Raw genomic sequence first — 72089 nt, forward strand, 5'->3', positions numbered from 1 at the left:
TTTTATGGCTTGAGATTCAAATTTACTTTGATAAAAGTGAGCAAACGTGGCTGAAAATCTTAATGTCTTTTATTTATGAATCGCAAGTACGAGGAAGAGAGAGAGAGAGAGTGTGTGTGTGTGTGTGTGTGTGTGGAGTTATTTTGTTTTTATTATCATTTTAACTCTTTATGGCATGGCTCCACCACCAGCACTCAGGTCAGCTAACTAGATGAGCCTGTCGGAGACAGGATCCAGATGCACGTCTGGAGGTGAGCGAGCGCTGCTGGTGATGTCCCCTCCAGCTGAGGAACAGGACGCCTCCCCGGGGTCCAGCTTGTTGTCCTCCATCTGTACATGATCAAGTAAATACGTTGGCATGTGTTCCCGACTTTAGATTTGAAAGGTCTCTGGTCTGTATACACTTACTGATAAAACACAGATAGTTGACTTTAGTCTTATTTTGTTAACTAACTGTCAAATATTGGAGGTCGAGGAATAGCGGTGACCCCGGCCTCCAGGAGCACTTTTCTCTCCTTTCCTTGCTTTTACGGGATACTAAATTCTAAAATGACTGCGCACGAACGGCTGTTTTCATCACCGACAGGAGCTGAGATGTTGTGCAGCTCGTTTGATTCCCCCGTGTTTCTGTCGGACTATAAAGGAGGTTTCTGATTCCTCGGAGCTTCACCATCTGGCTGTGGGATGCAGGGAGGGAATCTCTCCGCTTGTTAGTGACGGCTTTTCACAGCTCTCCCACCACTGAGCTCAAAGCTCGCAGAATGACACCGCTGCCCACTCACACCGACCAAAATACCCGGCTAACTGGATGGCGCCCGCGAGCCGCCCGCCAGACTGCAGCGTGTGTACAACAGAAAAGGCCGCGGGTGCCTTAAAAAAGGCGAGACAGCGGGAGGACAAGGGACAAGGTCTCGTTTTTCCCTCCTGTTTGCTGAAAGCTCACGCTGGGGGTGTGGCGGGGGTGAGGGAAGTCACTGTAATTGTTGACGAACTCAACCCACGGGGAAAAGATCAGGACATCTTTCCCACCGGCAGTCACGCGGGAAAATGGTGAATGTTTGTCCGAACGCACGTGTCTGAGAAACTGTTGGACAAATTGGACTTTGTCTTTGTCCGTCTGCTGAGACGCTCAGATGGTCTGATTGAACCTGCCATGACATCACATCTGCGCCTCCGTCTCTCTTTTGTCTCCTCGCTCATGCTATAGCCATTAGCCTCGCTCGCCTTATTGTCCTGCTGTGCTGCTAAAACACACATTTGTCTGATAACGGCTTTATTGTGAGTGATACATTTGCACCTCTAGGATGAAATATAAATTTGCCGCTTTGCTGGCAAGTGTTAAGTTTTCTGGAAAGTGTCGTAGCGCCACAAATACCAACTTTATGCTACAATCTGCCATTATGTTGACCGAGCAGAAAACTGGGACTTGGAATGAGGAACTACAGAACACGTTGGATGCTCAAGAGAGCCATTCATGTACAGCAGGATGTACATATCATCGTAATCGGGGCTGTTTTTGTCCTGATTGCCCCCTTCCCTACCAAGGAAAGCTAACGCCCAGTTAGCTTGGTAAGGTTGTCTTATAAAGTTCTCCTGTGGTGTCCTATATGAGGGGCCGACAATCATAAATATTAGCATTTACAAGCAAAATCTTTGATGTGTGTGGGGAGAGCCAACGACTCTCAGGTCAGGACTCTGTGACTTGTGACAAGGAACAGATTGTAGCGAATCACAAAGCGGGCCGACTGAGGAGGAAGGAAGCAGGTGTAAATTAATGCAAGCCTGTTCTCTGTGCATTTTAAAAACAGTCCCAATCCCACCATCGAATTTCAACAGGGGGCGCCACACCGTGGACCCGACGGTGCACTTACACACACCAAGTGCCCACGAACAGTTAAAAACAAGTCACCTCTTTGACATTTACAGAGGGCTGCTGCTTCTTTTCAGATGCACTGTGGGGTTGTGACAATACCCGCGGCGGGAGAGGCATTGAAAGGACCTCTGGGGGGACAGGAAGCCTCCACAAGCGCGCTGCACCTGGACTACCGAAACAACCGGGCACACAAAATAGAGACCCACTTGATCGAGTGAATGTGGGAGGACAATCAGCACAATCAAACAAATGGAGTGTTGAAACAATGCCAAATGATGTCACCTGGCAGCCGACTGGACCGCTGCCACCGCGGCGGCTTGGTTCGCCCGTGCTGCTGCCGGTTATTTATGCGCCAGTTTGAGCCACTACTGAGCACTCTTTTCTCAATCTAGAAGCCCTCGTGCACGTGACTGGGGAGGTGTTGTGAGTGAAAAGGCTTTAATTCTAACTATTTGGATGGCTCACCGATGCAATTTTTCAAAACACACTTCAAATATACAACTGATGCCATCAAAGAGCCCCGGAGGAGAATTAGCATAGAGGAGTGTTTGTACTCCGCATCGATAGTCCATTTACTCTGGCAGACATCAAAGAGCAAAATATCTGCTTTGTCGCGTTGCGTGCCATGAGATGTTGTGATAAAACCAGTTGGATCTCAACGCGTCTTTTCTGCTGAGAGAAAAGTGCCCGGCAATTATGTGGGCTACTAAACAGAATAATCAACAAAATAAAAAGGAGGTTGAAGCTTTACACCTGCTAAAACATTCACTTGTTCGAATGATGCCTGTTTCTGTGCCTTTAGCAAAAATCAAAGTATTCTACCAAAACTGGAATGTTAAAGTGCATGTAAACATGTTAGCCTCATGGAAATTGAAGTTTTAAACATCAAAAAGGTAAACCAATAGGCAACGCTGCTCATTGCCAGGCTATTTGTTGCTTGCTAACTAGTTAGCTTACGGTTTTGAAGTCTGCCATTAAATGACCCTAACAAGCTGAAAAACTTACTGAGTTACACTCTTGGTAGCAGAGACAATAAATCAGTTACACTTCTGTGCACGTATACTGGGACAAAGACATATGGAGAGGTACCGACTGGCTTGTGCAGGCTGGTTACATGCTAGCACTCAGATCCCTCAGCAGCCCTGCAAGTCTCTGCGGCCAGTCTCGTCACTTCATTGTGCTGCGTCCGGGTTGGTTGACTTGATGAGTATCAGGTTGTCCGGCCCAGAGCTTCCTGTGTTGCCTCTCCATTTGGTTCCCATTGAACCTGTCTCACAGCCCATAAAAGTCCCAGTAAATTACAGCGAAGCAGGAACTTCACATTCAGGAAATAGGCCAATTACATTAAACCCGGAGAGCTTCAGCAGCCAGCGAGCGAGGGGTTAAAACCCAAATAAATAAACGAAATGTTTAAAAAAAAGAGAGGGGGGAAGGAGGAGGAGGAGGGGGAGGGGGTGTCACACGGGGGCGGCGGCAGTTTTGGGCTCCAATCTGCCCGTTAATCTTCAAACAGCAAGCTGGCGGTGTGCTGGTCACTGATAAAGAGGCTGCTCTGTCATCACACAGCCTCACCTCCACTCACTCAGCCCTCCTGTCAGGACGTCATCTGGAATCCAGGAAACAGCTAAGGGCAGCGGGGGGGGGGGGCAAGACACAGCAGTCAGGGGTGGGCAGGTTTGTGTTTGTGTGCACTTGTACGTGACGCAACTGTCCTCCCCTTTTTTTGGGAGGGGGGGGCATTTTTTTTTTCTCACCTGTCCAAACCGTCCCTCACCCTCTGCTCCTCCCCCCACGCGTGCGCGCCCCTACGCTCTTTTCACGGTCGTAAAACCCGACGCTGATTGTGTGATCATGGGTAATAGTGTGAGGAGAGGCCGTAAAGTCTTAAAAAGAGGGATGCGTTAGTGTTTTGCGGCGGTGTTTTATGGGAAGGTGAGAAGCAGAGATATCAAAGCGCTGACTTTGTTGTTTAGAGCCCCCCCTCCCCCTCCTCGAGGTGGGACTGCTGCTGAAAGACAATGTTTACGGCCTCCTGACTGACACTTTAAAGGCATCCCCGAAGATGCAGTGCGACTAATTGGATGTGGCAGATAAAGTCGTGTCCTGTCCCGATGTTGAAAAGAAGAACCTTCTCCATTAATTTTGACAACCGATGATTTAAGGCTGCTGCGCGTGATTCGGAGAACTTAATTCATCCGTTGAAGCATAATTTGCCTTTCTGCCAGCTAACTTGTCTGAGAAGCTAATTTCTCGTAACATTAAAAAAAACAACAACAACAACAGCATGTTTTTAAACAGCAATTGCTTTTCTGTCAATTCTAATCCTCTGATCTTCTCTCCATTGATCAGGAATCAATGACTCCCGTATTCACAGCATCTAATATTCTATTTTGAACGCTCTGTGGGGTTTATTTCTGACTGAAAACACAAACCCTCCCAGAGCTTATTTATGGCCTCTGCGTGAGAGGAGCTGCCAAAAACGACGACTTCTTCGTCTAATTATTGTGTCCAATCATCTTCTCGCAGGCAGATGCGCAGCCTGTTTGCATTCAGCCCAGTTTATTTGCTTTCGCCGGCTCTGTGACCTCCAGCACATACATTCATTACTGGATGCTTTTGGGATCACATGTGGGCTTTCCCGAATACGGAGCAACGCGCAGCCTGTCAATGATTTATGCACTCAAACCAAGGTTGCCCTGCCCGAGTTCTGCATGTAATCTCTGGCTTTCTGTATAAAAATTGACCACTGACGGGCCGGATGAAGGTTGATTTGATGTAAAACAGATTCCACACGCCACAGGAAGTCTTGAGTGACGTGCTAGCATGTTTATATGTGTGTCATTGCGCACAAATGGAGATTTGTATGCATGTTTCATGCTGTCTTATAGGGTCGAGGCGGGGGTTCAAATTAAAACCAAACAAATAATGTAGTGAGGTATCATGGGAATGATGGGGTGGGGGGGGGGGGTGAATTTTATTTGCAATTTCCTTCCTCGCTCAGCTGATTGAAAATAGTAGCCAGCTGGGAACTAAGCTAGCAATGCAGACGCATTTCAGGGCGGCAAATGAACAAATAATCTCCCAAGACATTCGGTTTCATTTGAATGTTAATAGAAAGCTGTTGCAGGGACGGATAACAAAGGTTTGGGACACTTTTTAGCCCTTTTTATCAGCGTTGCTGAAGTTGGTGGTCAGACATTCTTATCTCACACAGATCATTTCAAAAAGTTGACGACTAATATATCTGTATTTATTTGTCACCCACTCAGTGGGGCAGCACCACTGGCCTCAAACATCCGTTGAAAAGATCTCCTCATCTCGTAAACCCAGCGTGTTGATCAGCAGCTGGGTTTCCATAGGAACGCCTGTATTTCAGATAACCTTTCAAAAACCGCTCAAAGGTTTTGCCGCTCATGAGGTGGAATTTTAGACATTTTTGATGTAAAAATATACCGCAAAAGTGTCAAAGCTGTGTTTATGTGTTGACGTATCGGTTAACGGGACCGCGTGGCGGAACAGTAAATATGGACCGAGGAGGAGACTGAATATTTTATTAGCGCTACAAATTCATATTGACAATAGAAACTATTGCCGCCGATGTAACAACGAATGTCGTCCATCTTTCTTCCAGCGGCGTCTCTTGGGATGAGATTTCACATGAATTATGAAGCTTGCGAACAAAACACCCTTCAATGGAAACACGTACAAAACACAATTGTGCATTAGCGAAATGTGTGAAAAATTTCGTGAAAAACTCTAATGGAAATGCAGCTAGTGCCTAAAAACATGACCGTTTAATTAGAACGATTTAGTTTAGTTACCCAAGACGAGATTCCCGTCACTTTGTGGCTTTGATGAATTCTTTGATGCACCTTCACTGCCTTAACCAACCGTTTATTTAGACAGACGGTTTGCTAAAGCTAACCCAAACATGTTGGGGGAATCCCACTGATGAAACAGCCTCTATGTGTGGAGCAGAGACCAGAGGAGCATCCATAGAGTCACGTCCAAGCCCAAGGACCCAGACCAGGCTTTCATTATCTGCCAACTAGGAGTGAGAACAGGTTGGCCAGAAAGAGAATCCGCTTCAGAAATGTCTGCTTTAATCCCTTTAATGTTGGACTCAACCCTACGTTGTGAAATAGCTAGTTCAAAAAGAGGGACCTGGTAAAGGGAGGTAAAGCTCCCGACAGATCAGTGGCAGATCCATCAAAGTCTGAAAAATCAGATTTTTTTTTTTTTTTAATAAAAAGCAAGTTAGCACAACAAATAAAGTGTGTATGCCTGTATGTGGGGCAGATTATTTCCCCTCTGATCTGTGATCTGAAAGGAGGTCCAGGATAATCCTACAACCTCCAGACCAGTTCCATGACAAATCATGCGACCAGACTCAAACGGCTCTGGTTTCATTTCCTTCTGCCCCCCTCTCACACCAGCAGTCGTCCTCTTGATTAGCTCACTTTAAGGGCCTGCAGTCAGACCATGGTTTGGTGTGCCCCCCCCTTCTTCCTTAAGCTCCCAGATCATTTCCAGGCCCTGCATCCAATAATATTTGGCTGAGTTTATGTCTGTGCTAGCAAGGCGAGGTGAGTCAGTCAGTCAATCTTTCATTAGTCCGGAGGTGAACGGGGTCACACGCCACTTCTTCACAGCCCAAGACAAGCGGCACATCTGCTGCAGGGGGGATGTTTTCAATGATAATGCCTCCTTCTCCTCTTATTTCACTCTTTATTTCCTTCCCTCTCTCTCGTCTCTCGTCAGGAGGCTACCTCGCCATACGGCGGCGGCGTTTGGGAGGTGATTATGTGTGATCCGCCGACTCCGACTTGACCTTTTCCGTGTTATCCTTCGGATTGAAGCCACCACTCGTGACGTGGTGTCCTCCCGTGCGTTGCCCTGTTGGTCTGACAGAGGCCGGACTCTTGACCGCCTCCCTGCAGTAATTGCCCCGTTCCAGTGCCATTCAATGGCAGGTTTGCGGTCCTCTTCGCGCACGCACGGGTGCGCCGTTTTTAGCAAGTGTGCGTTGTAATTACCGCGGGGGGCGTGGCCACCTGGAGTGGCCTGTGACACAAGATGATCTCAAGTTGCAGCCTTATGTAACAAGGAGAGTCGGGTGCAGAAGAACTAAGGGATGGGGGCAAAATCTGGTTTGTATTTAGGTTTTTTTTGTGCCCGCGTCTGAAATTCCGCCTGTTGTCACGACGACACGGCAGACATGCCTCACCCTCTCTCAACCGGCTTTGCTGTCGCAGCAGTTGCTGTCAGTTTGAGCGCTGCCTGCCCCCAAATATAATAGGGTTTTCTCGAACCGCTTCCCCCGGGACCGGCTGGCGGTGGAGAATTCAGCACGGCTCATTTGGAGCGGCGCGGGGCCGGGCTTCATAAAACCCGCTCCTCCGTGTCTCCAGGCGATTCTGAGGCATTCCAAAGGAGGTGTTGGTTTCACTGATAATACCCGGGTGGGGAGACAGCGGTCGGGTTTACCGTGTTGTCCTCAGGCCACGTCACATGGCTGCAGCAGGAGACGGCGGCGCGCTGACGACAGCGTTGTTTAAAAGAGTCTGAGGTGTCTAATAAATGAAGGTGAAGTGTGGTGAGAGTCTTTTGTCAGGTCGTTATGAGGGACGGCATCAGTAAAACAATATCCCCCCACCGTTGATGTGCAGTTTGTCATTTTATCGCAGCTGCATTGGAGCCTGGTTTATGTCAGGCAATTATCAAAGAAATATTCCTTTATGTTCGTAAAAAGTAACACAAGATGACTAAAGTGGTGAAATTGGACATCCTACTCGGTGCTATTACTGAGTTTAGGTCCATTTCTTGCTGGAATTCTTGCTGAAAACAGCCGTATATGAATGTAGCACTGCCCTCGTAACACTGACACCAGCTCCAACTCCAAATTCAGAACAACATATGCGAGCAAAGAACGCTGCTATTCAGGAAAATGCCATAAATTGTTCTAATGAAGGTGTGTTGAGACAAAAAGTTAGTGTAAAAGTTCCTGCGGAGCTCAGGTTCCTCAGCGTTCTGCACAACGTCTGCCTCGCCTTTTATCAGCGTTTTACCAACGGCCTCCTTTTGATCAAGTCGGGCCCACATGTTCAGATGAACAATGTGAAATATGTACGCGCTCTGGAACACACATCCCTGAACCGCAGGCCGGTGTCAGCGCCATGAGGAGCCTCTTGTTGCCAGACAGCTGCATGCCTCGGCCTCCTCACAGCGGTCGCCTGAGCTCCGAGGAGCTTGACAAAGAGGCTTAAAGTCCTCCCTAAGACTCCAGCCCCTGGGTCGTCTGCATACCCCGAGAACAGCCCTGGAAAGGGCCTGAATGCAAGTTTAGCAGCTATGGTTACACTCCGACAGACCCCTGCCGCCGCTATCACTAGCATTACCATTTTTTTCCTGGGCTGCTTCAGTCTTATAGCCCAGCAACAGGTTCCTCCGGTGCTCTCCTCTTATTTCATAAGATGATGAAAGGACTGAGAGACACACTGCTGCTTCTGGAGGACCTTTTGTCTCTGTGTGTGCGCATGTGACTCTGTGTGTGTGTGTGTGTGTGTGTGCACCTGGATTCTGGTTTTCTTGTGCATTTCTAACATACAAGTTATGGCACTTTCCTTGATATGGATCTCTACGTTCTATCTCCGTGTCGTTTCCTCTTTTCGTTGCTTTGTTTGGCTTCGACGCCGTTTCTCGCCGGCGCTCCTCCTGCGCCCCGTTACCTGTCGGCCGCATTCTCGGCGGGAGGGTCTATTATGGGTACGGACAATAAATCATCCCCCATATCCACCCTGTCTGAAGGGGCACAGGCGCGGGAGGGTCCGTGAGGGTGCGTGCTAACGCGTGGCGCTCGCTAACAGGCGAGGCGCTCTCGCAGCCATCGCGACCAAATAAGGGAGGTGCCGCGCGCATGTGTCCATGCGCGTCCTATGCTGGCCCAGCTTTGTACCGACGAGCGTGTGTGTGGGAGGCGGTGTTCAGTGTCGGCAGCTGGAAGCACTCAAGCTGTTGCAGAGAGAAAGAGAGGGGGGGGGCAAGGTACAAGCACAGGCTGCTTCTGTGCAGGGCCTGAGCTCTTGCAGAGTGAAAGCCCCTATAGAAAGAAAGCGGGGGTCATCTCAACAGTGCAGCGGCCTCGTGCATGCACGCACGTACACGGGCCACAGCAGAACAACACTGAAGCCAGCATGAGTGCACAGCGGTGCTGCTCTGGAAGCGGCTTGTTTAGACTTACAGCTCTGTGCAAAGAATAATAAGGAGCAGGACGGGGTTGGTCCCGACACGCCCATCCCCCAGCAGCCTTTAAAGTCTGCAGAATCTCTCCTCACTTGGACAGATACTTCCTTTTTGATGCCTGCAGATGAAAGAGGATTAAGCATACCTGCGTTATGGTCAGCGCCGAGGCCTCCGCCTCCACCCGGCGGTGCCAAAACAGTCAGATGTGAGATCCGGTGGTGTTTTGAAACTCGCTGCAGGTATTTTGCCAAGCGCCTCCTGGCAGCTACTCGCGTCCTTTCTCTCTCCCTTTTTCTTTCCGGAATAAAGGTAATGAAGGGGAACGCAGTTTTCCTCCGCGCAGGAGCGCCGCCGTTGTGATTTTTCACTGGTGGGGTGTTAAAAAGTTCCAGTGCACAGCTGAACTGGGGGAATTTGGCAGAGTTACAGCTCCCCGGCTGAGCCACATGTTTCAAAGTTTCAAACTTAACAGGAATATGAACAGGTGCCTCAGAGAAGCTTTCTGTCCTCCTGCAGGATACGTGACTGCATGTGCACTCGTCTTCTCATCTTACTGGCACTTTAAAATACGCCGGTCAGGTGCGGGGCCTCTTCTTTTCTTCTTCTTCTTCTCTTTTTAATAAAAAACACAGATCACTGCAATGGACACCTTTTGTTTTGTGACGGGGAAAATACACTCCTTCGCCTCTTCGACAGGAAAATCAGCGAATCAGCCCCGGCGATTTCATTCCGGAAGATTTTGTTACCTTTCAGCGAGCTGAGTGGGCCCCCAGGCTGAGGCCAGGGAGAGGCCACGGAAGCGCAGGGAGGAGCGGAGCGAGAGGAAAGCCAGAGACCAAAGAGGAGGCGGATCCTTTTTGGTTTTTTTTGACAGGAAAAAGATAAAAGTCAAAGTGAGAAAATCAAAGTGGAATCCAAATCTTTCATAAGTGCGAACAGGCGAGTCGAGCGTTGAGTGACAACCCTCGACTGCATACAGCGCGCCAATCAAAGTCCATTGAGCCGGCCCGCTTGTGGCAAATTATCCCAGTGGCTCCGCGCACGACTCAATCAGCACGGCGGATGGTTTTCTGACGAGCGATAGGTCCCCTTCTATATCAGCCAAATCACCCCCTGATGACTTCATCAACACACAGCCTACACTTCACTACGGCAACGGCAAATCCCCAAATCAAGCCTGTCGCGGCTACCAGTTACCCCGAGAACACCGTAACGCACGTTTGGAACGTCGCCTCTGATGTGGCGAAGGAGCGATACGTTTAAATTGGTTGTTATGACTCGTAAACGTTATAATTATATTAAGATAACCAGGTAAACAAAACCTACGTCACTGTACTTTCCGGTTTTCTCTGACAGAAAGACGACCAACAATACTTCACTGTGGCACCGATTGTAATTTCATCCATCTATGGAGACGTATAAGCAGGTAAAAACGCTCCCAGGACACCTCTGGAAGACCACATTTCACAGTCAGCGGGGGAGTTAAGACGGACAGTGATTTATGTTGGAGCCGGCTGACTTCTAGTCTGGACACAAACTTATTTTTACAGATCCAAACCCACAGAAATGCAGTTTGAACTGTGCCAACTTCACTTTGAAGCTGCGTTACGTCCACTGCGTTACATAATGCGACCGAATGGCTATCGGATCCGTCCACATCAAACGGAGCTCCATCTGCAGCTGCAGGCTAGATACACACCGATCACACATGAGAGACAAGCCCAAGGATCCAAATGCAGCTGAAGCCAGGTGGATGGATTCATTCTCCAGAGCCGACAGACCCGGCAGAGCTCTGCGCCGTCACTCCTCAACATCTAACGGCCTCTCCTTGTAATTGAAAGTGCGCTCGCTAGCCGAGCAGCAAAAATGTGTGTATATATATATCATGCTTGAGCGTTCCTCCCTGGAGGGTGTCCGTGGGGTGTTTCATTTTAAGTTGCTATCTGTCACATGGGCAAACTAATCAGAGAGACAGATGAAAGGTGGGGGGTGTGCAGAGGAGGGGTCAGCTACTCACTGATGGCTTCCTCTGATGGCTGCGTGACCCCTGACCCCTGCGAGAGCATCCTAGGTGAGGTATCAGCCAAGTGCGATGATGAATCTCAGGGCTCCTGAGGCGTTGATGGCTTAACCCACCCTGTACATCAGCGCCGCCTAAACTTTATTTATACAAATAGCTTTTGTTTATTCACCTCAGAACGTTGCCAGGCCGTCCCTGTCTGACCTGACAAGCAGTTACAGGTCTGATACGTTTAACCTTAAGCGCAGGTGAAGATGGAGATATTGGATTGGGCGTAAACATTAGCCGTTTATGTTCATATTCCCCATTTAGACGGCTGTGAATTCTCCATCTGCCTTCAAAGCTGCAATCTAATCATCCATTTACGCATTTATAAGAGGAGCAAAAACCAGATTCCTGTGCTCAATGGACCCTTTCACAGCGCAGTAATCAGATCAGACGCCACCAGACAACCAGCCATATTTACTTGTACCGTGTTCGAACAAGTCCCGGTAATAAACCGCTCCGGCGTTGTGCAGATGGAGGCAAACAACAACAGGCCGGGTCACTCGGTTCAGCAGCGCCACCGGTTTACTGTCTCAGCGCCGTGCGCACATAGCTGGCGGGATGAATCACATTATTTATACAGCTACAGTTCTGCAGCAGGGGGAGCTGTAAAAAAAAGAAAGAAAGAAAGTTAAAAGACCCCCGCCTTAAAGAAAAAGAGCAGATTTTCACAGCCTTTTTTCTCTGCATGGAAGCCGTTGTGAACCTAATGCACAGCGGAGAAGCCGTTCGACTGTTTATGGGTTATTAATTGTTTCTGAGGGAATGGCGGTCTGAGCATGACCTGCTGTTAACTGCCATATAAAACACCCACATGTTCACAACATCTGGGGGCTTCAGATAAACCATAAACTGAAATATACTTTCAGCATATAACTTTTTTCCCCCTCCTGCTTCGGCAGAAGGCTCATCTGCCTCCGCAGCTGCTCGGCCCTTTTAACTCCCCCAGTCGCGTCGGCACATGTCCACCGTCAGGGAGCGGTGCCAAAGAAGACCACTGCCTTCAATTATATTCCCCTAATTGCGCGTGCTACGCATTAATCAAACGTAATAATCACTTTTTGATGGCATATGGTTAGCAAGGCTGCGCCGTCAGCCGGAAAGATATCTGAAAAACAGCTCGCCATGCGAGCCGGTCCTCCGAACTTTGAGTCCACATGTCACAATCAAGTCCAGTATTAACATAAATATGGTTTCAACACTTGGTAAGTGGCAGGTGTGTGTGTGTGTGTGTGTGTGTGTGTGTGTGTGTGTGTGTGTGTGTGTGTGTGTGTGTGCGTGTGTGTGTGTGTGTGTGTGTTGGACATAGGACTCGGAAACAGGTTTCAGTTCTGATGTCATTAAAGTCTGGCTCTAACCCTACCCCCCCGTTATTTACATGATGTAACCTTCCTCTGCCAGGACGTGTCACTCAGGACTTCAGTGTGTATGTGTGTGGGTGTGTGTTTGTTTGTGTGGAAGACCATTGGGCGTGTGTGTGCATGAACACCAGGATTCTGTGGCTGACCTCTCATATGTGACCTCAGTGACGGCGCTGTTGCCAGCTGCTTCCTGTAGGGGGGAAGCCAAACTCCCCCCTGCAACTTTATAAACCCCAGAATAACTCACGTGGCTAAACTGGTCATCAGATTTCCGTATGTTTTTTATAGTTTTTTAACATTTTCACATGTTCACATATTCTCATTTCCAAAGGTTTTTGGTTCCTAAAAAAGGTTCTGATGAGACATTTTTATCTGAAAGGAGAAAAAAAGGTAGCAGTTGGGATCAGATGCTAGTCGCCCTGGTGACGCCCATCATATCCACACTTTATTCTGACTGACCTGCCTGTATCAGTTCACATTACGGACTTCTTCTTCTTTCCGACAGATACAGCATTTGTGGAACTGCTGTTGTTGTTTCGGGATTTTCAACTGAAATCTTGTTTGCTGAGACCAAAATGAAACCCTTATTTTTGCTACTGGGAGCAGATCCAGAGGCATTTATCAATCGACTGAGCTCCTCCATCTGTCTGCTTTGATATTTTGCTCCCTTTTATCCTCCGAACGATCCTTTCATCCCCCTCCCTATTTTATTTTCTCAGGTCCGTGAATGGTTGCTTCATTGAGAACACCTGTGAAGCAGTTAAAACAAGCAGACAAATCAAATCCCTTTTCCCATCTCCTGACTGTCTTTGAGCTACTGCTGGTCCAATATTATCAAACAGGAAGGTAGACATTTCCTGCCTGTGGCCCATATGGACGTAAACCATCAATATACACGCACGTTGCGCGCACCGGCTTGTTTTTCTTCTCACTTTTTTCCTTCCGCTTGCTCACTCGCTCTCATCCCCTCGTCTTTGGGAGGTTTTTGTCTGTGTGAGCTCGCGTGCAAACAACAAAAGAGGAAAGGTAACAAAGTTTGAGAGCTTTGAACTTTCCCCTTTAATCTGAAAACAAAGCTGCGCGACGATCGTGTTGGTTCACGTTCAGCTCCCGCCGTGTCTCCAATGACTAATTGCGTTAAGCAACATCACAGTGCGACACGACTGGTTGACTAATGTGCTAGCCTTCGCTTTGTTTGATAGAGACAGCTCGCAGCTCGCCCGGCGCCTCCTCGCGACGCGCCTCCTGTGATGTAGCTGTGGGAGCCTCGCCGTGGCCGTTTTGATGGTGGTCGGTGTCACGATTGGTTCGTCTGCTGTTTTGATCCCTGCTGTCGGAGCCTGGCGAGCTCGCGCAGACACAGCTGGCTCGGGTGGAGACGCTAGGGGTGCAGAAGGAGTTGAAGGACATGGATATCTGCCAGCGTGTTTCAGACATATCTTGCAAGTGCAGCTGAGAATCAGAGACAGGAGACCCTCGCCCTGCTCTGCCCACCCTACCATCTGCCCGCCTGGGGCTGGGGGCTGTGAGACTCAGCCTCCGTATTACCAGGCGTGACAGCTTGCCCTCAATCAACCCCACGGAAACCCACGTGCTCTGCTGGTCTCCACGACATCATCGACATGAATATCTTGTTGTAAAATCCGTCTTCTCCTTAATGTCAGAGCAAATGACAGATTACTGGCCTTTAACAGCAGCAAAGACAGGGGATGCTATTACGCTCCAGCCTTCTAATTTGGTTGTTGCTCGGGTGGAACCGCAGGGCCGGCAGAGGTTAGGCCTCAGCAACAATGAGTGTGAGCGTACATGCCGGTGGATGTATGTCAGTGTGCGGCCCTGCCGAGGTTACAGGTCTCCGACTGGATATAATTAGCAACTTCCGTGGAGCTTTTAGAAAAATAGCCAGCTTCCCCTCGCTTGTTTTCCCTTCGCTATTTATCTCTCTTCTCCTGTGACATGATCAGGGAGTTTACCAGGAACGGCCATCCCTGTGTCTCAACTTGCCCCCGTTTCTCTGCGCTGGTGTAAACTTCACATCCTGTTCTCCATCAGCCAAATGAAACAGAAGGACTGGATAGAGCACATGCGGGGGAATCCCCAGAATCAGCAAACACCAAGCCTCACGGAGCCTCTGGATCCAGGCTGCCGAGACGGGCGAAACCCAACAAAGACAGATTCCTCACTCAAACTAAAGCTTAAACACTTAAAAGATCGAAGTGTGAATGAGCCACTTCCCCGGGTCATGTGCTTGTCTGTTTTGTACATCATCGCTGCAACCGGGTCGCGGGAGCCTTGCTGCCGCAAATGACGGCTATTAGTAGAAAGCTGTTTGTGGTAACGAAGGCAGAATTCACCAGCGTTTTCATCTTCTTTGGTCTGCTATAAATAATGACAGGTTACTGACGGTGGGCCGGGTGACTCACGCACCATCTCCACGCTGTAATTTGCCTGCACCTTCTTCTAGAGCTGTCACAGAATGCTCGAGAGGCGAGAATCTTCAGTCAACAGCGTTGGAAACCCCCCCCCCCATTCTTTCCGACATAAGATCGGGGGGCGTCTGTGTCCAAGCAAACGAGCCGAACATTCACACTTACTTCACACCATGATTGGCCAGCTGCGCTGTTGGAGATGTTTTATTTTTGTCACTGTTCTTGAGAGCAAGTGCGAAGCTAACGCCAACTTTGTGGTGTCGCGCTTGTTGGAGATGTGCCGCCTATCTCCTCATATAAACCGGTGCAGGCTGGACCTCATTCCGACATACAGACGTGCAGCATTCACAGTTTTTTTTATAGTCTGAGCCACCAGCCAGAGGGGGCTGAGCCACCAGCCAGAGGGGGCCGAGCCACCAGCCAGAGGGGGCTGAGCCACCAGCCAGAGGGGGGTGCCCTCGGGAATATTACTGTATACATTTGGACACATTTCTTCTGTGCAGGGCCCCTAAACTAAACTAAAAAAAAACTATATATTTGAAGAGCAATAACGTAACGAACCAGCAGTGGGTCCGTCCACGTCGACTCCACCGGAGCCGTCACTCACCCTCACACCATCAACTCTCCCCCCTGCCGACTTCGTGGCAGAGGAGCAGTAAAACACGATGAATTAAAGTCATCCCTGACTCATAATTAATCTGTCGTCGACTTCTATTGACACGTCCACTCTTTGATTAAATAATTACCTAAGCACCCTAAACCTCCGTGATTGAGCCATAATCCCGAATAAGCCGTGGGCGACCACGGCCGCCTCCTTAGCTACCATTAGCTCATCATTTGCTCGCCTGCCAGAGCAGCGGCGCCGCTGCCCCATCTGTCGTGCTGTGGTTCTGGGACGGTACATTTTTGGGGGGAAGTGGAGAGCACAGGTTTTCGTTTTGACTCTCCGCGCTGTCAAGCTCGCCGAGGTACAGGCACGTGCGCGCACATATGCCCATGTATGCAAATGCGTTCACACGCATGTCTGCACACTTTGACAAGTGTGGTCTCTCACGCCGCGCTACTCAAACCCAGCCACCGCAGACCCCCGCACACTTGCCTCCACTTGCGTCCCACCTGCCCACCCGGCCCTCCTGCGCCTCACACATAAACAGCCTGGCATCTGTCACCGTGGAGGAGGGGGGGGTGTCACACACAAACACACACACACCAGCATGCAGACATGCAAACACATACACTCCCAGACACACAGCGCCGTTTGGCTGTCTGCAGCGAGCGTACCCTTTTGACCCCCTGACAGGTACACGAAGGATCTCAAAGTGAGAGGAGAAGCCTCAGAGCAGGTCTACAAGTCAGAGACGTGCCCTCTCCATAGGTAGCTGTCTGACTCCTCGGGGCTCCGGGGGACGGCAGTGCCTCTCCCAGGAAGCCATAACTCTCCTCTCAGGAAGTGAGGTGTGTCTGGAGTGTTATCTACATCTGTCTGGGATAGAAGCAGGGGGACAAGAGGTCAGACAAGAATGGGACCACTTATATCATGTTTTATGTATGACGAGTGGCCTGCGTTTGAATATTTACATGTGTCTGAAGGTGATGCAAATAGAGGAGGAAAGAGAGGGAGCTTCAGAGAACTTCCTTTGTCAACAGAGTCCGTCTGTAAAAAGTGTGGCGTGATGCATCTGCAGATCTGAACACGTATCTGTGTTTGCTCCACTGATCAGGTGCCCACATGTACGAGATGGTGTTCAGATTCAGCTACCTGCTATCGCGATACATCCTAATTTCCACAACTTGGAGTGTGGATTTTTGGATGGGTCTCTTAAGTGTGCTTCTATCCAATTATGTCCTTCAGGAATGACCCTGACCTTCAAAAGTGATTTCAATACTTTCTTTCCTTCCAATTCCCCGAAGTTCCTGAAATTCCCTCTGGCCCTAGGTGTGTTGAACGACCCCTGAAATAACACGTTTGAAGTGTATGAACGATCAACCCCCAGAAAGTTGAGTTAAAAGCTTCGGGGGTGATCCCCATGAACCCTCAGAACACTCCCAGGCATATAATTAAAAGGTAGTTTCTAATTTCTATGAGAGTAAATTAGCGACTCGGCTTCATTGTTGTATCATAGCTAGTGGGATGTAGCCTGGGGAGATGGATTGAATGGATCAGAGAGGGTTGGACAGTCGCTGGATAATTTTGTCAATGGGGTCCGGGGGTATCATCCATCACTCAAGAGCTTACATGAAAGTTTTGACAGGTAGAGGTCATGGCAATGTGGCAGGAGCCGGGCGAGATGGATGCTTTTAATTTGGGTAATGAAGAGTTAACCATCTTGGGAGAGCAAGAGGAGCGTTAAATGGGAGAGCCATCCGCCATTAAAAGAAAGTCTTATTTAATTCCACCAGGCCTAATGAAAGACATCGGAACACAATCCGTGATTGACAATGAGGCCCTCGCTGTAATTCCCTGAAGACAGTTCACTTAAGTTCCCTCCCTTGTTAATCTCAAATATAATGAATTGCAAAACTAAGGTTAAATGTGGCTGCGTGAATTCATTATCGCTAATACATTAGGCCATAAGATGATTTACAGTGCGGGCTCTCTCTTATTTTCATTAGCGGTGAATAGCTTTGATTCGGCGGAGGTTCTGCCCATCCTCTCCATCAATCTCACCCGGCGTGGCCATTGTCCTCCTTTAATTATTGACCCCCTCGCTAGAGAATGGCACAAAGAATGAAAACATGTCGGAACAGAGAGCTGAAGAGTAAAGAAATATATGTTTTATTGGGATTTTTAGCCCTAGTACAAGACCCCTCTTTATCTCGTCCTGGGAAATTGTATTCATTCGGAGCTGTCATTCAACTTCATCCTTGACCCTGCTCTTATTGTTGCAGACTTAATACCAGCGCTCTTTTTTATGCCGCGATAACCGCTAATGCTCTACTGTCTGCCGTGGCAGGTGCGGCCTCTCTGGCACTAAAACACCGGGGATGCTATCTGCATGCTGAGCTGATAGCTCAGTACATTCAAATGCATGTGTGTGCCCCTATCATCTATTAACACAAATAAAGGTATCTGGAATGCCTGTTTCATTTCCTGGAAGAATACATTAGGGGTGGAGTACACTCCACCTGCCATAAGACTCCTCTGCTCGGCGTGCTAATGCTCATAGGAATTTTCATACATAAATCAGCCTATTAAAGTTTCACGCCTGTAGCAACACGGCAGATGCCTAATTTGCCGTTTTCCACACTTTGCTGCCACCGAGCGAAACGCTCGGCAGATATTTTTATATGCAGGAAAATGTGACAAACTGCAGGAATAAGAGGCTGCAGCAGCTCTGCTGAGTGACAGGAAGGTTATGGACTCCTAATGACAAGGTTTGAAAGCTTTAGCTGCTACTAATTGGGGTGATGTGTCCATCCCATGTCCCTCCAAGACATGTCTGGCAACTGGGGATTAGCCGTGATTAAGGTACCGGTCTTCATCGTGCTTGAAGACCTTTCGCAGTATTTACCCACAATGGTCAGATTACTGCTGTGACGGACAGATCGAGATCGCGAGGGGTCATGATCTAAGTCCACGTTTAGCTAGCAGGGCATCCCAGCCACCTGAAAGTTACATATATCACTATCCATGATAAGAGGTGGTGCATTACAGGCTGCGAACGGGGGAGCCGATGTAATATTCATGGAGTCAGCTTGTTATATAAAAGTAGTTCAAAAATAATGCCTGAGGATATTTTTCACATTTCTTGTTAAAAGGAAAAAAAAGAAAAGAAAAGGGGGGGGGGGGGGGGGGGTCGGATTGTTGTTGTTACTCAAAACACATTCAGCAGTTATGAAATAATGATGTTCTGTAGGCAAACAATTTATTCTAACAACTCAGAAGAACGCGAGATTGGTTCGTCCCAATTAACAAAAGGCTAATTATCTGTAGCGTCTCATAGCTATATTTGAAACTAAATGTTTCATTATCTACTGAACCTTTTTCTTGTCTTTTGCAGTAAAACGCGATAGTTTACAGTATCTATGTTTGTACAGTCAACGGCAAATATTCCCTCCACACACACTTGAGTGTGTTAAAGAGCGACGAGCTAACTCTGGTCTTGATTCGTGTGTGGGCCAGCGTTAGCATTGCGTGTAAGGTCGTTAAAACGCCGCCGTTGTTGTGGGGAACACATTTCAAGGTAGACACTGTTGAAATTAGCGTACGTCGGTTAGTGCACGTTAGAGATGATTAAAAGTACCGAGCTTCGTGCACTTTTTTCCCCCGTGTTAGCCGGTGTGTGTTCAGCAGGCGGCTCTCATGTACTTCCATTTGAGCGGGAGCCCGCGAGTTGAGGGAGAAGGAAGCGGCGCCTTGTTAAAATGAATTGTCAAATACGCTTGACAGACACTTATAATGAGATTAGCGCACGGGTGTTTCAAAGAGGAAATGTTGAAAATAAGAGGAGCTAATCCGCTTACACTTTCGGGGACCAAAGTCTTCTCTTTCCGTGCTTCCTTATAAACTCTGCTTTCCTTTTCATTACCGAATTGTCTTACAGCTCTCGCGCCCTAATCCTCCGCTACTGATGCGGCAACGCGGTTTAAAGGAGACACAAATGAATCTGGAATAGCAAAAGAGGGATGGTTATTATTCCTTCTCGTAGTTTTTTTGTGTTCGGTCTGATTACGTTCCCGCGTGCGCGGAAATACTCGTGCAAACTTCCTCCTGTTTTCCTCACTCAGGCCTTCCGGAAAGACCAAAGTCTGGCGGATGCTTGTGGCTGAGCGGGCGGCTGTGATTCGACACGCTCATTATCAGACCTTCTATTATTGATTTCCAGATAGTTGCTAACGCTCGTCCGTGCACACAGCTTAGCCTTTCCACATCCATAAGTCCCCTTTGGTGACCTTTACTGTTGAGACGCAGATACTGGAGCCGTGGGGGCTGTGGCGGATTTGCAAAGGAGGACATTTATGAAAATTTTCCTTGAAGCCTGCCTAAGAAATCCTTAAAAGACATGAAGGAAAGGGCAGCGATTCAGTGTATGGAGAGGACACAGTGAGATTCCGATACCAGGAAAATACAAATCTATATGTGCATACGGAATAGAGGAAAAGGGAAGCCTTCCTCTTCTCTGTGGTGCCACCAGACTCAGAAACATCGGAGGGAAACTTTGGTTTTAGTCAGTAGATACTGAAGCAACTTTGTCCACGGGTGACGTTTTAAAAGCTTCACTCTCTAAACCCCCCCCCCCCCCCCTTTTTTTTTACGGGAGCGCGGCCGTGATGATTGATTTAAAGAATGTTCGCTCTGTCTGAGACTCTTTTTTGTTTCATTTTTGACTGGAAAAATGAAAAAAAAAGCAATGCTCCAGAGGATACAGCTAATATTGCTTCACTTTTCGGGGGTTATTTGTCACTATTTGTGGTTTGAGAGATTGATTTTCTTCCACCCGCTACATTGATGAAACCCCTCCTCTGGGTTCCTCTGGGAATTCATCTTGTGCTGATAACTTTGGGGCTATCTTATCAGGTCACTGTTCAAACAGGAGGGAATGCTGGGATTTGCTTCAGGTGTTTGTCTCCGCATGGGTCCATTTCTTCTTGTTTTTGTTTTCAAGGTTAAAGCTTGATTGATGCTGCTGACTTCTTTTTCCTTGAAATGCTGTTTTTCTTTTTTTCCTGGTGCGTGTGACTAAATCGCTTTATTCATCTGGGGGGTGAAATGTAAACAATGGATGGTTGACAAGGAAGCTATGATAGCATTGCGAGGAAAAGCTAATGAGATTTGCGATTTAATTAAATCCACATTAAATGATCGGATGGTGAAATCGAAGATAAACAAAATAAACTCTTGCGTTTTATTTGCAGAAATGAAATCAAGTGAAACATCAGTGGTAATAATGCCAGAAGAGCCACCCAGCTCAGAGTGTTTGCCTTTAATTCCGGGTTATCTTACCCGCTAATTCTGGAATCTCGACCTTTCTGAGTTGAGCCCACGGGGCACGGATCCTCAATTTGTCAGGCTGCTCCGACCTGTCACGCGCTGACTGACGGTGCAAAGACGAGACGGCAGGAAGGCTCCGGGATCGCCTCATCTCAGGGTGACTAACACATTTTCTTTGGAAGCGGCAGGTATGACTGTTCGGAATCGAACGTGTTCCTGCCTGATCGGGGCGTCAGGCCATGAACTGAGTCCATTTCCTGACAAGATCAGGTCTCAGAAGGTCGACGCTTCCAGGGACGCCGGCCCCTTAAGCGGCGGCGGAGGCCTCTCACCCGTCTTCACGCAATGGTCTGCAGTCAACACTAACTTATCTCACTACGGGGCAAGTCTGGGCGGGTCGACGGGTGGGGGGGGCACGTGGCCTCAGCGGCAGGCGTCCCGGCTATAGCCGTGCGGTAAACAGCTTTATCAGAACACGGCTGCGCTTTATTGATGAGCGATCGTAGCGAGCGTTTAAAGAAAAGACGGCGTGGGCATTTTCCAGAGCAGCCGTCTGCGTTTGAAAGTTTTCCTTCTCTTGCTTCAGTTTCCAACAAGTGTGTGTGAGCGCGAGACCTGACCTGCAGCCATACAATCCATCAGCATTAGTCCACCGGTCTCCAGACTAAACACGCTCCCATTACAGTTGCTGCGGGGCTCTTCCTCGGCACAAGTTTATTAACTCAAGACACACTGTACAAACCCAAACGAGGTGCAGTGGACTCTTACAGTAAACACGGCTGCGCCACTCCTGGTAGATAATTAAAGGATTTAAATGGCCTGAACCACGCAGCAATACGAAGAACACGCGGTTCTATGTGAGCCCGAGCTGCTCCGGGATGATGTCATCTCCTGCAGGCCGCCGCGCATCGTTTGTAGGGCAGCGTCTGGTCTGCGGGAGAGAGAGGAGAGGAGAGCGACGGGAGCCTCTTCATCTCTTCGTCTCTTCCACCCGTCAAACACCTTCACTGAGAGCGTAACAAGCCGTCGGTTAATAAAAGGCTTAATTCTCATATCTCACCTTCCCGGGTGCCGCCGTTGCCTCGGCGACAAAGTGTTCAGTTACAAATTGACTTACTCCTACACCCACGCCGGTCCTCGTGTCTCACATTGACAAAGTTTACAGCCTCCCTCAGGCTTGTAATGCATGCTGGAGCGGTGAGTAAGTGTCCACTGGCCGGGCTGTTGAATTGAGTTAGATCAGCAGCAGTGGAAGAAAAGTGTTGAGCCTTTTAGGAAAATGGAGTTTTAGCTGAGAGACTCACATCAAAATGTGCCAAAGCCAAAAGTTTGGCTGAAATTTGTCTCCACTTTTAAAGTTTTTATGTACATTATTCTCTCAAATGTATTAATACAATCCTATGATAAAATAGATCTTACAGAAAACTGGAAATCATTTTATTTAACATTTCCAAACCTGTACGGCCACAAAAGTGTTTGTGTTATTGTACTTGTAGTTGTATACTCACCATATTCTGATTGATCTTTGGAAGTTTTTGACATTAGAATTGGCCACCAGGGGGCGTTTGTAAGAAAAATGAAGGTGAAACATGTTGACACCTCTTAAATGAATTAATTGTGGAGGCTTTTGAGAAAAATGCAAATATCTGTAGCTCGTGGAAAACTGAGGAAAAAGGTCAAAAGAGGTCAAGTATGACCTCACCTAAGGTGACAATATATTGAACTTTAAATTTCGATTCCATTCAGCTGCCAGTCGTCACCAACCATATTTATTTTCGGACCTTTTTGGCTGCCTTCCTACACTGGAATCCTTCTGTTTATCTCCAATTAAAAAAAAAAATCACAGATATCCCATCTGGAATTTGCATTCATTTTCATTCTTTCTTCCGAAATTGTCCCAAAAGAAAAGACTAAAAACAAAAAAGGCATCTACCAAACGTAAGCCGGCTCTTTTATCCTGAGGACTTGCGTGAGTGGGCGTCTGCAGGGTGGCAGCAGACGAGCGTATTTGCATCTGTGTGTGTGACAAACATTCCAGCACAGTACTCGTGCATCAGCTGTTTACATTCATGACAGCCTACTCCAGTCTCAAGTATCTGTTAAGCATCAGACCTTGAGAGACAGAGGCCACATCAAGGAGGTCAACAAACAGCCTGACACCCCGGAGAAACATTTGCATTGAGTTGATAATGCAAATCAACAGTAGAGCATGAAATGGCTCCACAACCACCAAACATCAAGCAGAGAAACGGCCTCCATGCTGCTGGGAAGTCCTCCTCATCGCCAAACCTCATTTTACATTTGGGAAGGCGGCAGAATGAGGCCCTGTTGTGAATGAGAGCCCACCAAATCCCGGGCCAGCTGACGGGGCCGATTTTAGTACCGTCTCAAGAGTTACGGCGGCAAAACGGGCTAAAGGAGCTGGTCACCCGTGTCCCAGCAATAAATCCTCAGCTTTAAAAACACGTATTGGGTTTTGCCTTCAGCTATAGGTTGAAATGAGAGGGCTGTAGTAAAGACAAGCATTGTTTTTACCTCGTAAACTAGCACATAAACCCCAGCTACGCTAACACATTAGCATCGTATGACTCCGCTACAGGATATTGAAATAACCTCTGTAATCTAAGACCATGTGGCACCTAACAAACTGTCAAGTGACAAGTTAATTTGGATGTTTATGCACTTCCAAAACAGCCCCTTCTGCCTTAGCACCCACGCACACCCCCTACCCCCGTCACCCCCCCTCCCCCTTTTTTTTACCCCATTGTGAAGCCATCAGATAGCAGCTTCCAGGAGACCACAGCTGTCTTAAGGCTATGCAGAGGAGATGGATCCATGCATTTTGAGCATCAGATAGCCTCCAGCCAGGGTTAGTATTGATCTAATGCTTCACTGGCCCTTTGTGGGAGCAGCACCTGCTTTGGGGGGCTTTTAGATAAGCAATGCAAAGGGAATTGTTTTTTCCTGAAACCCTTTTTCAGCATTCCTACATGAAAACCATCACTTAATTCAACACTCCATTGCTTTGGAATAAAATGTGCTCTCCCCTGATGCACAAAAAAGGCAACAAATAAGCATTAAAACATCTGCCTTTGGGGGGTATTAGGAAGCCGGGGGTATTAGAAATTGCATGCTGATAACTGGATTTTCACTGTTTTAATTGTGTGCCATCTCTGGAGTGAAAATGAAATGAAAACACAACACGTCTGAGGATCCCACCACTCTCTCCACTGTCTCCACCCTCGCCTGAGTTGGGGGTGGGGGGGTGGGGGTGTCGGTGGTGCATCTGTGTGAGGCAGCCATGGCGATGAGACCCTCCCTGAGATGAGTCATAGGCAGCATGGGCTGACACCAGCACCTCATTTACAGCCAATAATGAGCCATGCTAATGAGCAGGACAGCCACCCCGCACACTCGTCGTGGAGGAGATCTGTGATTCATATCCAGCATGAAACCATCAGAGTTCGGGGGGGGCAAAGGCTGGATGGATGGACAGGGAGCAGCAAGGCGCTGCATTGCAGGTAGCGCCGCGACTTGAATGAAGTGATGGATCGATATTGTGCTTTCATTAAGATATAAGTGCTATTTTGTGCAAATCGCAATGGCGGAGAGCTACTTAAGTCCCCCCCACCCCCGCACATGATGCATGAGAGGGCCGTTGCAGTCGCACACCCATATGATTCCATGCTGTCAGTCCGTGTGAAATGAACCCATATGCACCCACCCTGATCGACAATTGGCGGGATGGATCCAGCAGAGGACAGTAAACACGCTAACGGGAGAGCGCATTTGCATGTGCCAGCCTCCCCAGACTCCCGCTCTGACACATATATCTGATAAGGCTTAATCAGCACAGGCCGGCCATGATAAAGCATTTCAGTCCTATCTCTGTCTGCGCCAGAGACACACAAACAGGCACAGACACGAGGCTGGAGAAGGCAGGAGTCCCTCCATCCGTCTGTGCTGCTTCCTCCTCAGCCCTGCTTGCCTCCTTCCTCTTCTTCCCTCCTTCCCTTCCCTCCTCTCCTTCCTCCCTATCTGCTTTCCCTCTGTACTGCTGGAGACACTTGAGTCCCAGCTGGGAAAAATGCGATGGCTTGGTGGGGGGAGGGTTCCAAAAGGGTAAGTGATTGCCCTCTAGGGGACGAAGCAAAAGAGAGGGGGGGGGGGGGGAGGACGCCTTATCGCGCCGGCCTCCAATAGCACTGCTGGCTGCCACCCATGGCTGGGAGGGAGTGAGGGGTGGGGGTACAGGAGACGCCAGCTTGATGCTACAGTGCCTCTTGACACAGCAAACTCAGCAGGGAGCCTTCCACCCATGCCTGGCTGCTCTGGCTCAGCTGAAGCCCCTGCAATCAAATGTTGCCATGTGAATGAGCCCTGCTGCTTTACACTTTACAGGATGAGCACTAATCCACACGCATGTGAAATCAGAGCATGTGGCTGTCGTGTTTTGATACAAAACTTTTTTTAAAAAATGAAATTGATGCTTCAGATAAATTAAAAGCTTGCTTTTGGGTGCATGAAGTACTTCTTAGAGGCATTATTCACTTTTTTTTTTTGGGGGGGGGGGGGGGGGGTTTGGGGGGGGGGGGGGTTTGTCTGGCTTCCGTTCTGTTTGAGGTGCCTGCACACAACAAATCTCTGCTAAGGATCTGTTTGGGAGCTTGTGCTACTGACCTATTTCCTTCACTGAAACCCATCCAGGCTGAAAAACGTTTCAGAAATCGGGGAAATATGATCACGTCGTTTTCTGTAAGGTTTTTACAAAGTTAATGACACCGCAGAGCCCGCTTCTAAAGCCATTACCAGCTGTTTAAACGCATCCCGTTACAGCAGGCAGGAAGGCGCATCCAGGCGTCTGCAACAGTGTCCAAGCGCCACCTTCAGTATCCAACCTACGGGAGGGGGGGGAGCAAATGATCAGATAGCCTACATCTTGTCCTCCAGCCACATCTGTACACTGCCTGGAGAATCGCCTCTCCTCACATTCCTTTTATTCTGCTGCTCTCAAATAAGACAGTAAACCTTATTCTCGCGTGCGCTCTGATGCGTAATGTTCATCTCCGGAGCGCACGGTGCTAAATGTGTGTTTAATATGTCTGTCTCGCCCGGCGTGTTGCCCCAGACGCTGTGCACCACAAATCCCCACCTCCACTCCAATGAGAGCTCGGGTAGGAGGAACGAAAAGGGTTAATGGGAGTTTTGTATGGAGTCTGCGGGGCGGAGCGGAAGCGCCGTGATTGGGCGGCCGTCGGTGACGCAGAGAACATGAAAAAGCTGATAAGTAGTTAAGAAGGCAGTTTGTAACTCTGGAAAAAGAGTGCAGAGCCTGAGACACGTTTAAGCAGCGGACGAGGACGCACCGGCGCAAACACAGTGAGCTGATCCGGGTTTTTTTGGGGGGGAGAGCGGGAGCAGACACACACTGCAGCGTCCGGGCGCAAAGAAAAGTAACTTGAAAACGGGACAATGGTGCAGCACACCGACAACAGCGAGACGGACGGGAGCATGTCCAGAGAGGCTACCGACTCGGAGGAGAGTGAATTTATGGCATGCAGCCCCGTGGCGATAAACCCGGACTGGTGCAAAACAGCCACCGGTCACATCAAGAGACCCATGAATGCGTTTATGGTCTGGTCCAAGATCGAGAGGAGAAAGATTATGGAGCAGTCGCCAGACATGCACAACGCGGAGATTTCCAAGCGCCTTGGGAAGAGGTGGAAGATGCTGAAGGACAGCGAAAAGATCCCGTTTATCCGGGAAGCCGAGCGGCTCCGGCTAAAACACATGGCCGACTACCCCGACTACAAATACAGACCGAAGAAAAAACCAAAGCTCGACAGTTCCAAGTCATCAGCACCCTCCCCGGAGAAGTGCGGAAAGATTACAAAGACTCCCAGCAAGAAGTGCTCAAAGATAAAGACTAAGAGCGGCTCCAAGTCCTCTCACGGCTACGGGGACGACTGTGTTTTTCCCAGCTTAAAAGTTGCAAAGACGGTGAAAAACGAGCTGACGGACGAGGACGACGACGACGAGTACGAGGAGGACTACCGGATGGGGATTAAGGCCGGGGACGAGGAGCGCCTGAGGCCGTACAATGTAGCCAAAGTTCCGGCGAGCCCAACTTTGAGCTCGTCCGCCGAGTCCGAGGGGGCGAGCATGTACGAGGAGGTGCGGAGCAACAACAGACTGTTCTACAACATCAAAAACATCACCAAGCAGAGCACACTGCACGCCGCCTCCGTCTCACCAGCATCCTCCAGGTCGGTCTCCACATCCTCCTCCTCTTCCTCCTCCTCCAGCAGCAGCGGCAGCTCCTCTTCCGGCGAGGACGCGGACGATTTGCTGTTCGATTTTAGTTTGAATTTCGCGTCCGGCGCCCAGGGCTCGGAACTGGGCAACCCGAATTCAGGAAACCTCTCCCTGTCTCTTGTGGATAAGGACCTGGACTCGTTCAGCGAGGGCAGCCTGGGCTCCCACTTCGAATTCCCAGACTATTGCACGCCAGAGCTCAGTGAAATGATCGCCGGGGACTGGCTGGAGGCGAACTTTTCCGACCTGGTCTTCACATACTGACATGCAAAAAAAGAGAGAGAGAGAGAGAGAGACAAACCAACAACCCCACAGATTCAACGTTCTCTAGTAATAAGAGAGGAGGCGAGAGTCGGTTCTAGCCGCATCCTGGTCCGGTGGCGGCTGCGCCTCCTGCAGGGTTTGTTTTCTGAAGGTTCCTGCAGGGAGGTGCGGGGCCAGGCGGCGAGGTGAGATGCTTATGAAGCCGGTAGCAAAAAAAAAAAAGTCTGCAGACGGTTTTTTTTCTGGCAGCATGACAGGGTTTTATGGATTTTTCCCCCCTCTCCGTGTAGGTCTGCATTTACAGTTCATCTTTAAAAATACGGACCTTCTTAAGGGAAAAATACGTGAACTTCTATGCATCGAATCCTCTTCAGACAAAAAAACACTGCAGGGAGCTGAAAAAAGACTGTGGACTGAGTCAAATCTGTGAACTGAAACCTGTTCAGGACGTTACTTTACAACGGTTTATGTAATTTCTAAATGCCGCAAATGTTTTTCTTTTTGTAAGTGATTTTTTTTTTTTTTTAGTTTTTCCTCCTGGGTTTTTTTTTCTTTGGGAAAAGTAAAAAATTAAATTTACGCAGCCTAAACCCTCTGCTGACGACAAGCGTGGAGGGCAAACATTTTGATACATAACAGACCTCATCTTTTTAAAAGAAAAGTAAGATATTTTCAGGCATATTTTTGTACAGTTTCAAAGGGAATGTTCTTACTGTGCTTTCAGTGAGTTTCAGGCACTTCTTCCCTTTATCGTTTGTTTTACGCATGCAAGGGAGTCCTGGTTTTAAGGATTAAGTTAAATTAAGAACTTGCATCAAAAATGCCTTGTGACTTCGAACTAGGTTTTTTTTGTACAGTTGTAGAGCAGATTTGTCGAGTATTTGTAGACGATACAATGGCATCATGGGGAACACATACCTCAGAGCTGGAGCTAGTTTCAAGATTGTATATGTACTGTAATATAGTAAAGTTAGGAGTTTATGTATATCATACTCGTGATATGTGGATGGGTCCCGATCGCAGGTGTGAAACTGGATTTTGGTATTTTTTATGGCACATACTGTTTTTTCCCCCCTTTTCTCATTTTTTTGTGCAATATATCCTCTTACGATACAGACCATCAACAGTTGTAGCAGGTGATGGGAAAACAGACGTGTGCACTGTCGACATCATTTCATGTTGTGATGCTGAAGCCCGTCTGGGCGGAACAAAATAAACTGATCAGCTGGAACTGATGCAAAGCAACTCAAAACGGCCTCATGGTGTGATGCATAATATATGACAACTACCAGGAATTGAATGTTAATCCGACTCACGAGTATCTGACGCCAGAACAGCTGCGATTTAAAGATCCAGGCGGTAAAAAACACGAGTTTTGCTAAAAGGGCATATTCTGAATTTAAAAGTGGTGGTCTGGGCAAGCAAAAACACAAACATTCCATACTCCTGTTTCATGAAATGAAACTTTATTTTAAAACGGAAGACTGCCTTCTTTTTTTAAGAAAAGGAACAACCATAAACCTGTATTTTTTATTTCTTGCACTTAAGGAAAAAAAGCAGATATTGTTTATTTTTATGTGGGTCTTACAATGAAGTCTGTTTGATAAAACAGTTTTGGAATACGTCCTAATTATATGCCGAGACTTTCTTCTTCTTTTTGGTTTGTTTTGGATGTTCTGGGCAGTAGTAACTTCACATTCCGAGTGTGAATCTGTCTTTGACTCATCTTTTAATAAATGATTACCTACCACCATCAACTGTCCTTTCAGTTTGTGAATAAATGTACACAGATGTTCTCTGTTGAAGGATGTGATGACGCAGTCGTGCCTATTTTTGTATATAGGCGGATACTCTGACATGGATGGGCTCCAACTAACATGTGAATTCACGTTTAATAAAAAGGAAAAATTTGCATCTGCGGTGTTTTGCGGTGCTTTACTCTCCTGAAAATGTGCCGTTTCTGCCTCCTCCCCTGGGGGGGGGAGGGGTCGCTGTCCCTTTAAGAAATCAAATCGCCCGCCTGCCCGTGCCGAGCAATGTTATTGGTCGGCTCGTCGTGTCCATGGAGACGAGCTGGAAACAGGAGCTGCTGCTGGCTGTGCGTGTGTGTGTGTGGGGGGGGCTCTAGGTTTGTCTGGCTTCCATTCAGAAAAGTAGCATTGCAAAAAAAAATAAAAGGCTGAAAAAATAAAAGATCCAAATGTCACATATGTTTGCTCGGGGGAGGGGGAGGGGGAGGTGGGGGGGACACTGTAAATCCACACAGGGGCAGTAGGTCAGTGAGGTTAGCATATAAAGATGGCTTAAAATAGCAATTCCAGAGGTTGGTAAAGCTGATGGAAAACAAATGCAGATGCAGCTTTACATGAAGGTTGGAGGCATCTTAGAGCGAAACGGCCTGTAAATAAGGGATCAGGCACAATATCACCGGGCTTTAAATGCACTGGTCGCAGCCCAATATGAGTCCAGTGCTTCCAAAGCTATCATGCTATCGTTGTTTCAGAGGCCCGTCGGCCGCCGAGGCCACCTAACGGATCGCTTCTGAAGAAACAGAGGTCGTGCCCGCCGAGAGATTCGTGTTCATTACAGCAAAAGAATCTAATGATGAATATTTGCCATGCACGGCTGCACAGGTACTGGCCTCCCCATTAGGTTGCTTTGCAAATCTGTAATAAAACATTTATCTAGCTATTACTTTGCCTGACCTATTGGTCAAAGTTGCTAATGGGTTCCAGGGCTATTCCCAGTAGAAGCTCAACATTGATTTTATGCTGCTCTGAAATATCTGCTCAGGGCTAATGCCACCGCTACATGTTGAAATGAAATTAGTGATCCGTTGAAATTTCCTTCTATTTCCTCCTTAAATAAATAAATGGAAATCCACAATGCTGGGGGAGACGGCGAGCAGGGGAACCGTCCTTTCAGGGAGACAGCGGGAGGCCGGGGAGGGATTTTGCCGCTACAAAGTGAAGTAATTTCCGATCGCCGGAGCGTTTAAATCATTCATATAACTCGGGATGTGGGAGTTGAAAGCCACGCCATGAACCTGAAGGCTGAGGGTGGATCACCTCCGTCGTGGGTTGCTTCAAATGGCCGTTTATGTTATGCAGATGCGAGCCGCCGCTCGACTCTAAAGCTTCTCCCGGCCTGGGTCACTTTTAGCTCTTTTATAATGAATCTGGCGATAACAAGGTCACGTATGATTTCATTTTTCCCCTCCATCCGTGCTGCTGACTCTCGCCCGGTGAGCTCAGATGCATTACATCACTGCTTAGCCGCCGCCGCTGCGCAGTGAGCCTCTGCGTTCTGTCATCGCTGATCCACATGTGCTCCTCTGCTCCCTGTGGGAGGCTGTCTAATATCACTCTGGGAATACCGAGCCACGCTCCTCCGTGCCCGGGGGTCCGCAACGGCAATAACAACACCACTCGTCTAATTTTAAACCTGTTTACTGTCTGGTAATTGATGAGCGGGTGTGATTTGATCCATTTGTTACCGGGATGGCGTCACTTCCCTACCATTCCATCCTGCCCTTTCGCGGCACGCCGTCTGCCCCGGCTGCCGAAATGGCGCTCTTTTCAACCCCCCCTTCCTTCCCGTAGCAGTCCGAACAGCCTGCGGCGTAAAATATAATTCATTATCATCCAAAAGCAAAGCTAAACGCAGTAGCCTTCCCCACCAAATCTTGGACGCCGCGACCTTTTAAGTCGATTCGAAGAGCGAGCGGCCGCAGTCGGGGGAAGATTTGTCTGTAAAATTGCCTGCCTGAGCAACAGTCCGCTCACTTTGTCCTCTACTCCAGCCGTGGCCCGGGGCGACTCCTGCTGCTGTTGATGGCTATCCATTTGCTCTGCCCTCCCTGAGTGCAGGAGGGAGGCCGAGAGGGAGCACCAGCCCCATCTGCCGCGCTGATATTTACCACCCCCATTTACGAGGAGGGGGGGGCGCGTGGCAAAGGCCCAATCGCCTCATAGAAGAGAGAGGGGAAAAAGGACCTGCTGTTTGGTTAAACATTCTGGATGTGGCGGGGATGCAGTACAGCAGGTGCTGCCGCTGCCTAATTTTGCTCTCACATCCTCCTTTGTGGGTTTTCATTATTTATCAAGGGCAAAGAGGCTCCGAAAATAAAGTTTAGGCGAGCGGCGGCGCCGAGAGCCGACACAGCAGGCTGTCAGGAGCAGTTTAAGCTAGCGGTGCTATTGACTAAGCAGCACTGAAACAAACAGTTCAATCACTCCTCCCAGAATATGTCCTGACACGTGGTGACATTTCATTGGGAGAGGGTCACTCTGTTTTGTTTTTTTTTGTGTGCAGGGAGCTGCTGGAGGTCGCGCATCAGTCATGTGAATTAGCCGTGGAGAGGGGAAGGAGCTCCACGGCGCACCTGCTTCTCCTTTCAGAGCCGGTCCTGAGTGTTGCACCAATTAAACGTGAGTGTCCCTGGTGACGTTTTGCAGATTCCAGTTCAATAAGTGTTATGCAGGCGGACTCTTTGTATCGGTCCACATGGAAAGGAAAAAACAAAACAAAAAAAAACCCAAGACCCTATTCTGATTTTTGCAAATGCCACATTAACGAGCTGGGTTTAATTAGCGGCGGCTTGTAATGACATGGCTCTCTCGGCTGGCCTGATTGTGGCCAGATGAGGATTTACATAACCTTTTTTTGGATTTAATTGTGACTCTGTCAGATATTTATCTTTGAGCTTTGCGGCAGCTGCAGCAGCCTCGAACTTTCTAAGGCCGTAAGCCCACTTTATTAGTCCAACAGGGCCGTAATGGGCTCTAATGTATGCAGCGTGATGACGGTAAATCAGAACTTAATCCAGATTACAGCCAGAATATGTGCGTTTCTAATAAATTACATGCATTTGGGGTTTTTGTGGTCCGTGTGCTGTCTCTAATCAAATAAAGTGGATCTTAAAAGATCAGTGCTGTTTTACAGCGTGTGTGCATCTGTTGAGGAAAGTCTGCTTGGTTTTCTTTACCTCTTTGCCCCCAGATGCACGAGTTTAACACCACAGCTTCCCCCCTCCCCCTTTATTTGAGTTGAGGATTTTGGCTGTGTGGGTGTGTTCGTTCTTGTATTTGCTACAGAGCGAGCATCAAAATAGTCATTCTACTGTAGTCAGGACATGTTGGGGAAGTGGGGCCATTTTGGCTGGTCCTCGTCACTTCAAAGGATCGCTTGAGGGTCAAGACGTGGCTTTAAGGTTCAGGTTGGAATTGAGTTTATGTTAGGGTTCGGGTTAGGGGGTTACTTGGAATGGTTGGGGATTAGGGTGAGGAGCTGGGGAATACATTACGCCTGTGAAAGTCCTTAAAAAGGTAGAAGTACAAGGATGCCTGTGTGCGCATGCAAATGCAGTTCAGCGGAGCAGATCTGGACACGTTTAACATGAATTTGTAGCTGAATCAAAAAAAAAAAAGAGAACAGAATGGGGAAAAACTCAGCTGAGGAGCAGTAACCTACACCCTTCTGCAGGTCTTCGATTTAACGATAGCAGCCACAGACATTCATGACCCCCCGCCGAGTCACCCCGGGATTAAGCTTGACAGTAATCTAGATTCAAAACTGCGGCTCAAAGGGAGCCCGTGCAATTTCCCCCCAAAGCTTGAGCAGAGCCAGCAGTTGGTCATTCATATGCATCTGAAATCTAATACTCTGCTGCTGTGCCCCTCCGTGGCCCCACCTTTCCTGACTCACCAGTGAGCCTCTGCTCCTCCAACGCACCCTGACCATTATAAACCCACACTTCCTCCCCTCCTTTCTCCTTCCCTCCCTCCCTCCGGTCCCTCCCCCGCCTCTCCTTCCATTTGCATGTTACCCAGGTTACACTGTCAGGGTACCCCCTCACAGTTAGACTCAACACAGGGTCTCATTTGATAGTCTTTGCTGCTTCAGTAAATAATTAGCACACAGAATCCTTTGGGGCCCTACACAGGAAGCATGGCTTGCTTACCGGGGGGGCTGAGCTTCTAATGATTGCTATCCTGCAAGGTTTTTGATGGCGAGCCCCCCTGTCTCCCTCACAAGACCCTCTATGTCAAACACACACACACACATATAAGTAATGTGTCAGCGTTAGTGTGATTGTGAAAAAACATTTATATACCCTTCAAATTACAGCAGTGCTAAAAAATTAATGCAGCAAATGATGCCAACATGTGGTGTAAGTTGTCGGGAGTCCTGCATTTGTGTGAATAATTTATTCCAAATCAGGCGCCTTTCAGAATAAGCTTGTTTGTCTGGTAAAGCAAGACATCTTTACCCAGACCAGAGCTGCTTGGCCCCGCCGATCGCCACACAGGATGCTCCGACGAAGTAATGATCCCTGAGGATTGCTTATATAAAATGACAAGAGCTGCCAAATACTCCATTAACTGCACACAGACTGGAGTGATTCCATCCAGAGGGATGCAAAAACGAATACAGCTGTTACCGTACGAAGAGGAGACGCCGAGAACACGTGCCAGGACCTGATTGAACTGAAAACTTGCAGTTTGCTTTGCCCTCCTGCGGACGTAGCCCACCCTTTAAAAAAAGGCCAGCAAAAAAAACATTTGAATATTTCATACATATGTATATGAACAATTCATCATCTGGCTGTATATCCATCACAGAAAATCTTACATTTATCTGGCCAAATATGGAAAACATGCGACACAGAAAGGGAGAAATTTGGATATCTGAGGTTTCAGATCGTTCTCAGTGGGATGAATAATGTGATTGTGAGGAAAGAGTGAAACAGGGAATAAGCCGGGCATAAACCATAGACTGTGTATGAAAGATGGACTCCCGGTCTTAGAAGTGAAGCCAACGCACAAGTGACTTTACGTACAATACCACCACGGATACCACCTGGATTCGCTGGGGGCCGGCTCCAAAAAACACAACTATGTAGTGTTAACAGCTAAATTACATCATCCTAAAATATGATTTACTGGCCCAACTGAAATTATTCCCGTAATTATTTAGATATGAATAATTTAACACTGGGGGAGAGGTGTCTCTTTCATTCAAATGCCTGTCTTATGATCCAGTCTGTGGGTGGGTTACCCCCCCATCCTGTCCCTAGCTCTGCCCTCTTATCCAAATATGGTTACTTCTCGCTCCAAAATTTCAAGACAGCAACAACCTGCAAAGCTCTTCGCCTCAAAGACGATCATTAGGGAACCATTAGGTGTCGTCATGTAGGGTTGACCGCTAAAATAAAGACAGTCAGAAATCTAAATTTGATTCAGAAGAACAAAAATGTGCAAGACCTGGAAACTCTGAGAAAATTAGGGCTAAATGTATTGATTTTAAAGCAATTGATTACTAATTACATTGTGCTCTGATCTGGGATCAAAAAAATCAAAACAGCCCTTAAAGTGGCCACAATATAGACCACAACCATGAAGGGACTCGAACCCTCAATCTTCTGATCCGAAGTCAGACGCCTTATCCATTAGGCCACATGGTCTTGATGATGTTCTAAGAGACGTAAGACGTAGCGCTAACACTAAAGTGATGTCACGGCTGGTGAAGTCACATTGGTAAGTTTCACCTCTTTAAGGCTCATACCTGAGGAACACTTGGTCCGGACATGGTGGCAGACAAGTTGGGGGGAGGGGGATTGTTTTGGAATCAGCGGGTACCAGAGCTGCAGCATCTAAAGAGAGGTGACATGCTGCTTCACTCCTTGTGACACACAGACACACACGCAGCAGCTAGCTTCCCTCTGCCCCCCCCCCCCGGCTGGTCAGAGTTATTCATTTTGTGAAGCACCTCAGCTGGCGGCGGAGAAATGCTGTCCCCGGGTCGTTACAAGTACCCGCAGGCAGTCGAGAGCGCCCTCACAGATGCAGCAGACAAGTGTGGGTCCCTCCGCCGCCGTTTGATGCTGTTCTGAATGACCTACATTTTTCTCCTCAAGACATTTCATATAGGACCTGATGAAATCATGGATGACTAATCTGGAAAGCCTGCACAGGCTGAGTTATTGCCTCTGGTGCGTCAGAAACACCGCAGCCCTATATTTTATTGAAAACAATCAACTTTTTGAAGCAGTGCTTTGAAAGTTGTGATCACCATTGATCCAGTGAATTTCCCATAATCTCTGTAGGTGTTTAAAGGAGTGATTTGCTAAATATTGATTGGTGCCCATGGGTGATGAAACACGGACGCTTTTTGCTGCCTAGTTGGGATATTTACTGTCAGGCTGTAAGCAGGTGGCACCAGTTCTCACTCCTCACAATAGGGGTCACCCCTTACGCTTCAGGTATTGATGCCACTGCTTCAACGTATTGGCTGAAGCACAATAAAGCGGCCTGTTAGCTCACCTGCGCAACCTTTTTCCCCCAGCAGTATTTCCTATGCTCTAAATTTTTGATGCTTTGATCAATTTCAGTCACCTCCCCAAGCCCTTGGATAAGTATCTCAAATACAACTCCTGTGTGCTATATATTAATCCGTAAGCCCAGGCGACCCACTGGAGAGGCCTCCACTGCACACGCATGCGACAGACATGCTCCAGTACGGTCAAATAAAGGGTGCAGAGGACACGGTGGTGATCAAAGCAAGAAGCTCTCATTATGCTGCAAACATATACTGTATATCAAAGACAAAAAGCCTGCGTGGCCTCTCCGATATGCTCAGCATGATTTGTACACGCTAAGATCACATTTAGACCTCCAGCCAACGCACTTTGGCTCAGCCAACAACACCAAACGAGGCCTCTTCTATATGTCAACGACAATGTAAAACGAATCAGTATGATACAGCTCTTCATCAGAACGGGCTGATCCAGTAATTACACCAGGATCAGATGGCTGGTGTGAGATTCCATTGGAATGTATAATCTTAATTCCAGCATTACTGTGAGTTCCCCTCTCATAAAAATCTCGCCAATAATCCCATAAACTCTCGTCCCTCTCATCATTTAAGCCCTATAGCCTCGGCTGGGTAATTGCTGCACATTTAAAGTAATTAAGTGGACACAGAAACCTGCTGAAAAGTTAATGGCACTGAAAGCCAATACTGCCCCCCCCCCGACCACTTTGGCTCCAGTGCTGGCCCGATTTTCTTTTATCACACTTCTCCTCATTTGGGTGCGTCCTGGTCGCTCCGCTAAAGCAGACGACAGAAAGCGAACGCTAACCGCCTCTGCCAGGTGTCGCGGTCGGGGACTCCTGATGCGACAAGAGTGTGTGTCCGGTCTTGTTGTGTGTGAGCGCAGCACCACTGAGGGGCTGGTATTGAGTGGCAACAAAGACATGATCAAATCTTGTTTAGAGACTGATGCGACACGAGAGAGGCTGAAAAACAGATTTAGTTGTTTTTTTTTGTGCTCCCTTTTCAATCAGGCGAGGGGCCGGCTCCTGTCATGTCCCCTAGCACGTTGCAATTGCGTGACTGATATCTCATACACTAGATTTCTCACTTCAGTGCACCTAACAATCCAACCTGCCCGACGCTACCGCACTCCCAGACGAGCGTTTCCTACCCCCCAAGGCTCCTTTCCAGATGCCCACCTTGTCCGTCCAGGCTGAAACGGAGCCACGGTGGCGTTTCTGAAGTCCACCACCTTGATCTGCTCCGGCATTCCTGTCGGGATTCATCCAGCCGGGGCTGCGAGCTGGAATAATTAGGAGAACGACATAAGGCCCCTGTCTCCTGACAAGTGATCAACAAACAATGATTTATGAGGCCATCTTGTATCAGAGGATGACCATTGATTTAAACGCAAAAAAGCTAAACACACACACACACACACACACACACACACACACACACACACACACACACACACACACACAGGCAGGCATGCAGCTTCTGACATAAATGACCAGACGCATAAATCAGAGTCTGTACAGTTTCAGGTGATGTTATTTTATGCTGACCCCACCTGTTTACCTCTTGTTGTTTTAATAAACACCAGAACTCACGAGGCCACTCCTTGATATGGACTTGATGAAGTATCAGAATATTGGACTCCATTTAAATTCCTACAAATCAATTCCGTCACCGGTTCAGACGCTGATTCTGCACATTGTCCTGCTTTGGTTTTAAGTATTGATTTGTCACCAGGGCGTGGGCGGAGCCCTACGCCTCTCAGTGCTGGGCCCGAGGTTCGCGTATCCCTTTGGCCTGTTTCCGTCATGCCCAGGTAGGTTTTCCCAATGGACAACATGCACGTCATGTTCCGTTAGCCTGTCAGCTGCAGGGTTATTATCCACGGCTCTTCCTGTGGAATTGTGGGATCATATTTCTGTGTGTACTGGGGAGCTTCAGATACTGACTAATGAGCAGTCAAATGGCTTTTAGTTATTACAGGATGAAAATATTAATATGAGAGACGCTGAGTGAGAAGAAGAGCGCCTTTATTATGTTCGTGCGTTCCACTGACTCACAGATCTGTCATAGGTCCACGGTGTCGGCGAGATGAAAAAGCCACGTTAGTCATCAAAAGCTAAGGGAGCCAGTTGGGATGGGTGCATAATTAATCTGACTTCAGTCTTCAATAAATCTATATCTGTATTTGACCTTCAGCTTAAAATAAATAGTGGACCTGTAGGTAGAGAACATCCATTTTTGCTGCATATTTAGAGCTAGAATCCTCATCTAGCATTCCAAAGTAATGTAGCTCCTGCCTGTAATGAACAACAACAGGTGGAAGGGTGTCTGTGGCATCACCTCTCTGCTGTTCTGATCCGCTGGGGTCACGGCCAGCTTCATTATTTGATCACCCGGGACTGAATAGCTACATGTATGGTGCACGCTGTGTGCCTCGGAGACGCAACACAACTTTCCTCACTACAGATTGATTGGTTTGACAGTCTATTGCAAACACAATGCTAATAAGGTCGACTGGGCTGGCGCTACATGGCTACGTAGACATACATCTCCACGGTATCGCCTTAGGTGATATATGCAACAAAGGTTTGAAAGAACACCTTCTCGCCCTCTCTGGTGCCGGGCGCCAGAACTGGGTGTCATTCCGACCAACGCAATTATACTGTTGTTAGTGGTTGTTGTCTGTCCGAGGCAGCGAATCAGGAAGGGCGGGGGGCTTTGCTGTGTGGGAGAGCCTGTTTGCATGGTGATTGACCCCTGCGCTTAAGCTCCCATCGTGGCAGTGGAATAATCGGAATATGCAAACTGAATGCAGTACTTCAGATTCATGAAGTACCCCCCCACCCCCACCCCCCACCTCTCAACACTGACTTCAGCTGGTGGATGATTGAATGGCCTCCAGTGCCTCTCTGCCTGCTCAACATGGATAAGCAGTTGTCATAGGATACATCAATACTTGAATAGATAGACAGTTTCTCCCATTGATTAAACACTGAGCGCTCGCCCTGGCGGCAAGCGGCGTCCTGTCCAACGACCACCGTCCCTCCTTTTTTTATGAATTAGGGTACATTCGTGTGATGATGTCTACAGTGTGGTGTCATTCCCCTGCGTGTTAATGCTGGGGGGGTAAGGTCACGCCCATGTTTCTCCTGTCGGAAGCAGGTTCTGGAATTGGTCCGTGAGCATCAAGGAAGTGGTGATGAATGATATTCAGGTCAAAAATTGCCACTTGGAAAATTGTGATCCCAGTTTCTCTGGAGTGGAGTCAGGAAGAGTCATGCGTGCTGCCGGACTTTCTAATGCTATCGGCCGGATTCTGCACTTTCCTGAAGAACAAGCAGGACAGTTTCAGGAGAATAAATTTATATCTCAGGTCCCAAAAAAGTACAGCGCGACCACGACCACGCCTCCCGCCATCACATGCTGCTCCTGCTACGGTCGGAATCCCGTTTAGATGCTCATTAGCCAATCAAATGTGTCCAATTAGCTCGGATCTAAACGGCAAGGAAGCCTCTTCTCCCGGCGTGCTGATGGCCTTTCGGAGAGACGCGGAGCCTTTGCCAGGTGTGTTACACTTCCACTAATTGCTCATTTTTCCTGGGAAGTTCGTGTGCGTGCGTCCCTTATGATGGTAACGAGCACCGCCACAGGGAGCTGCGCTGCTCATGAATATAAAGAAAAGGTAACGCAAAGAGTTGCTTCATTCCGTTCAGTAAATACAGCAGCTCACGATATCCTGATTTTTTTTAATGTGTATTTCTGGATGCTGTGTGTTTGTGAAATACATGGAACCAACCTTAAATACAAATTGCAAATTCCGATGAAACATTTAGATGAAGCTAATCGTGGTTTTAATTGGGCCTGGAGGTCAGCGTTAGCCAAAAGTGACTCCAATGCCCTCTAAAGGATGGTGCTTTCAAGGACGTCCATATGTTGGGTGCTGTGCCAGAGCAGCAGTGGCCGTTGCCCTCGGCATTAACCCCTAATGGCTCCTACAGGTTAAAACCCCCTCCCCTGATTTACAGCAGCCAGCCGACATAGTGGCCGTTAAGACCATGTAAATGTGGCCTGTTTGCAAAGAGAAAGGTGCATGAACCCGACGGCGGACCACCCACCCTCCTGCGTTCAGACAACACTCTCCGTGGTTATGGCTCACAAATCAGGGAGCGGGCTTTCAAATGGGGGGGCGGGGGGCAGAGACCTTTTTATCACCTCCTTAAGATGCCCTTCGGAGCTATCTCTGGTGTTGCACAACTGGATGCTGCGCGTGTCTTTGGTGTGTGTTTGCAGTGCGTCAGTGTTCCACGCAATGTCACCTGCGACACAAATGCGACCCGTTTCAAACAATCTCAGCCCGCGACGTCGGCCCCCAGACTCAATAATGTCATTCATCAACTTATATTTATTTCACAAACGCACCCGTGTGCGAGGGATTCATGTCTGCCTTTCGGCCGGGATGTGACGGATGGATTAAATGTCACCTATGCCCTGAGTGTTTGTGTCAGAGTGTTCCTGGCCGTTGTTGTTTATGTGCTCGCTATGAGTACGCGTCAAATGTTAGCGTCGCGTCTGTCAGTCTTGCCGGGCGCCTCCCCCGCTGCTCTTGTCCTGACTTGCTCCGGTGGATCTTGCAGCATTCGACTCGGGTCCCCCCTCCTCCTTTTCACAAACACACATACACACACACAAATGCACACACTTAGAAGATAAGCAGGGATTCACTGACTTCCTGCCGATTCCCCTCAGATAAGGCAGAACAGTTTAAAAACACCACAGACGTTAGCATAAAGAGCCTCTCCATGAGCCTGGGGTAAAGGAGCACCGGTACAAAAGCCAGGGCTGCAGAGCCCCCTCGTCCACCCAACGATTGGCCTCAGCATCGTCCTGTCAGCCTGTATTACTTTTGCTGTTTGCACTCTTCAATAAGGCTGTGCCGAAACTCATTTTGCACATAGCAGGAGATGGACACCGCAGATTCACGGGGGACGTGTCTGGGAGTGTGACAACACACTGTTTTGGAAGGGAATAGGAAGCTTATTAGCGTCTGTGCTCTAGAAAATCAACACTTTTCGGGTGTAAAGGCCTTTGGCGAGGTTTGACGTGCTGTGAGTCACTGCGGATCACTTTGTTCCTGCTCTGAATCATGTCTGTTTCCAGATATGAATCCTACATCACTCAGAGCAGCTCTCTCTGTCCTTTAGATTCTAAAGTTTAGAAGAATCACTTCTCAACTGAATCAGCGTCAGGTGGGTTTTAACGGTTCTGTCGGAGCTGTTTTGTTATGTTAATGATGCTGCACTTTGCTCTGCAAAGCCAGTTCAGACTTTATGTCACCTCTCAAACATCTTTCCTGGCGGTTTTCAACTCCCTTGTCAGATTTGGAGAGAATGGGCCCCGTTTAAGCCTTTGTTTGACGTGACCTTGCTGTTGTTGATCTTTGGTGCTGTTTATAGTGACCGGCTTAGGCATTGACAGTGGCCTACACCTCCACCCTCCAGCAGAACTAGGTTTTTATAAAAACAGTTCCTTTTTTGTGTGCTAGTCCATAGACTGACGTCAGAACTTACAGGATTCTGGCTCATGTCTCTAATGAAATAAAGAAATTCCAGATATAGTCATATTCTCCATTCTCTACACTGCAGGACAGTTATCTGGTTAGTGTGACTGGCGCTAGTAAGGAGGAAATCAATGCCACTTCCTCTTTTTGTCAGCTGAGAATGCTGCAGAATGCGACGTCTGGCCTCTCTGACACCTTTTTCTTCTGTATTTTGGGTTGCAGTAATAGGAACATGAAAATAAATGCACTCATTTCTTGTAACATACAAACAAAATTCTGCAAAAAAAAATATTTTTCTTCTCTGATCCTTAAAATAGGGTGGATTTTAGCATCTAAGCTAATTACATGTCATTTGAAAGACACCTTGTTGTCACTGTTTGCATGTCTTTAGTTAGAAAGTGAAAACATTTTGAGTTTTTTCCTCTCGACTACCTAACACAGCTAATGTGCCATTGCTATCTCCTCCTCATACCACATCTGGTTCCCGTCAACTCTGCAGAGCTGATTTCCTCTGAACTGTTACTATTTTGGTTCCCTCCTACTGCTTCCATTGGTCTCTGACAGCAGCAGGCAAGAAAAAAAGGTTGACAGGAACACAGAAAATGAAGGTAAAAGAGATATTCTGCATGGACTTTCAAGACTGGAGGCTGACTACATGAGAGAGGCCAATCAGCTCAAACAAAGACAAAATTCAGAGAAGTGCCCCCCGACCCCCACCCCCACCTCTTCTCCCCACAGAAGAACTTAGAATAGCTCTGATTCCCATGAAGAGGACTCTGTTGCTCTAGTGTGCAGCAACTCATCTTGCTTATTGCTGCCCAGAGTGCTATGACAACACAAGTGAGAGCAGATTCGATCTCTCCAGCGCTGCTAATAATACTGCGTTAGGGGCTGAGTGGCGAAACATTCAGAGGGCTAATCATCTCTAGCGCTGAGCGCTTTCATACATACACAGTTTCCCTCCAGTTCTCAGTACTGTCAAGGGTAAGGAGATAAAGAATGGTTGGGGGGGTGGAGAAAGTCGGCACTGGTGTGAGAAGTGTCTGCCACCGTGGCGTCATTAACACCCGGTGGGGCCGGAGTAAAGGAGGCCGAGAGAGGGAGAAGGAGACGAGGGCCTCCGAGCGAGAGGGGCGAAATTGCAAACCCAGGGTTCCTGATACAACCTGTTATTATTTTTGACACAAGCCATTTACAATAGCGATGAAGGTGGCGATGGAAAATGTGATATTGATTGTGTGCCCTCAAGGCTTCGCTCCCCTGATCTCCGAACGTCACACATCTCCCATGCGTCGGGGCCTGATGCCTTTCTCCTTTCTACTCCGTGTTTCCTGGCTTCCTCGCGCTCCGCTTTGAGGTCTTTGTTGATTTATTCGATGAAGTAATTACACCGGCAGATTGGGAGGGCGAAGAAAATAAGAGAAAGTCGGGTAAACGTGATGTTGGCCCGATGTGACAGGTGTTAATATACCCAATGGCAATCTGTATTTCATTTCTTTTTCACGGGAGCGCTTACTGAATTACTTCCAAATGACGTTTATGAAACATAAAGCAACTGTTGCACCATGGGAGAGCTGTAGCTCATTTCAGCATTATTACGATAGCCTCTGATGTATGGCAAAACCAAGACTCACGGGGGGGGGGGGGGCATAGTTTTCACGCAGATGTGTGGACTCATTTTACTGCGTTTGTACAAACATGCGCCATAAATGCAGCCATCAGAAAGTGGAGGAAGCCATTAACAACTGAGACTGAACAACTGGGAGGATATTTGGCCTTTGGAGGAGGTCGTCTCTGATTCTGTGCGACGGCAACCTGTCAAAAGCAAAACAAACATGTCTAACGAGGCCCTCAAAGGACCGGAGACAATCGTGCAAGTGTGTGTGAGGTGGAGCGGAAGTCTCAGTATCTGGGAAAATTGCGGGGGTTATCTGAAAACACGTTAATTACGCCAGAGCTTTTCTCCCCGCCAAGAACAACGACTTTCCGCTTGTTTCCAAAATGAATGCGTGACCCATTCGGCGCCCCTGCCGAGGACCAGACCGCCGTTCGCTGCACTAAAAGCTGTATTTTTTGAAAAGCGTTGTCTAAGAGCTCTTTTTTCCTCTGACGGGAGGCACTTTGAAGCACGCCGTTACACTTACGCGATGATTCAACGAGGCTGTAAAGCATCCATAAAAAGAAAATATAGCAAGGACAAAACCTCAGAGTCCTCGAATATTCTTCAGATTTGAAGCGGGGCTATTAAAATCCATGTTTTTAAACTGAAACATTAATACAGAAAATGCAGCGTGGGTCCATGTAAGCGATGTCTTTTATCGCACCTACACGCACACCAACATGGTTTTATCTGTGTCATCACATTAGCTTGAGTGGTGGAAAAGCAGCCTTAATGACACGGAGATTATTGGCTTTGTGTTTTGGTTCACCAGTAAATGCTGGCCATGCCGATGGGATTTCCCCCGCAAAAGCCTCCCTCCTCTCAGTTTACAATAACTGTTGCATTCTGCTGTCATCCACACGGAGATCAGCCCACGGCACAACAGGTCTGCGATGCCTCACTCCGCGCCAGCGCCGGGCCGGATCTGTGAAGGATGTTGACAGAGTTCTCGAAAGAGAGGAAAGTGTTGTCACAGTCGTTCCTAATGGGGAATTCCTCAGTGAACTCCAGTCAAATGTCTCAAAATCAACTCAAAATGAGGCAAATCAACTCTTTTTTCATAGGCGTTTGTAAAACGTCCTTTATTGGAAAAGTCCTCCAATGTGAAAAGAAATTCCCCAGCCACCCTAAATGTTCGCATGGCTGCAGAGCTGGATCCTGGTGACTCAGCTCGTCAGCAACAGCCTGGAACAGCTGGTCAGCATTAATTGGCACCCAGGCGAGTCACACGTACAAGCTTGTGAACCCATGATCCAATTAGGACGTCTGCATTGGAGATATTACAGTTATTGCTAACCCGATTAGTGTTGGGCAAATAAATAAATAAATAATTCTAGGAATGATTCACCTCTGTCCGTGATTGCTGAATGTGGAATTGTGATGATGTGGAACATTTATTACCACCGATATAAACTGATTTGTCTTCTGCTTCTTCAATAAGCGCGACTTCCTGTTCGACGTGGTCAGGACGAAGAACAGCAACCAGCTCTGTGCGGGCGGTTGTGTTGCAGCGGAGGTCCGCCCTCGTCTCCGAGATGCTGGCTGTTCTACCGACGCGTGGAATTCGATTTGTGCCGAGGCTTCCCGGGGCGAGAGGGCCCACGAGTTTGATGAGAACTCGAGGAAAGCCTGTGAAAGAAGAGAAGATCAAATCAGCGTCTCCATCGGCCCTCGTAAGTGCTGATCCCCCTGAGAGAGCATGCGGGATCACAATACTTCCCATAAAACAGCAGGATCCCGGCCAGCCGCCTGAAAGGGGCCTGCCTCTCACCGAGCGAGGGAGCGGTCAACTGGAGAAGGGAGAGACCAGAGGGGAAAGAAAAGTTTCTGGTATACGGCGGCTGAATGGAGGTTCTTAGTGACCAAACGTATAGAATAGGAGGAGGAATGGTGGAGTGGGAGTTGGTATGCGGGGGACTGAAGGAGGTGGGGGCTTTGTTGGTCATTATATGAAGCCTAAGTACAACACCAGCCCCTCATTCTCCTGCTCCAGAAGGTTCATGTCCCTGCTGTGTTTACCACAGGCCCCCTATGGATTCTTTTAAATCAGACAGGAATAAGAGGGCAGGCCTGTGCACTCCCACTGCCTCGCATTTACCTGAGGCTTACCCTCTTGACCCCAGCGCCGCGTGGGCCTCAAAAGAACTAATTTTTATTCCTGATTAACTCTGTGTGCCTCTGTCATAAACTCCTATATGTGCATATAAAATGATTGTTGACTAATTTGGAAGGAAAGAAAGCTGTACACACGCTTCTTTTCTTTTATGGCGTTTCACCCGGTTTTACTAAATTGCTCCGGCAGAGGTGGGATTTTTAACATGTGTCTTCGCAGCTTTTTTTTTAAAAAAAACCTCTTTTTAGCTCCTGTGCATTTGGGTTTTTAAAGAGAGGCTCTTTTACAGCACACAGCTTCCCTGCAGCGAGATTTGGAAAGAAAAAAAAAAACCAACAGATAAATTAACTGGGGCACAATACGCAATTCTGAAACTTGCACTTAAAGTCCCGAACTAAGTGGGGAAAATGACAGAGCAAATGAATCACTGGGAGTTGTGCAGCCATTACCTGGCTGGAGGAACATGTGAGTATGAATGTATGGAATAAATATGTCGCTGCTTTATGAAGTGTGAAATGGACCAGCGCAGAGTCTCTCTCTGCTGTGTCTGTTGCTCATTGTGGAGGTGACTCCACATTTATGACCATTTGCGCGCCTGAATCTTAGTTTGGAAACTCAGATTTATGGGTTCATAAGCAATTAGGTTGTTCGGTTAAAGTAAAAAAAGAAAGGATTTTATTTGCTCTGATAAATGGTTATTTAACCATTTTCGTTGGGCTAAATCAGGAGGAAAATCCCATTTGCATCCAGAAATTGTTGGGTCGTGGTCTGTATTTTATATTCCTCAAATGAAAAATGTCACTAAAACATGCCAAGGGGTTTTTATGCTCACCTTCTCTCTTGTCTGCTCTCTTTCCCAATTGTTCGGTTGCTCGGCTCCATTAGGAGCGCGCTAATAAAGGCCAGGACCCTGCGTCCATTGATTGCACGGGATCAAATCACATCATGGGTGACCTCTGACCCCTGCGTCCACTCCAGCTCTTGGCCTGAGAGTGCAGCTGCGGAGAGAGTTGGCATTCCTCTCCTCCAGGTCAAGACACCATTAGCCTCCACTGTAAAGAATGCAGCAGCATTTGGAATGACAATAACAATCTCCGGGAGAAACACGAAACGGATGACCCCGTTCTGTTATTTATTTCATTCTAAACAGCAGAGCTCCGGTGGTCCGGAAAACAAAAGTCATTTTTCTCGATCCCCACTTGTTAGACCGTCGCTTTTTATTTGCGGGATTATGAAAATGATGAATTGTGGCGCAAATATTAAATGTCAAACTGTGTGAATCTGCACGCCTCTAAATGCATCATTCATGGTAAATTTGCATGATAGATGATCCCAGAAGTCTGAGGAAGACTCACAAGCTCTGTTGCTGCACTGTGTAATGGCTTTTTAATGGCACTGATAGCCAAAACACATGTTGCAAAGGCGATCTTGTGTAGTTTGAAAGTTTCTCTACCGTCGTCTCCTGTGCTGCAGCCGAGCTGAAGCCAAACGCGCTCTGTTTGCCTGAATCCTTTATTTTCCTTTTCTGTTTACTTTGAAGTTCTTTTGTCTTAAATTCCGGCGCTCACAATCGTGCTGATATGGTTTGGCCGCACTCTTATGGGTGCTGAGAACACTTGAGCGTCCTGGGACCCCCAGAGCCACAAGTGTCTGCAGGGTTGCTGAGTTCTAGTCTGTTTTGTTCAAGTTTTTTTTATTTTTTTTTTTAAATAAAGGAAAACCCGGTGGATCCCCCAACCCTTTGAAATGCAGTTTTTTTTCCTTCTTCTTCTGTGATCGATCCACAGACTGATATGGTAAACCCAGAGGAACCAGCCCCTGCTCATGTGCTCTGGGGGAGACCAGAGTTTTTGAAGCTGGTATTTGCAGCAGGATAAAAAAATAAATAAAAAAAAAAAACCTGTGAAACTTGCTGATTTGTCCCGGGCATCTATTGCTCCACAGGCTTTGAGATGAAGATGTTTGCTTCTACTCTGAACTGGTTGCCAGTTCCTTTTCCTCAGAGGGAACCGGCAGTCTGGTTGCCCCCCCCCCCCCCAACTCTTTATCTGTCCCTGCACCATTAGTCTTCCACCTATCTCAACTCTAGTTCTTTTCTCCCCCCCCCCCACCTTCGTCCTCTTCATCTTTCTCCCCACTATCAATGTTTTACTTGTTCCCATCTTTGACTGGAAGACACCGCCTGTTCAGCTGGTTTCTTTGATCTCGTTTGACTAATAGTGATGGCTTGTTTTAGTCAGAGGTGGGATTTAAGCTGACTATGTCAAACAAGGATTTCATTTGTGCAGTGTGTCTTCTTTTGTGTTGTTTTATGTCAAGAAACGGGCTCAGTTGGGCGCCGCGAGGAAGAATATCGGCGACAAGATGCATGGCCACTTTTAGCAGCTTATCAGTGATCAATGTTTGCGCTGCTAATCCCTCGTGCTCTTACAGCAGTCGTATCTCAGCGGCCGACCGGCGCGAGCACACAAGTCAGAGGCCCCACCACTTCACTTCCTGGCCTTTCCTCCAGCACGAGGTCCTCAGACACCAGCAGAACAACTGTGCAGGTCTTGAACTGTAAAATGGAATGACAACCTTTTAGGGAACATTCGCACTTTAGGAATTTAGAAATGCTCGAGTTGCAGGATTTGACTTTTTTAGTTGCTGCTTCAGGTATGCACAACCCTGGAGCGTCAAAGGCTCGGACGATAATGAGAATCTAAAAATGTTATTCCACGTTTTTGCAAATGTGAATCGAGTGCCCCTGTAATAAATGCTCTTAGCCATCAGTCACCAAATCAATTAATTAAATCTACCTAAAACATTTACGCCACCCGTAACGACGGATGGGAAGATGGATTGCAGGTGCTTCCTGTCAGCAGGAAAATGAAATGATTAAAGAGGAGTGCGAGGTGTTTTCTGGCAGCCTTTCTTTCCTTCCTTCTTGTTATCCTCCTGAAGGTTCCCGCACTAGTTTGCAGAGTGCTTTCTTAGTTTTAGGGCAGCGGAGGGACACGCACGACAAAGCCGATGCTAGATGATGGTCAGGGGCGTGGTGAAATAAATAAATAAATCCATGTGAAGTTATTTCGTCTTGACAGGAGAGGGGCGAGACAGCTGACGGGGATGTGTTTGGACAGTTGCGTTCGGGCAGGGCATTCCTCACCCTCCTCTGACACGAACGCACAGGCACATGCCGTATTCCTGCTGGATGCCACCACACATTTAAACAAATAAACCCACACAAAATATTGGGGCAGGGTTCTTGACTCATCACTTGCCCCCCACTCAAGCATGTGCACACAACCACACACACACACACACACATACCAAAAGACATTCCATTTTCCTCTGCCGACATGCCAAGGATCCCATCTCTGTACACACACACACACGTACAAACACACACACAGACACATTTGGGGTGGTGGACAAACACGTGAGCTTGATTAGACAGCAGTGGTCGGATGACAAATGGCACGGTGTTCATATTTTGCCTCTGGCTTGGCGGTGCTAATGATCCCATAATTGTTCTGAGCGCTCAACACTCATTTCCAATCAGTATCCGAAAGAAAACGGGCTCTACCCATGCTTTGGAGACCTCACATGCACCCTCCCTGCGCACACGCACTTACACAAACAAAAAGATTCAGTTGCAGCGGTGGTCAAAGGAAGTCGTGAGAAGAATGCTCCTGGTCGCAGTGTATTCATAGCTCTCATCCTTTGCTCAAGCATTTGCTATGTGATCCTATCTGCTCGTGCACCTACAAAAATGTTGCCGGGCCTGATACCCCTACTGAGGCAGCTGTGTGCCATTGTAGGCATGCCTGCAGACTAGATCGGAACAGTTGAGAGATAGGGATCAATGGAGTTTATGCTGGTTACAGTGATTACAACGTCTCCCTCATGTGAACATATAATCAAGGAAAGTGACGCTGATTTTGTTGGACTCGGTGCCCTCGGTCGGCCTATTCCGCGGAGCCAAGGATGGATGTGGGCATTCTGGATACTTCTATTCCTGTTGCACGGAATAAACGTCCATAACTCAAATGTTACATGTGCAGTCTCTTCTGTCCTCATCTGGGTCACAGTGTGGAGCCTGGCGGTCTATCTGTCCTGCTCTGGGAGGATGAAATTATGCAAGGAAGCAAAGTGTTTACCGGAGCAAAACATCTAACAGAATGACATAAATAATAGTTTGGCGGGGGTGCTGCTGATCCTCACCTCTCCAACCCATGCAGACATTCATTAATGATGAATTAAGCCTCTGGTCTCTGCTCGCTGGAACGCAGTGCCTCCTCAAGGTTAGCTCTGCTCGAATATTTTAGGACCGACCTCTCTGAAAGGCTGCCAAGAATGTCAGAAATCCTAGTTGCGTGGGAGCGCCTTGATGAGTTTCTCCTGAGTCGGTCGTTGCCTCCTCTGCTCTGTGCTTCTGCTATTAGCACTGCCCTCTGCAGGATGCCTGGACCATAGGTGATGATGTAAGCACATTTCTCCTGTGCTGAGCACCCGCCCGTGGCTATGGAGAGATGAGAGGGAGACGGTCTTCTGACTCTCTCGCCCTCTCCTTTTCTAACCTCCCTCGCTTTTAAATGGAGAAACCACTGATCACTTGGCTCTTTATAAGGGTTAAGTGTTGTAAAAGCTACATCAGGTGATGTCACTGTAAAAGCTGATGCATCTATAAACCCGAGTTCAGAGGGTATCGGCGCTGTTAAATGCTCTCACTCAACACACATGGTCACTGATGTCACTGGAGGACAAGGGTTCGTCATCGCCACCATCTGATGACGTGCTACAGTCTGTGTCCCTGCGGGTTTGTGGCTGGAAGAGGCAGGAAGCTGACATTGGATGCAAAACCATATGTGGAGATGATTCTAAGTACAGGGTGCGTGTGTGTGTGTGTGTGTGTGTGTGTGTGTGTGTGTGCATCATTGATGACGGTCGAGGTTGGCGGTGAAACTGCAGTGCGCTGATTGTTGAAGTCTTCCAAATCTGACAGTTGGTTTGGAGGTCTACACAAGGCTGAGGAAGGCCTTCAGGGTCGTCTATGTTAATTAACTAATTACTTTGTTAATTGGACACGTTTTTTGCGCCGCCCTCCCCCCACAGCCAATCCCTCCTCTACGATCTAGTACCACCCACTGTCAACCCGACACGGCCGTCCTTCAAATCAAATCTACTCTAAATCGTCATTAGAACTCGTTGATTCAGTATCCAAATGTCTTACGTGGCGATTTAATTCAAAAGTGGAGCAAACGGCCTCATCTCAAGTGAAAGGATTGCTCCATGTTGATTTCTCAGACCCAGATTAAGCTTAGTTGCAGAGTAATGTATTATCTTCAACGGAGACTCTCTGTCAATGGAATATAGGCCAGGATTTAGTTTAATCTGTGCTTAACCTGTGGGAATTTCATGGCCAGAATCATCTGTAGATGTTCACATTTGCGTATTAATTCCAAACTGGTGTTTGTCTCTAACTTTTGCTCGAGACGGCTGAGGAGAAGCTTTTCTGATGGAAAGGCTTCGGTTTCACCTCCTCCTGTGGACTTTTAATGGAGGTGAGGGCAGTGGAGAGTTTTCTTTTTCACCTATTAATAGGTGAGAGAATCTTGTGTGTGATTGCTGAGTGTAAGTGTCTCGGACCCCCCCCCCCCACATCCCTCCTCTTTTTGCCTCTTTTCCTCCCTTCTCACTTTCATTACTTTCCTTTTTCCCATTTCTCACATCTTCCTTATATCTTTCCAATTTAGGTTGTCAGCTCTCTCTTCTTCTTCTTCTCTCATTTCTAGCATTTCTCTTCCTCTCACTTTGCCCCCCCCCCCCCCCCCCTTATTTTTCTTCTATTCCATCGACCCCTCCTCACCTCCCTTCTCACCCTCCTTTGGAACGGGGAGTTCTGGGTTGGGCGACAGCAGCAGCTGCAGAAGGAGCAGCTGCTCTGCGTGCGCGCACGCAAGTGTGTGTGTGTGTGTGTGTGTGTGTGTTTAAGCATACATGCCACAGCTTGTCCCTTCCAACAGGCTGCCTGGGCAGGGTTGATCCCAGCAGGGTACCAAACCCTGCCAACACCCCACTAACCGACCAGGCGCATGTGTGCAGATCCATGCACACCACAAACACACGTGTGCAAAGACACACACAGGCACCATATGCACAGCCACGCATAAGACAATTTCACACGCGCATTCATATTCAAATACACTCCCCGTCCTCCAGAGAACTTTGTGAATCCTTCTGTTATGAGCCCGAGAGTAATGTATTAAAATATACACTCCACTTACAACTCGTCCGACCCCGTATGGAGTCTGCATCATTTAGGAATATTTTGTATACAATGTAAAGGGAGGAGGAATAATGCACTTGCTTTCTTTTCATGACAAAGAATGGGTAAAAAACAAAAACTATAATTTATAAGCGCTCACTCCGGAGCCCTTTTCACACTGCAGGCTGCAGGGTTTAGAGCCCAGGGCAATGTTAAGCTGAGCTCTCTGTGCGTCTGAAGGTGAAAGGAGATCATCAAATTTCATAGTCAATGGATCGTCCTCAGAGGCTTTCATCCTGTACAGAGCCCATTTCCATTCGCCCTCCCTGCAAGTCAGAAAGAGTTACCCCCTTCCCCTCCCACACACATCCACATACATGCTCTCATCGTATTATTGGCGTTTTTTTTAGCGTTCTCAAGTTGCACTTGTCTTTTTCTTGGAGCGCTCACGTAAGAGCCGGGCCCGGGGCGCTGATCTTCCACGTGTAAACAAACCATAGGCTAATGTTAGCCTTTGATGGCCATTTTAGGATGAACTGATGTAGAAAGCAAGAAAGAAAGAAAGAAAGAAGAAAGAAAGAAAGAAAGAAAGAAATAAAGAAAGAAAGAAAGAAAGAAAGAAAGAAAGAAAGAAAGAAAGACAACGCTACAAACACAGACAGAATGTGAGAAAGGGTAGCGAGAGATTGGAGCTATCATCCAGTTAGTAATCGGTGATGAGGGAATACTGTCCTGTCATCGGAGCCAGCCATGCAGAAGGAGGGGGGTGGGGGTGGGGGGGGGGGCAGTGGCGTCTTATTGCCAAGTCACTGCTTATGTCTCCCGATCACGCGCCCTCGTGCTCCCAGCACCCTCGACATACTTCCCCTTAAACTCTCTCCTCACTCTTTTCATATGTTCTCTTGTCCTGTGTGAAACACATCTATCTCCTTCTACTCCATTTATTACCCCCCCCACCCCCCACTTGCTCTGAACTCTCACACACCCCAGTCAATTTCCCACTGCTTTATCTCTTTTCTCTCTCCTCCTCACCATGCTCCAACAATCATGTGGGAACCGCAGCGTTACGCCGGCAGTGTTGTGGCCCTGGTCTTGGGGGTCACTTCTAAGGCTCGGAGGGGTGCTTCTCCCCTTGCCTCTGCAAACTGGGGGTACTGGCCAGTGTGCTGGACTGGAAGGATGAACAGCTGGAGGGTTGGAGGCCAGTGGGGGCCAAGAGAGGCCACAGAGGTCACCGCCATTCAAAACCCTCGGCTCCCAGCTCAAAGGTATGGGGTGAAACAGGATCACGCTCCTGGAGCAGAAAAGGAGCTCTTGTTTGCCTGAAACTCACAAAGGACACATGCAGCCAGCCGAAGCGACCAGCAACAACCCCGGGGTTCTCCGGTCATGTGACTGCATATGTTCTGTTTCTACCCTCGGCAACAACAACAGGAATTATTACATCTGTGCTGCAGCACATCACAATAATATATAGTGTTTGTTTTTAATAAGCAAACTCGTGCCTGGGTATCTCCAAAGCCGTTGCCAGGCGTCCATCTTTCACATTTATGATGCTCATATAGGTAAGGGAAGAAGTCAATAACTTTCAGGGTCTAGTGCAGAGCCACTAAGTGATTCCCTGGTCTTATGGTATCGACGCTGCAACTTTTTTTGATTAGTAAACAGTAGAGCATGCCCTTCAGGGCGCTTCCCTGGACTGGGAGGAACATAAAGGTTAATCTTCAGTTTATTGCCCCCAGCAGTTGGACTGATGGTATCTTTTAAAATTCCTGGTCAGGCGCTATCGATTCACTGACGTCAGGAAGCCCCCAGACAGGACATTTCTTGTTTCCCATGCTGCCATAACTGTTATGTGACTATCACTGTCCAGGAAGACCTCCAGCCTCATCCTGGGGCACCTGGATGCTTTGAGTCAGTTAATGATAATGGCCATTTTAGTTATTCTTATTTATTAACATATGCATCTCATACTCGTGTAAATAAAGCAGGTATGTCAGGTATACCTTTCACACTGAAACAAGCCATCTCTTTCTATTAACGGACCGACAAATGTTTAATTTTATTCGAAACAATAGGGTCAGCCCGGCTGCCCACCACCCTCTGTCTTCTTTAGATGCTGGCCGGCCCGTGATGGGAAAATCTATACGGTGTGAGAGGCCAATTTAGGTGGCTCCAGCGGTGTTTCTTTGAAGTGTGAGCAGCCAGCGTGAAATGCGGCAAAAGCACGCCTCCACTCTTTAGATGATTTCAGCGCATTTTACATCAGCTGTCCTGAGACGTGCCCCGTGTTCTCCACGTCTTTCTGCGAGCGTCAAAGCCTGTGAACGCCCTCTGAACTAACCCGTTTCTGCTTTTAGAAGGGCAGCCCCGCAAGCAGATGCATACGTAGTGTTTATGTTGTTTACTGTGGACCAGCCGACCAAAACTGCCCTTTTATAGTCTGCTCCTCACTTCTGAACATGAGCCCGAGTCCTGTATGAGATATGGCCCATCAGACTCGGTGAGCTACAATTAATTCACCACCTCCAGGGCCTCCCTGGCTTTGAATGGGGGGTCAAACTGGGTCAGGCCAGATTTCTTTTTTCTAAGTATGAGCACAAGGAGAGCAGCCTGGGTGTGTGTTGGATCAGATGAGACTGGGCTAATTCTCTCCAGCAGCTGGTCCTTTTCACTTCACCCTGAAACGCAAACTCCTCTGTTATTCTGCCCCTTTAAAAACTTGCTTTAGAGTTCAATTGACCAAATTTAACAATCCTCTTAATTGAAAGCAGTCTGGTTTTTTTTCCTTGTTTTTTTTAGCTGGAGAGGGTCGATCCAGTCGGGTGGTTCGGGTGAAGTGAGCAAATTTTGTAGATCCATTTGGGTTGAATCTAAATTAAGTTGTGTCATGTATGTTTAAGCCAAGCCACTTTTTGGGGTTTGTAAGCCCCATCATTATCTCCTCCGTCCCTTGTTTACACTCCCTGCTCATTGGCAGGTTTAATCGAAGCCGAGCCGTCTCTGTTCAGCCGGTTACTGACTCGGTGGGTCGTCCAGTTCTCTGTGCTTTCCGTGGTCACCGCTCCTGCATCTGGGAGTTGTTTGCCGAATGCTGTGTCATCAGAGCTTTGCCTTGTCTTGCCCCAGAGCAAGCTAAGTCTAAACACAGCACTTTGTGGCTGAAAGGCCATCTGTCACGGGGAGGGAATCCGGCTTCTTCTCCAAAAAGCATAAACAGGGGCGGGCTGTTAAGCCACGGTGCAGCTCACTGTCATGGAAATGCCCCATCTGAGTGGGCTAAGGCCCTAATCCTGCACCCTCCCATCTTTGCAGCTGCTTTTTAGGGTTCTTTGGCTCCTTCTGCATATTTGCTATCTGTTTGTTGAGCCACGGTCTTATAATTAAGGTTTTGTTCATACCTAGGTTATTTTCTGTTTTTTTCTTCTTCCCAAAGTAGACATATCCAAATCATTCCAACCAACCTAATTACACTTGTTGCTTGAGTTGAGTTTTGTTTCTTTATTTTATTGTGTGTTTGCTGGTCAAACTCTTTTGACATTTATAGTGCGTAATAAGCATCGACCAATGTTTTTCCTTTCTGTCTAACATGTCCTCCAAATTCCTTTAAAACCCGCCCAGTAGTTTACTGCTGCATCTATCCTCCCAGTGCAACCAGTAACCACAAACCAGCCCTGGAAATATTGATAACCCAGCCTTCCAAAAGCTCATTAACCAGCCATCCAACCAAATCTTGCCTAACAAATGAGTGAACAATTCCTTTCAGGAAGTGCACCTGGGATCTTAGGAGTCAGGAAAAAACAACATATTTGCAAGTTTGGAGACCACAAAAGGAGTTTTATTGTTACATTCATCATGTGGACTAGTCTTTGCTAGCAGACCAGGAACCATAGCATCTCACCATTTTCTTTAATCCAGCCCAAACTTTAGATGAGAAACAGGCTGAAGGCAAAAATGTCGCTGACATTTCATACGTGAGGGCTGAGATTTACGTGAGGTAATTATTCAGGCTGCGTCTGCCAACCCAGAGAAGATCAATTTATTCAATCAATTCCACTTTTAAGAGGATGGGCCAGATTACCAGGGCAGTGGGCCAATGTGGACCGGGGGCCCATAATGCTCTTAACAGGTCACTGAAATGTGCGTTAGAACCTCTGCTTGAAGCCAGCAGAGGATTCCTCTGAGAGTTTCTGGTGCATTCGTCAGGTTGGTTCCATAATCCACTTTCTTTCTGGGACATAATGACCGTTATTGGAAGATGCAGAGGCGAGTATTTTTCTTTATTTATAACTTCGCTGGCCTGTTTGCAAACAATCAATAATTTACTTTTGCAATTCATTTGAAATCAATAACAGCGCAGATCCAATTCTCCATTGTTTTGCCCAATAATGGAAGGGTGCATGATATGAAAGAGGAAAAAATAGCAATGGAGGGCATTTTTCCATACCATAAGTAATTTGTTAAAGCTTTTTTATTGAATAACATAATTACCCTCAATAGTCCTCTGAGGGAGACATCGTCTTTCCATTAGTTGTGGCTGTCTGGGGGTTTAAAAGTCAAAGTTCAGGGCATATTCTGGGAATAAAAAAGACTGTAATTATTCTTTAAAATGTTCCAAAATAGGGGGGTTGCCAGTCTGGTCTCTGAGGCCTGCATCAGATAAGAGCGAGGAGTAGCGATGGCAGGGATGGGAGAGCTAGCCTAAACCCAGTCGCTGTTTATTTAGACATAGCAGCAGGCTAGAAAGTCAACAGTGGGGAGGACACTAAATGGACACAAGCGCCAGAGAAACCTGAGACCACAGACCTACGGTGGAGTCGAGCGTCTCAAAAAGCAAACTCCGGTCAGAGATCAGCTCTCTGTGTCACCTCACAGCGACGGGACCAGCATAGAACTGGAACAGATAAGCAATCACGGGTGCAAGCGCAGCTGAGGACCACTCGGTAAACACGGGCCCTGTCCATGTCGGTCCGTCCAGTGTTCCTGGCACCCGCGGGGCAGCAAGGTCACTGGGGCGTTGTCAACAAAGGCAGCTATAATTCACCCAGAACCCTCCAAACACAAAAGAAGGAAAAGAAAACACACCTAAAGTGCTGAACGTGAGCTCTCCCCCCCTGGAGCTGCAGAAATGACCCTGTTCTGCCCTGCTCATTGATTAAATGCTTAAAAACAGATTTCCATTTGTAAAATTGTGATATTTTATTGTTCTTTTACTTCAGTAAAGCATCCTTGCAGCTCTTTTAAATGAGCCCGTTAATGGTTCTGAGTGTTCTAATCTAACAGAGCACGTCAGGATTTATTTTGGCCATGTTTCACTCACTCAACTGCACCTGAAGACGAGTCACTGTCCAACATTCCAGACTGATGCAGCGTGCAGGGTTAAACGTTCACCATGTTGGAGATCACATGATCATTCCTGAGGAAACCACATGGAGCTACAGATGGGCCTGAGGTACCCCGGTCCTTTCATGTGTCACTGGACAGGGGGGAGCCCCTGCAGCAGTTTTTTTTGGAAACCACAGAAAACTGCAGTTTCCTTATTTCCTTCATCAGTCAACCAATTAACAAAGTTAAAAGAAAAGTTAAAAATTGTACTTTTGGGTAAAGACACACATCGCAGCATCTTGAGTCCAGCTGATTCTTTTCAAATACAGAGGTGGTTCAACCTTTAATGTGCATCCTCGAGCACTAAACCTAGTTTTGAACCTATAACCACCCCTGCTGCAGCTGTAGAGGTCATCGGAGCATCATTATGTGCGGGAACTTCCTGAAACGCTGAAGGAGCATTTCAATTGCCTCTCAACAGCATTTGGCCTTTACTGTCCCTTCATACAATTAACTGGGTCAGGATTTAGTGCCTGGCTCAAATGCTGCTGAGAGCACTTCCTTTAGCTGTGGTTACACATTAAGACATGCTAATCTCCGATGTAGATGAATCCTTCATACCCTTGCTGTGCTTCTCCCACCTTGTGAATTTCTAGAAGCTTCCAGTCCCTCCACCAGTTCCGTGTCGGCTCTACCTGTCTTCTTTTATCCCACCAAGGTGAATTATTTAGCAAACATACAGTATGTGAGTGACGGCAATTAGGATGCTAATGATTTTTTTTTTTTTTTTTGGTTTGCTTTGTGAATTCCTTCTCTATTTTGAAGCTCTGCTGCCACTCGGCAGTCACCGGCACGTACCTTTGAGACACGGTGGAAAGGTTGGCATTAGCATGTGAAAGGGTTCGTGCAGACAATGCTATGCATTATGTATTCACAGCATTTGTATGAAATGCAGCTTCTGTCATTCGTGCGAGCCTATAATCTGGGGGGCAATATTTCAGGCCGAGCGCGGGGGGGAAAAGAGACATGAGCAGGTCCTACATCCTCTATAGCACACAATGAAACATCAGCCACCATCCCGAGGAACATCAAATGCAAGGACGCGTTAGATCTATCAAAACCTGCTGAGGCGCGTCTGGAAGGAATGGCCGGCGAATGTCCCGTGTTAATGAGGAGGCGCTTCCTCGGAGCCACACGTACCACTGGCGTTTCCTTCCTGACGCTTCAGAGGGGACATTTCTTCAGTGCCATCCCCTCCTGCCTTTAAATACGGACGAGACATGAGAGCTACAGTCAGTAACCGGTCATCCCCCATGATTTCCTCATTATTCTCCTCAAATTAGCAAATATCCGACCGAAAAAGTGGACGGCTCCTAAAGCTGTGCCGAGTGCTCCGATCCCGATGAGATTTTTACAGCAGTGGTCTGTTGGGGAGCTGAACCCACAGCCAGCCCATAGTTCTGGATGGAGTGACTTCCTTTTTGGGTGAGCTGTTTCTTTAAACTTCCTGGAATTGCCCGTGCGCTCAGGCTGCCCATCATCCAGTCATCGGCCGACACGGCGGCGACCGCGGGCCTCGCCGCAGCAGCTGCAGGAGCAGGATGGCAGTGCTGACCCAGACAGAGACGGGGAGGGCCCGGGTGAAGCGCGCAACCCCAACGTGCCATCTAGTTCTGCACATTATCTCATTCTGTGACGCTCGCCCAGTCGATCCGTTTCACCGGCTCCGTGAACGCCGCATAGATCCGTCGGGACGTGGCTGCGCTCCGTCCATCGTGTCTCCCTTCCTGTGTCCTTTCAGTCGGGGTCTCTTTCTTCTCAGGAGCATTGATGGACAGTTTTGAGCTCTTGGATTTTGGTGTCAGAGATAAATGCATGTTTGCACGGCTATTAGTGAGGCCCGCCGAGGGATGAGTTGGGTACTCTCCTGACCCCGTCACAAGCAATGAAAGACCGCTCTCTCAATCACACTTACTCATGCACATACACACAGACGTGCACACACCCTTCTGTGCATTTCTATCTTAGTGGGGACTTTCATCGATATAATGCAACAGGGAGGTTCCTAACGCAACCCTGACATACCAGCTAACCCCGAACCCCCCGACCCTGACCAAAACCCGTCTAACCTCACCCTTAAAATCATGTCTTGACCCTCAAACAGTCCTCTGGAGTTGCGAGGAGCAGCCAAAACAGCCCCGCTTTGTTAGAATAATGCATGTTTTGGTTGTCAACATGTTCCGAACACACGGACACACACTCGCTCAGTTCTTACCCCTAAACTTGCCATCCTGTCACGTTTTGCGTGTGATTTGTGCCTCTGCACTCGTGGAACCACCGTGGAATGCATCCACCGGCCCAAAAGCTGTAATTCATGGAGGTGTGACGATATGGAATCTTTAAAAAGCGAGGGAGGTTCTGGAGCAGGGCGAGTGGCAGCTTTATATGCCTGGTGGGCTGACCTGCAGGTAACGTCTCCCCTCGGACCCCCGCTTCCCCACCCTCATTACCAGAGTCGCTTAATGACAACGTCAATATCGATCACATCGCCCTGCGAATGGTGCCAGAGGGCCGGACGAGGGGAACATAGGACTTCCAACTCATTCCTTTTTCCTCCATACAGGAGAAAAGTCCACGTTGTGTATTCATTTCTGCTGGTTCTACTCCCTCTTTCACTTCCCTCTGATTGGTGTTCCTTTCATTTCACCGAGTGTGTTTTTCCCTCTTCTCTTCACTCTTTAGTCAGCAGATAATTGTTAGCACCGAGTTAAAATGGGTTACAGCAGAGAGAGAGAGATCGAGATAGAGAGACAGAGGGAGAGAGAGAGAGAGGAGAGAGAGAGAGAGGAGAGAGAGAGAGAGACAGAGGGAGAGAGAGAGACAGAGGGAGAGAGAGAAAGAGAGCGAGGGAGTTCAGTGTGTAATCTGTTTGAAGTAAAGTCCCGAATTAAACCAAACTGATTCAATTAGGTGTAAATCTGCAGTCAACAGGATTTCCTCTTGGCATTAAACATGCTACCAATGGCACCGAAGATAATGCACCTGTGTGTTGATCAACAAGTATTGATTATCTCTCTTGCTAATTGGGGCCCAGTTAATTACTAGCAATTAAAATCATGAATGATACATTAGCACAGATGGAGTAAAGATGGCGGCGGCGGGGGGGGGGGGGGGGGGGGGGGCTCCCGCATATGTAAACACGGGGACTTTCTGTTTAAAACTAGCGAAGCTGATGGAAAGTCTGAAGGAATAATTGTGTTTTTAGCTGCTGGCAGCACATCGTGTGAGCGTGTCGACTGGTGGTGGATGTCAGATCATTTAATTCACATCAGCCGACTGTCGCCTCAGCTGAGGTGCAGCGCTGCCGTCGGGGGGGGGGGGGGGGGGGGGGGGGGGACAAAGAGAAAAAGGGGGATTCACCTAATTCCTGAGAAAAGGCGTTTTTTACCGCCCGCTATCTGGGGCCTGGGATCTTCTCTCTCCTCCCTCCAGAGCCTCACCGCGGGGCCGATAAGCTCTGCTGCCTCACCGAGCCCAGGTCGCATTCCTTTTGATCAAGCTCGAAGTTCAGCCGATCGTGGCGTTCACCTTTTAGCCCCCGCTGTCCTTAAGCCGGGTGCTGGATACCTCTGCTCCCACTCTGCAACAACAAGAGGAAATGAAGGAAGTTTCGTCGGCCGGCACCTTATCTGCTCGGGGTCAGTGCAGTGATCCCCGCAAATTAGCCCCGGTCCTGGCTCTGTGTGTGCACGTCTGCTGCCCCGCTGCTCCGCCGCCTCAGACGCTTGACAAAATGGTCGGGATTTCTTCTTTTTTTTTCCTTTGTGACACATCAAAGCATCCTCCATTTTTCTTCCTCTTCTTCTCTGTTTGTTGGTCACTCAAACACCGTTTAGGAGCAGGAACGCATCAGCACTGCCCGAGTGAAACTAAGTTCAGCAAATGAAGTGCTTGTTGATTTACAATAGGTTTATTTTTTATATTATTCTTCAAAGCAAGTTATTAATCAGCGTCTAATTGCTGCGTTTGAGCGCAGTAATGTGGGGAATGATTTACTGCCTGGGGTTTGCAACACTTCCCAACTATAAAGACAGAAAGGTCAGATGGGGAACGGAAACGGAGCCAGAAAATTCAGTCCAGGATTGTAAGTTTGAGCGTTTTAGTCTTTTTAAATGCTCGAAAAGCTTCTGCAGGCACGTGTGTCTGGATTCCACAGCTACCGGAGCTGCTTAGGGAGTGGATCCCTTACTCTGCCCACTGGATGGACGATTATCCCCTCTCTGATTCCAGGTCCTGCTCCCTCGCTCCTTTTTTAGTTTTTTTTCTTTTTAAATCTCATTTGGCTACTTCTAATCAACAAAGATCATGAGAAGTGCTGCTAATTCAGCTCTTAGCTCTTCTCGGCTAACGAAGGGCGCGGTGAATCCGATAGTCGCAGAAGCTCCTCCGAGGAAAGGCTGAAAACGACGGGGGGCCGGCTTTGACCCCCAGCAAATAAAAAATAACAACACTGAATGTAATTGATGTGTCTGGGGGGTGATCCATCCCATAATTTCACCTTTTCACCCTGGAGAAGCCTTCCTCTAAGACCCATATTTAAGCTTAATTCTGCCGACAGGAGCAGGCGGTGTTTTAAAGCGGAGAACACGTGTCTGTGAGGCCGCTGCTCCTTATCTGGCAGCCTCAGCCTCCGCTGCAGATAGATGGCGGCCCTGCCAGCCTGTTTATTTTCCCTGCCGATTAGCTTCGATTAAAAGCAGACCGTGTTTTTTTCTTTGCTCCTATTTGTGCATTTGTCTGCCTGTGTGTGTGTGTGTGCATGAGGAGTCCTCAGATCCTCCCTGTGTGGGTGTTCGTGTGAGAGTCTCCGTTATTTCATCTCCACTAGGCTGCACATGATAATTAAGCCATGGGGGCTGGGTGAGGGAAGGTGGGTTACAGCTCTGAGTGATTCCATGGCCTACGCCCCCCCTCCCAATCACCCTTCTTACAGGCCTACCTTAAACCTGGCATCCCGCATCCCCGTCAGCCCCCGGCTGCGATCCCACCTCTGGCTGTGGGAATTTGCTTTAGTCACACTCAGCTTAACAGGTAAACAAGCCCGAATGTGGAGACCCAGGCAAAGTCTGGGGGAGAGAATGGAACAGGGAGGATGTAAATGGATTTATCACTGATCCCCATCACCCAAAGACCCCCCCACCACCACCACCACCACCACCACCACCACCACCGCCTTGGATCCTGCATTCACACCCTGGAGCAAACTCAGGTCCTCTGATGTTTTTATGTTTGATTTACAGTAACTGAAATCAAAATGTGGGTTTACTTCTTATTACACAGCATAGCACCCCCCCCCCCCCCCCCCCCCCGCACACACACACACACGTATGGTAATGCATATTTCTTCAATTAGGCCGGTCTTTAGATGGAACCCCGTCCCACCTCCCTCTGTAAGCTATTTGCTACTTGTTGGAAACTGTTGCTGATGACTTCCATCCAGCTTTGGAGGGTTCCAGCACTCTGTCTTTGTTGAACTACACATTTCATGTTTGAAGCTTTTCATTCTTTTAATTAGTGTTCGTGTAAACAGCTAGTTCTGGCTACAGCTAGCTGGGCGCTACTACTCACAGCCATTCATAGAAACGCAGATATAGAACCAACCCTGAAGGGGCCTTTTTCTGGTTGCATTAGCACAGCTAACTTTGATTGTGAAATGATGTAAGCTGACATCATCCTGTGAAGCCAAATTCATTTTGAAGCGTAACCATGCAACATTATCCATTATCACATGCATACAAGAGGGAAAGGCTTAAGTGTCCTGATGCTAAATAGCATATGCATTAATGATGACTTGTAATCCACCACTTAAAAAACTAAGGTTCAGCATCACACTCACTTATGCCACTTGTAGCTTCTATTGTAATGATTTCAACCCTCCAATGATCTAAACAAGGCAAGAAAGATGTATTAAATAGTTCCTCTGTCGTGAAAAGGACATTATTGTGAGTGTAAAGGCAACATAAGTGAAGCTGTACTGAGAATTCTTAGTAGGAAATAACTGTAATATCATCATTATTGTATTCTGGCACTCAGCACGACTGAGAACAGTCCTATTGCTCGTGCCCGGGGCTGATATTTCTGGTTCTTCCTCCATGCAGCAGCAGCAGCAGCAGCAGCGGTAAATCTCCGAGGCAGCTGTGTCAACTCGGTCTTGGGTTCCGCTCCTGAATGATAGCTACGCACTACCTGTAAGCCGCTCAGCTCAGGCAGCCTCACATTCCCGGCTCCTCTCCTCCCTAAATTATCTGCCACTAATCCAGATCAGAAAGTTAAAAAGCGGGTCAAGCGTGAAAGCCTTATGCTGAGTAATGAGAGAGCGACCCATGTGAACCCGGGCCTGCGTGCGTGTGTGTGTGTTGTGTGGGTGTGTGTGTCTTTCACCGAACGCTCACCAAAGCCGTCCAGGGCCTCGTTTTCCAAAGGAGCCTTTCAGTGTGAGGGCAGGAAGAGCCGACTTAAATCCAGACCACCACAAACACCCTCCTCTGTTTTATAACAAGTCCCGCCTGCCAAAAACAGCTCCAAAGGTTTCCATGTGCTGGAAAAAAAATGGATTCAACAGGAATGGAGCACGGGGGTCAGGCAGGAGGTGAAAAACTAGCCAAATTTGCACTCGCTCCTCCTGTTGGCGGCGTTCAGGTGTGTGCAAAAGCAGGAAATCTATTGAGATCGATCCGGAGGAGCGAGGCTGAGGCCCAGAGATTGGGTTGTTCGCTGCTGCTGCTCCTCCAGGGAGCCTTGATCACGGTTATAGCCCCCCCGTGTTCATTAAGGTTCTTTGACATTTCCGCATTAGCGCAGTCTCTCATCTTGGCATTCGGGCAAATCTTCTCCGGGCCCTGGAGAGCGTGTGCTGGGAGGGATGAAAGGGTGTTATGGTACAGTTGTTGGTGGGGGGGGGGGGTGGCTGCGTGGCCCCGGATGATCCGCGCCAGCTCCTGCGTGCGTGTGAGCACTGGCGCACGTCTGGGGTGTGCTGTAGCGGAGGCTAGCTGCTAATCGATTGATCTTCCAGGGCGGACTGATCCGTACTAATCCCAGGTTGTCATTAACACCCGCGGTGTCATTTGTTATGTATTGATCTATTGACCCATTGATCAGATGGTATACAAATGATAACAAACTCATCGGGAACGAGAGAATGAAAGTCAAGGCGAGTGAGGGGAATTAATGAGGTCTGACTTTCCCTCTCCTTTGTTCTGATGCAGAGTGGACGCCAGGCTGCAACCTTGACAAAGCTGGAAATCCCATTCTCCGCCACTGTCGTGTATTAGCAGACATACTTTCAGTGATAGCGCTCTCTCAACCCCCTCCTGCGTGCACCTCTATTAACTTGGTGACTCCATTCCTCGGAGATGTCATATTTGCTGCTCTTAAGCTGCAGCAACATGCTGCTCAGAGAGCCAGATGTATTAAAGCTCTGCAGGGAGAGCCGAAAACAGACACCAGCTCAGATCTCCACGCCAACTCTGCCTGTTTCCTCTCTTTAAACAACCACTGACACATGGGATGAAGGAACATGTGCTTCCTCCTCTGCACAGCACATGTTTGAGCTGTGCTAATATCTTTGATTTAACATTAGCATGTATGCAGGTGCAGCCTGGCTTTTGGAAATTGGCCTCGCATTTGATGGATCCACCAGAAGTCGCCACTACAATAGTTGGCTCAACTCCATCCTGACAGACTCTGTACATCTGTACATCTGTGGGGGGGTAGTTACGAGGATTCTGGTTTGAGTCCCAGTTGTCGACCAACAAATCGGAAAGTGGGCCGGATGAGAGGTCTCTCTCTAAAACAGCTCCTTCATCAGAGTGAAGCCTCCCCTCAAAGCCCTGTTAGACCGCGCCGCCACCCTACCCATCGGTTACCCTCTCCATCATGCTGTGGAATATCTCAAAACAAGTCACACCCCGTTCCAACGAGTGTCAGAGGTTGTAATCATTTACATGGTAAGGAAACACCCAGAGGTTCTAATCAAGGTCCTCGTAGCGGGAGCCCCAACTCCGCGACCAGCTCAGCACTTTCTGTCTGAACGGAGGTACACAGATGGAGACGGGGCTACGCCATATGTGCACATGCATGCTGAGTGCAATATGGAGTCATTTAGATAAGAGGGAAGATGAAAGATGCTAACGCTACAGAAACGCAATTTACTGTGAGTAAAAATGACCAAGGTGTTGGGTGCAAAACGCCACCATCTATAGCTGTACCTGTTATCAGTGGAACAAAACCTGCGTTTTTAAATGGTTTTAGCATACTGTTGTAGTTAGTAGTCATTTTAAACATGTTAGCATGCTACACTGCGCTTGTTTAACAGAGTGAAATGAAATGCTAACCCTCACTTTTTGCTCTCAAGAGGCGTGTGAGCATGTAACAACATAACTGGCAACCACCCCGCTGAGATGAGCGGGGCTAATGTTAGCAACAGCAGTTAGCACTGCTGATATCTTTATAAACATGTGTTATTTGAATAGTTCATGTCCCTAACCCTAACCCTAACAGCAGAATCCTCCATGTATGATGATCACTCATCTTAATCTACAGGATTTTTAATTTTAGCTTCAAGATTAATTAGCTACCCTGCTTCACTGCTATCCTCAACACACCCGACCTGTTAATTGCAAATGGCCTCTGATGCTGTCAGAACTTTTCCTTTGGACTTTGTTACATAAATAGCTTAAAAGCATCCTCTTCAGAGTCTCATGTAATAGTTGGAAACGGAGGAAGATCAGAGGAGTTTTCATCCCAGCAGACTGAGAAACCTGCTGTGGGGATATCCCAGATTCAGAAAAGTCTTCAAACACAGTCAAGTATTTATTCCTGAGAGCCAGCGGAGAGCGCGGAGCCGAACAGAGCGGACCCTGGGCAGTGCACCACATTCTCAGGCCTCCTCCTGTGCTGAGTGGTTTCCAAGCGCCGGCTCTCGCCTCCCTCTGCGCGCCACTTCCCCGTATCCTCGCTCCGACCACGTTTCATTCGGAACGCTCCTGGCCCGAGGCGATCCCTCCATCGATGCGTCATGGGAAACGCAGAGGTTCTGCGAGCTGGAAAGCCGACATCTGCTCCAGCCACCAGCGCGCCGGGGTCCCGGGAAGCCAGCAAACGTGCGCGTGGCCCGAGATGCTCCCAAGATTCCCCGTTTAGAGGGAAGAACAGAAGCCTAAAGGTGTCCGCGTTTAGCCAAGTGGAGGTCCTGGACTCCAGACCCGTCTGGGTTCAGTCGAGCAAATATTTACAGCAGTTCGGCTACTTTGAAGCCAAAGATCAGGATGAAGCGAGCAAAAGAGAGGGCAGCTCATCAGCCATTATCCAGCTGTTTGCGTGCTGTCAGAGATCCTTACATTAAAGCACAATGCTGATTCTATAGGATGATGCAGCGAGAGAAGAGCCGCCGCCTCTTTGCACTGAAATTAAAGCAATATGAAAATGGCTTTGACATGTATTCTCATGTTAATGGCAGCTCCCCCCCTTCCTTTCATTTCCACGGCCGTCTTAATGACCGTCTGCAGCAGCAGCATCCAATAAGGAGCGCGCCACCATTCAGGGTGAATGAAGGGGAACGATGGGGTGGGGGGGGGGGGGGTCGGTCGGGGTGGGGGGGTGCTGGTCTGATTCCTCATCAGCTGTGCCTGGCTGTTGGACTGGTAATTACACACGTTATCAGTCATTACTGCTTTCTGGTTCAGCGCCAACGGGCAGCCGAAGGTAGGCAGGGGAAGCCGTTTGATGGGGTGGACGTGGGGGGGTTGGGGGGTGGGGGTGGGGCTCTGCGGTATATTTGACACGAGCAGCCCCCTTTGAGTGCTTTCCTTGCTTCCTCCTGCTCTCTCCCCGCCGGACGGGCCTCCCGATGGCGACGTTTCCTCCCCGCCGCGGCCGCCTCCTCTCGCCCCTCCAAACCTGGAACCACCTAGTCTTTGTCTTTCTCTCGCCCCCGTGGCGCCGCATGTATCTTCTGGCCTCGCCTCAGATGCAAATGACACAAGAAAGTGATAAAAGTTGCATGTTGGCACCACCGTAATTAAATATTAAACACTCGCCCTCCCAATCTTCTTTTTTTTCCAAGAAGAGGGATGCCTGTGGATATTTCTTTCTTACAGCAGCAACAGAGCTTCACGAAGCGCTTGAACGTAGACGCTCGCGCTCTTACGCAGCCTCTAACTCCTATCACATAAAAAAGGAGAACTTTATGATTAGCAGAATCAAGCTAGCAGCGCTTAGCTTCCCTCCGTAGTCTCCTTTTCCAGACACACAGGGCCGTAACCCCCCCTCATCTATCGCACAATCCCACTTTTTCAGTTGTTCTCGGGCTGTTACATCATCATTACATACGTTATTCTAATGCAAAGTCTGACCCACTTTCTGCAGCGGTATTGTTGCCTGGCTTAGCCCCACCAACCCTGTTTTCTATTCACTCCGTCCAAACGGGGCTAAAAAGATCCGCCTGTGCGTGAGCGACACCGTCTCCCCGTGTCACTCCCTTTCTGCTCCCTCGCGCGCACTGTGTTTGTGTGTCAGTGTGTGTTTGCGTCATCCGCGGGCTCAGTAAGTGTGTGTGTCATGGCCGCATCCCTGCATGGGGTGCGGGGTCTTTCTGCTGCGCTCATCCAGGCACAGCAGGGAAAAAAAGTGGAGGAGGAGGAGAAGGAAGAGGAGAGGGAGGAGGAAGAAGGGGTTGGTGTTTTTAATTGAATTGTAAATGCAAGTGGAGGGGGGACCAGGCTGCTCCTAGCTGGGACAGACAACAGATGGAAGGCAGGGCCTGCCCTGCAGGGCCAGAGGGGTGAGAGGGGAGATCGGTGGGTGGAGGGCAGATAGATGGATGGGTGGGGGAAGGGAGAGAGGCAAAAACCACACACACAAATGACCTGGTGCAGGAACACGTCCAGAGGCCTCCGAGGAGTCCTTGATTCCTCTTCTGCTCAGTCTCAGCTCTTTCCTTTGGCTTCCCCTTCCGCCTCCTTCCATCTGAAGACGGGCCTGAAGGTGATCAGTGATGGGAGCAACAGCAGCCCGGAGTCTGGAGGGTCAGCCAGAGAGCGACCTTTAAGAAGGAGAAGCATCAATCAAAGGCAGCCAAACTCCCACACAGATAAAATCGGATCTTTATGTTCATAAAGCCTCAAATGTGCGGTCTTACACCACACGACCAGCTCTGTATTCTGTGTGGATCCAGGTTTATAGTTCTGCTGGTCGTCAGGGTCCAAAAATAACATGAGAGTGAGAGTAGTAAATAAACATTGATAAGGTTTTAAAAGATAAAGAAAAGAATCCTTCTGTCACGAAATAAGAAATCACACAGGTTTGGTTACCACTAATGTTCTTGCTGTGTCAAGATTTTCCCAGTGGGAAACAAACAACAGGGACTATCTCTCTCTCTCTCTATGTCTCTCTATGTCTCTCTCTCTTCAAAAAGAGAAAAATGACCCCAGTCTGCCCTCCTCAGGTGAACTGAGCTCAGGGGTTCTGTCACTGCCCAAGCAGACTAGGTCAGACACACACACACACACACACACACACACACACACACACGCACACACACACACACACACACACACACACACCACTAGGTCAATACAGGCTTTACCCCTTGTCTAGATTAAGGGTATTTAGGTTGTTTGTGCATTTGTGATGATAATAACTCCACATGTTGCTGCTGAAGTGATCAGATCCTGCAGGATCTCACATGTGCGCTGGTCTACGTGTGTATTTTACTATCAGCGAGGCAGGAAGAGTTATAACACGGGAATAACACCTCGCCATGGTGGAGGGAACAGTTCCAGCAGGCAGAAGCGTGCAGGTCTGAACCCAAATAAAGAACCGCTTCTTAATTCCTCTTACATATGTGTTTTTCTTTTTAAATAAATCTTTATGAAACGGACCTGTGCTGCTTCTGTTTTTTCCATATTTTGCCTGTGATGGATGCTCCTCGTAACCGTCCCTACAGGCGTGATGTCACCAGGCTCAGTTAATCTCTCTGCTCTCAGACGCCGTGTTCGCAGCCTTGGGCGCTAAACTTTGCTCCTGCATCTATCTGACGCTGGCGTGTGCACTGTTGCCCTCCAATAACTCCACTCAATTGCCCCTCATCCCCGTCCGCCTCATCCACGTGCACCTTTTCCGTCCATCGCCGTTTTTTTTACTCAGTTATTAATCTGCAAACGTGTCCGCCAATTAATTAACCCTGGCTGGGTTATTTATTCCCCGGTTGATATTTCCCTACCTGTGTTTGGGAGGCAGAGGGGAGGACGGCGCCATTGAAATGTCCTCTCACAGCTAAAGGACACGTCTGATGGGGGGGGGGGGGGGCTTTGGCGGGGTGGAGATGGTTCATGTGGGGTATTACAAATGAACCAGTAACCTTTTCGGTTGATGAAAAAAAAAGGGGACATGTTAATAAAAAAGAATCATCTGGAGGAACCCTCATGATGGGATGTGTAGTCCTGTCATTTCCTCAGAGACACAAACAGAAATGCTTGTCACCTGCACACGCACACACACACACACACACACACATGAGTTATGGTCACCCACGTCCAAAGCTTCTGACTGTGTGGTTATATCCAGGACTGTTACACCTTAGAGACGTGAGTGTGTTGGCCTTGAATTTCACCTAGGACCGCTCCCCCGTCTCCCGTCTCCATTTTTCACCCCTAGCCAAGGGTTAGCCGTTAGCCGCAGGAGGCGCCGCGCTCAGGGACAGTGAGATGAGCGTTCAGCGGCCATCTGATATCGTCAAATGGATCTTTCTTTCCATCCCAAGTCGTGGGGGGGAGTCGGTCTGTCCATCAGGTGTCCTTCTTGATGGTGAGCGAGACATGTGGGGGACGAGCCGTAAAAGGTGGAATCCTGAGCAGGCGGATGCATCACCTCTATCTTCCAAACAGATCGTATCGACTCTACCCCCCGAAGACAGCAACAGGGGCGCAGCCCCCCCATTACACCCCACTTTGAATCCTGATTTCAATCTTAATTCGTCCTTTCCCTCTGGACTCCTGGCGGACGAATATGAGAGCAAAGCTAACAGGTGGGTGGGGAAACATCGGCGATGACTTGTGTCTCGTCTCGACATCCCTCTCCTGTTGGGAGCGTGCGGTACCGACTCGGGCCTTCATCTGCTATCATGTGACAACATGAAAAACACCATGATGTGTTTTTTTTTTATGCGCTGCCAAGTCCAGACAGGAGGAGGAAAAATAGCCGGCAGTGATTGGGCAGCTGTTGGAGCCCGTCGACCTTGGGTGTCAGCCTGGAAGTGTAATTATTGTCCTCGCACGCCATGTTGACCAGATATACACCACTTGTGTTCTATTCATCAGGCCTTCTGATCTGAGGGAAAGGCAGGACACGCGTGCACGCACCCGTTCATGTGCACACACAGGTGCCCCTGACACGTGGAAACTTTTCCTCCTGAGTGTTTCCTGTCTTTGTACAGCTCCGATGTTTCCTCGTTTCAGGTTAGAGTACATGTCATTAAAAGTTTTTAAAAAACCAGGGTTAAATGTCATGGTGGACAGATGAGCGTTCCAGAAATAAAGGCAGCCAGCGAGGTGCAAGATGGCGGTTTATGCTGTGATGTACTGGCTTCTGTGTCAGGACGTGGTCACCAGTCTTGATTCTATGTCAGTGTTCTGAAAACGTCTGAGACACAGACAGACATGTCCTGTCCTCCCTCCCATCAAACACTGGGAAACCGTTGGGCACACCAGTCCAGGAGACAGGGGGCCTAATCAAAGGGGTATAATTCAAATGGAGAAGGAGGAGGGTCGTCTGGAGTCAAACCTCCGGATAGAAAAGGCCCCTGAGGATTCCGAGCAGCTCTCCACCGGTCATGTCCCTGTCCCCTCCCTCGCTCAGTCCTCTGTCACCCTGAGCAAAGGATTGACATTCAGTTGAGGACGGTTAAAAGAAGTGGAATTAATGTGTTAGTTGAAGAGAGAGGAGTGGTGCGGGGGGGGGGGGGGGCTTTGGCGGGGTGGAGACGGTTCATGTGGGGTATTACAAATGAACCAGTAACCTTTTCGGTTGATGAAAAAAAAAGGGGACATGTTAATAAAAAAGAATCATCTGGAGAGGAACCCTCATGATGGGATGTGTAGTCCTGTCATTTCCTCAGAGACACAAACAGAAATGCTTGTCACCTGCACACGCACACACACACACACACACACACACATGAGTTATGGTCACCCACGTCCAAAGCTTCTGACTGTGTGGTTATATCCAGGACTGTTACACCTTAGAGACGTGAGTGTGTTGGCCTTGAATTTCACCTAGGACCGCTCCCCCGTCTCCCGTCTCCATTTTTCACCCCTAGCCAAGGGTTAGCCGTTAGCCGCAGGAGGCGCCGCGCTCAGGGACAGTGAGATGAGCGTTCAGCGGCCATCTGATATCGTCAAATGGATCTTTCTTTCCATCCCAAGTCGGGGGGGGAGTCGGTCTGTCCATCAGGTGTCCTTCTTGATGGTGAGCGAGACATGTGGGGGACGAGCCGTAAAAGGTGGAATCCTGAGCAGGCGGATGCATCACCTCTATCTTCCAAACAGATCGTATCGACTCTACCCCCCGAAGACAGCAACAGGGGCACAGCCCCCCCATTACACCCCACTTTGAATCCTGATTTCAATCTTAATTCGTCCTTTCCCTCTGGACTCCTGGCGGACGAATATGAGAGCAAAGCTAACAGGTGGGTGGGGAAACATCGGCGATGACTTGTGTCTCGTCTCGACATCCCTCTCCTGTTGGGAGCGTGCGGTACCGACTCGGGCCTTCATCTGCTATCATGTGACAACATGAAAAACACCGTGATGTGTTTTTTTTTTATGCGCTGCCAAGTCCAGACAGGAGGAGGAAAAATAGCCGGCAGTGATTGGGCAGCTGTTGGAGCCCGTCGACCTTGGGTGTCAGCCTGGAAGTGTAATTATTGTCCTCGCACGCCATGTTGACCAGATATACACCACTTGTGTTCTATTCATCAGGCCTTCTGATCTGAGGGAAAGGCAGGACACGCGTGCACGCACCCGTTCATGTGCACACACAGGTGCCCCTGACACGTGGAAACTTTTCCTCCTGAGTGTTTCCTGTCTTTGTACAGCTCCGATGTTTCCTCGTTTCAGGTTAGAGTACATGTCATTAAAAGTTTTTAAAAAACCAGGGTTAAATGTCATGGTGGACAGATGAGCGTTCCAGAAATAAAGGCAGCCAGCGAGGTGCAAGATGGCGGTTTATGCTGTGATGTACTGGCTTCTGTGTCAGGACGTGGTCACCAGTCTTGATTCTATGTCAGTGTTCTGAAAACGTCTGAGA

At 48.3% G+C, this 72089-nt stretch overlaps 1 protein-coding gene and 1 non-coding gene across 2 annotated transcripts; one reads left to right on the forward strand and one right to left on the reverse strand.

Moving 5' to 3' along the window:
• Positions 1-26201: 26201 nt before the first annotated feature.
• sox11a (SRY-box transcription factor 11a) lies at positions 26202-29395 on the forward strand. Its single transcript, XM_057059341.1, has one exon. It carries the CDS (start codon positions 26375-26377, stop codon positions 27479-27481), a length of 1107 nt encoding a protein of 368 aa, XP_056915321.1. The 5' UTR covers positions 26202-26374; the 3' UTR covers positions 27482-29395.
• Positions 29396-34873: 5478 nt separating this feature from the next.
• trnar-ucg (transfer RNA arginine (anticodon UCG)) lies at positions 34874-34946 on the reverse strand. The gene has a single exon. It is a non-coding gene; the product is annotated as a tRNA-Arg (tRNA).
• Positions 34947-72089: the final 37143 nt, after the last annotated feature.

This window comes from Takifugu flavidus, chromosome 16 (genome assembly GCF_003711565.1).
Source record: "Takifugu flavidus isolate HTHZ2018 chromosome 16, ASM371156v2, whole genome shotgun sequence".
In the NCBI taxonomy this organism is placed as follows: domain Eukaryota; kingdom Metazoa; phylum Chordata; class Actinopteri; order Tetraodontiformes; family Tetraodontidae; genus Takifugu; species Takifugu flavidus.

Bases quoted from the DNA above. Each gene is read 5' to 3' on its own strand.
- sox11a (XM_057059341.1), top strand. From the start codon at position 26,375: ATGGTGCAGCACACCGACAACAGCGAGACGGACGGGAGCATGTCCAGA.